Source organism: Lemur catta, chromosome 1, assembly GCF_020740605.2.
Source record: "Lemur catta isolate mLemCat1 chromosome 1, mLemCat1.pri, whole genome shotgun sequence".
In the NCBI taxonomy this organism is placed as follows: Eukaryota; Metazoa; Chordata; class Mammalia; order Primates; family Lemuridae; genus Lemur; species Lemur catta.
The window spans coordinates 260,657,157-260,729,245 of NC_059128.1; positions in this window are offsets into that span (position 1 = coordinate 260,657,157).

A 72,089-nucleotide genomic window follows, 5' to 3' on the forward strand; every position below is an offset into this window, starting at 1 on the left:
TCTATTTTGAATTGATTTATGCATATGGTCAGAGATAGGAGCCTAGTTTCATTCTTCTGTTTATGGAAATCCAGTATTCCCAGCACCATTTATTGAAGAGGGTGTCCTTTCTTCAATGTATGTTATAGGTGGCTTTGTCAAAAAATAATTGGCTGTAAATATATGAATTTATTTGTGGGTTCTCAATTCTATTCCACTGACTTACATGTCTCTTTTAATACCAAAACCAGGCTGTTTTTTTTACTATAGCTTTGTAGCATACTTTGAAGTCACATAGTATGATGTCTCTAGCTTTGTTCTTTTTTTTTTTTTATTTCAGCTTATTGTGGGAGTACAAAAATTTAGGTTATGTATATTGCCCATGACCCCCCAACCCCCCAAGTCAGAGCTTCAAGCGCGTCCATTCTCCAGACAGTGTGCATCGCACTCATTATGTAGGTATATACCCATCCCCTCCCCCCACCCCCCCATCTGTCCCCAGTTGGTGTTATTCCCGAATGTGCACTTAAGTTTAGGATTGCTTTGGCTATTCAGGGTCTTTTGTGGTTCCATGTGAATTTTAGGATTGTTTTTTCTATTTGCATAATGAATGGTTTAGATTTTTAGAAATTTTTTGAGACTTGTTTTTGTGACTTAACATATGATCTATCCTGGAAAAATGCTATAGTTTCTTATAGGTGGACTGGAGATAGAAAAGTCTGTCCCTGGCAAAAAGGAACCTATGTTCCAAATGAGTAGAAAGAAGAAATGAGCAATATTAAAAGTTAAGAAAGAAAAATGAGTTGCTGGTTCAATTGTTCCCAAGACCAGATTTATTCATCTTGAGAGGCATGAGTGTATTCTAGCAAATGAGACACATTTTGTAAACCAGAAGAAGTAGAAATAGCTTCCTGTTGGTTATGACTCTTGTCAGATTATTAATCTTTATGACTAACAAATTATGTCAGTGATGTGTTTCTGAAGCAAGCTGCTATACTGAAACTTCCCAATTTGCCAGTCAGCTTTCTATTGTAGGAGAGGCAGTATTTTCCTCCATCGTGCAGTTCTAAATTATGGCTTTAGGAGTTCTTCCTGAAGGTTCAACCTAGAATATTTTTGTTCAGTCCTCCAAGTGATTCTGTAAGTCATTTAACACCTTGTAATATTAATAAATCAGTTGGGGCTCAAAATACCCAGTGTGGATTCTGTTCTCTGAAACTGAGCCCTAACAAATACAATAGTTATAATTTTTAGAATGCCATAGGATGACATTGTATTCATTCATATGTGCTTGAAAGTAATTGGTAAACAAGCAAACAGTGTCTTCATGGAACTTACATGTGGAATGAGACAGACAATAAGCAATACACAGAGAAAATTAACAGTGTGATACATGGTATTAGAAGATGATAAGAACTAATAAGAATTGGAGAGAGTGTTTGTAATCTTAAATAGGGTGGCCAGTTTAGGTGACATTTGAGCAAAGACTTAATTGAAGGAGGTTTGTACTGTTATTTTTTAATATTGTTTCATCATGTAAGATTAAAGATAAGATGTTAGTTTCTCTTTAATATTTTACTTGTAATGATCTTATATACTTAGTATTTCTAAAAATTCCATCTTGTTATCATCTTTGTCAAATGTTGTCATTCATCTTCTTCAGGTAACTGATATATAGGCTTTAATACAAGTTTTTTCCCGAAATTGACTTGTACAGATTATCAGGCAGTAGGATTTTCCTTTCTTATATCTCATTTAGATCTAGATTTACTTGAAGAATTGATTGAAACTGACAAGGAATTAGCTATAGGCCATTAGTTTAGAGTTGTAGAAGTAATACTTTAAATTTGGGTTAGCATAACAATAACAAAAAAGAAAACTTTCCATAGAGTGAGACTTTCACATAATTATGTGTTGCAAGAAACCTCAGAACTCATAAATTTTGACAATCTTCAGAATACACAAACCTCTTATATAATAGCAAAGATCAAATTATAATTGCCAAAATGTCCCCAAATTGAACAAATGTTTCATTTGTGATTTACAAAAGCCTATAAACATCAAGTTTTGCCTTCTTTGTTCTGGCCACTCTATCTTTATTCATTTAGCTTTTCACTATTTTTTACCTTTCATCACGTATCACATTATTGACCTATACTTAGCTTGAAATCCACTACAAACTCTGTCATGTGTACTGATTCTACTATGCTTTTCTATACCCTTGCAATTTTTTTTCTCAAATTCTAATATCTGAATTTTATACTTTTTCCATTAAATTTCAACTTGTTAGACTTAAATGATTGTTCTGATTATTGAACCTAAGTAAGCCTTGACTCTTTCATTAGATAAGCAATTTTTATGCCTTCCTTGTCATCCTTCTTCAAACTCTTCTCTATTTCTAATTTGTGGGACTAATGAGTCCTTAACTATATCAAAATAGAAAGCTAACTCTGGCCGCATGCCATGAGAAATATCTCATTGACTACCTATTTGTCTGCATCACCCAGCCATTTGTACATAGGGATGATTATTCAGCCATTCATACATTTGCTTATGTAAACAATGTCCCCGTTAAGTGGATGAACAGCAATGTGGTTTACTTGTGTATATTAGCTATAGCTTTTTTCTCTGTTTTTAAAGGGGCATCCTATCATGAGCTTGGACTGCAACTATTAGGAATAAATAAGTTAGTAAAATAATGCCTGACATATATTAAATATTCTGTGAGTTTGTTATCATAGTTTCTCCTTTGCATTTTTTATTATATATATTTAACATATATAACATGATATTTTAATATACATATATATAATGAAAGAATTACTATAGTGAAGCAAATAACATATCTATCATCTCACATAGTTACATTTTGTGGGTGAGTGGGAGCCTAGGAACACCTAAAATCTAATCTTTCAGCAAATTTCCAGAATATAATATTGTTAACTATAATCCTTATACCATACATTACATCTCTAAATTTATTCATCCTACATAACTGCAACTGTGACTTACATCTCCCCATTCCTCCCGACACCCAGCTCTGGTGACCACCATTGTACTTTCTGTTTCTATGTATTTTACTTTTTTTTTTTTTGAGATTCCATATAGAAGTGAGGTCATGCAGTATTTTTCTTTCTGTGTCTGGTTTATTTTATGTAGCATAATGTTCTTCAGTTTCATCCATGTTATTGCAAATGGCAGGATCTTCTATTTGAAGGCTAAATAATACTCCATTGTGTAACTGTATATACGTGTGTGTGTGTGTCACAGTTTTTTTATCCATTCGTCGACAAACAGGTTGCTTCTGTATCTTAGCTATTGTGCATAATGCTATTATATAATAAACATGGGGGTGCACATATCTCTACAAATGCATATACTATACTCATTTCTTTGAGTGTATACCCAGCAGTGGGATACCAGGTCATATGGTAGTTCTATTTCTAATTTTTTGAAGACTCTCCGTACTGTATTCCATAATAGCTGCATCAATTTACATTCCCTCCAAAAGTCTACAAGTGTTCCCTTTTCTCCACACCCTTGGCAACAGTTTTTATCTCTTGTTGTTTTGATAGTAGCCATCTTAACAGGTGTAAGATGATATCTTATTGTGATTTTGATTTGCATTGCCTTGGTGTTTAGTGATGTTGAGCACCTTTACATATGCCTGTTTGCCATTTGAATGCCTTCTCTGCAGAAACGTCTATCAGGTCTTTTGCCTAGTTTTTAATTGGGTTATTTGGGATTTTTTGTTCGGTTTTTTGTTTGTTTGATTTTTTTTTTTTTTTGCTATTGAATTGTATGAGTTCTTTATATATTTTGGATATTAATTATTCAAGAGATATATAGTTCACACATATTTTCTCCCAATCTCTCGGCTGTCTTTTCATTTCCTTGATTGTCCTCTTTTCTGTGCAGAAGCTTTTTAGTTTGATATTGTCCTACTTGTTTATTTTTGCTTTTGTTGTCTGAGCTTTTGGTATGACATCCAAAAAATGATTGTCAAGACCAATGCCAAGGAGGTTTCCCTATGTTTTCTTCCAGTAGTTTTACAGTTTAAAGTCCTACCTTTAGGTCTTTATTTTGAGTCAATTTTTGTGTATGGTGTAAGAAAAGGATACAATTTCATTCTTTTGCATGTGGATATCTAGTTTTCCTTTCACCATTTATTGAACAGACTGTCCTTTCCCCATTGTGTCTTCTTGGTGCCCTTGCTGAAAATTAGTTGATCTTATATGCTTGGGTTCATTTCTGGGCACTCTCTTCTGTTCCATTGATTTGTGCATCTGTTTTATGCCAATACCATACTGTTTTCATTACTAGAGTTTTGTCATATAATTTGAAACCGGGCAGTTTGATGCCTTTACCTTGCCTTCACCTTTTTTTTTTTTTTATTTCTCAAGATTGCTTTGGCAATTTGAGGTCTTTGGTGGTTCCATACAAGTTTTAGGACTTTTTATCTATTTCTGTGAAAAATATCATTGGAATTTTGATAGGGATTGTATTAAATCTATAGATCACTTTGGGTAGTATAGACATTTTAACAATATTAAATTCTTTCAATCCGACCCATATCAAAAAGGAAGAAGTAAAAATTATCCCTATTTGCCGATGAGATGACCCCAAATTTGCAGGATATAAAATCAATTTACATAAATCAGTTTTACTTCTTTACACCAATAATTGTCTATACAAAAACGAAATCAAGAAAATAATCCTATTTATGATAGCACCAGAAAGGGTAAAATACTTAGGAATACTTAGGAATTGAACCAAGAAGGTGAAAGATCTATACACTGAAAACTATAAAACATTAATTAATAAAATTAAAGAAAACACAAATAAAAGGTAAGATCTTGCCTTCTTTATTGTTTTCTTATTAAGCTATCACTGTTCAGTCTTGTCCACAGGAATATTATGATTAAATACCTTCCTAAAATTTAGATCACAATGACTAAAATATTTCCATATCACACTGTGAAATTCTGAAGTCAGGATTTTAACTTGGCCGTTCTTCTATGCTTGACATTGAGCATAATATTGGTACACAGAGGATGCAGGGTACTTTAGGGCAACAGTCCCCAACTTTTTGGCACCAGGGACTGGTTTCATGGAAGACAATTTTTTTTCCACAGACTGGGAGTGGGGATGTGCGGTGTGGTGGGGGTTGCAGAGCTCAGGCAGTGATGCATGGCCCATTCCTAACAGGCCACAGACGGGTACTGGGAGTGGCCTGGGGGTTGGAGACCGTTGCTTTAGGGGGTAGACCTTTTTCTCTGAGTTCAGACAGAGTTGAGTTCATATTCTGTCTATATTCCTCAGCACAAGTCACAGAACTTATCTCAGCCTGAATTTCTAATTACTGATACATGGAGCCAGTGATAGTTTTCTGCTTCAAATATATAAGCACAGTACCTGGTACACAGAAGTAAAATTGACATTAAATTTCTTTATCCTATTTCATCACATATTGGTAAATAATCATGAAACAAAATGATTGAATTTCTTTCTTAAATATCATAAAACCTAAAATGACATAATAACTTTATCACAATATCAAGTTCTTTTATTCCATTAGCTAAACTGTGGTCAAAATTAGGTCACAGGTAAAATTTGAGCCATTATTTTCTTTATTTTCTTTAAGCACCCTGATTCTACAATGTCATGTAGTGCCTTGTGCTTTTACAAGGTCCAGTTGTTTTCATTAAATTCTCAGTTTAGGAAAGCAGCAAAATTAGCAGATTATCTTCTTCATCTTGATGTTGTTTTTCCTTCATTTCACAGTTTTAAGACCAAAGTAAGGGTAGAACTGTATGTTTTTTATTTCATACTTTTTAAATCTTTGAGCTTTTCAATATTATACTATGAGCAAAAAAGATTAAAAATATATTGTCTTTTTTCTTTCAAAACTTTTACTTAGTTTCTCATCATACACCAATTGGTTATCAACTGAAAAAAATATCCCATGACGCTAATCTCAGAGCATTGTTTATCTTCTAATTATTCTATTATTACTGATTTTTAGTGAAATATTAAATCATAAACAATTAGGCATACAATGAAAATGAAAATAAATCTCCCTCTTGCTATAGACCTTCCTTTCCTCTCCTCCTAACTAAATAAAATAAAAATTTACTATACCAGAGAAGAAAAATATAGTAGTAATTCAACATGCTAGTCTCTAATATTTTGATCAAACAATGTCAGATATATACATTGATTTCCAGATTAAGTTCCTACAAACATATGATTAAGAATCCCTTTTGAAAATGCTCTCCTACATGAAGCACTTTATAGCCTTGGTACTCTATTTTTTGTTCTAAATTTATAAAATAGTACCTCATTTTGTTTGTTTTCAAATAGAACCTAAGCAAAGAGATTGCCTTGATTCTTGCTGAATGAGAAATAAGATTGAAGAGAACTTATGTTAAAAGTACTGAGAAAGAAGAATCTGTTAGCAACTAACTATTCTGCAGCTAGAAATATTGTTCCACTTAATTAGCCAAGGCAACTCTGGGGTTAGAGACTTAGTTCAAACACATTTTTTTCCTCACTATGAAATAAATGAAATACTATGAAACAAATAAAAAAATAAACATGGAGAGAAGAATATAGCCTTAGAATGCTGGCAATTCTTATGAAAAGATATTTTATTGTAGCCACACAATCCTCTTAATATAAATAAGAGCCACAGTGGTAACTAGAGATAAGAAAGCAAAAACAAAATTAAGACTATGGTTCCTTATTAAAGTGAAACATGTAATTGTATTAAAAGACAAAAAGTGTGAATCAAATGCATGAAAATGTGTTTCTTCCTTTGGACTTTTGCCTGATGCTTACCATGGTATAAAAAGGTTCACCAACTTTTCAGCCAGCAATATTTACTAAGAGCTTTACTTTAAAATAATTGGCCAGGAATACGTAAGTTTTGTTGGAATTTAACTATCAGAAACTATATATCATTCCTTGATTGTCTTTGTTTCAAGAGACAAAATCTTGGATTTTTTTTCTGGTGTAATAATCATGGCTGCCACTTTTCTCAAAGCTCAGTAAAGAGGGAGTTTGGTGCTGGTGGCGTGGAGGTCATATCATACCATTTAGCGTGTAAAGTTTTATTTAATCTTTCTGTTTTCAGATGGCACCCAGGCTTTCCACTCTGTGCACTGTCTCTGAATCTAGTGTGCTTCTGTTTTCAGCACTGCTGTGGAGAAATCCCCCACTGGGGAGGAGAGAGATTAGAGAGAGCTGATCACCCTTGTGTGGAGACAAAGGGGCTATCTGGGAACATAACTGCTTTTCATACCAACTTTTAACTAGTTTTCTTATTTTTGATTTTACCTACTCCCTGTCTTTGGGGTTTTTGGTGTCTCATATTTTTGAGCCTTTCTTTGGTATGTACTACATACTGATTTCCTATGGCTTTGTTATGGTTTAAGATACTTAGATTTCAGGTTTCTCCTATATGTTACCTTTCACCGGTTTTCCACCTTCTTTTTTTTTCTGTCTTTATATTCATATAAATTTATGGGTACAAGCCTAATTTTATTACACATATATATTGTGTAGTGGTGAAGTCAGGGCTTTCAGGGTGTCCATCCCCTGAATAATGTGTTTTGTACCCATTAAGTAATTTGTCATCATCCATCCCTTCCCTTTTCCCCCTTCCAAGTCTCCATTGTCTATCCTTCCACTCTCTACATACATCCATGTGTACACATTACTTAGCTCTTAGTTATAAGTGAGAACATGTATTTATCTTTCTGTGTCCAAGTTGTTTCATTTAAGATAATGGCCTCCAGTTTCATCCATGTTGCTGCAGAGAGATGATTTTATTCCTGTGTATGGCTGAATAGTATTCCATTGTGTGTGGGTGTGTGTCACATTTTCTTTATCCAATCATCCACTGATGGACACTTAGCTGGTGCCATATCTTTGCTATTGTGAATAGTGCTGTGATAAATACACGAGTATAAGTGTCTTTTGATATAACAATTTCTTTTCCTTTTGGTAGATGCCCAGTAGTAGGATTGCTGCATCAAATGGTAGTTCTATTTTTAGTTCTTTGAGAAATCTCCATACTGTTTTCTGTAGAGGTTGTACTAATTTACATTCCCACCACCAGTGTACAAGAATTCCCTTTTCTCTGCATCCTTCCCAAGATTTGTCACTTTTTCCTTTTTAATAATAGCCATTCTGACTGGTATAAGATGATATCTTGTTGTGGTTTTAATTTGCATTTCTGTAATGATTAGTGATGTTGAACATTGTTTCATATGTTTTTTGGTCATTATTTGTCTTCTTTTGAAAAATATCCATCCATACTCTTTGCCCACTTTTTAATGGGATTATTTCTTCTGTTGTTTTTTTAGTTGTTTGAATTCTTTGTAAATTCTGGATACTAGTCCCTGCAGATGCATAGTTTGCAAATATTTTCTCCATTTCTATAGGTTGTCTGTTCACTCTGTTGATTATTTCTATTGTTGTGAAGAAGCTTTTTAGTTTAAATAGTTTCACTTGTCTATTTTTATTTTTGTTGCCTGTGCTTTTAAGGTCTTAGTCATGAACTCTTTGCCTAGATCGATGTCTAGAAGAGTTTTACCTAGGTTTTCTTCTAGTATTTTTATAGTTTCAGGAATTACATTTGAAGTTTTTGATCCATCTTGAGTTGGTTTTTCCAAATCATAAGAGATAAGGGTGTAGTTTCATTCTTCTGCATATAATCCAATTTTCCCAGTGCAGGACCAAATAGATTCAGAGCCAATATGTACCAAATATACAAAGAAAAACTAATACCTATCCTTCTAAAACTGTTTCAAAAATTGAGGAGGAGGGAATTATCTTTAACTCATTCTATGAGACCATTATCACCCGGATACCAATACCAGACAAGAATACACAAAGAAAAAGAAAGAAAGAAAGAAAGAAAGAAAGAGAGAAAGAGAGAAAGAGAGAAAGAGAGAGAGAGAGAGAGAGAGAGAGAAGAAAGAAAGAAAGAAAGAAAGAAAGAAAGAAAGAAAGAAAGAAAGAAAGAAAGAAAGAAAGAAAGAAAGAAAGAAAGAAAGAAAGAAAGAAAAGAAAAGAGAAAGAAAGAAAACTACAGGCTAGTATTCCTTACGAACATAGACACAAGAATCCTCACCAAAATACTAGCAAGTCAAATCCAATAGTACACTAAAAAGAATACAGCATGATCAAGTGGGTTTTTTTCTAGAGATGCAAGGATGATTCAACATATGCAAACCAATGTGATACATCACATAAACAGAATTAAGGACAAACATCATATGATCATCCCAATAGATATAGAAAAAGAATTTGATAAAATTCAGCATCTCTTCATGATAAAAACCCTCAACGAACTAGGTATAGAAAAAAATGACATCAAAATAATAAAGGCCATATATGACAAACCCACAGCCAACATCATACTGAAAAGTAAAATCATCCCCTCTGAGAACTGGAACAAAATCAGGTTACTTATTTTAACCACTTCTATTCAACATAGTATTGTAAGCCCTAGCCAGGGAAACTAAGCAAGAGAAAAAATAAAAGACATCCAAATTGGAAATGATATGGTCAAAATATCCCTGTTTGCTGATAATATGATCTTATATCTAGAAAAACCCAAAGACTCCAACAAAAAACTCCTAGATTTGACAAATGAACTCAGTAGTTACAGAATACTAAATCAAAGTACAAAAATTAGTAGCATTTCTATACACAATAGTGATCTAGCTAAGAACCAAGTCAAGAAGGAAATCTCATTTATAATACCTACAAAATAATTAAAATATCTACGAATATATTTAACCAAGGAGGTGGAAGATCTCTACAAAGAAAACTATAAAACACTGATGAAAGATGTTGTAGATGACAGAAACAAATGGAAAAACATCCTATGCTCATGGATTGGAAGAATTAACACTGTTAAAATGTCCATACTGTCAAAGTGACTTACAGATTCAATGTAATTCCCAACAAAATATCAACATCATTTTTCATAGATCTAGAAAAAAAAAATAATTCTAAACTTCATATGGAACCAAAAAAGAGCCTAAATAGCCAAAGCAATTCTAAACAAAAAGAACAAAGCTGGAAGTATCACATTACCTGACCTCAAATTATATTACAAGGCTATTGTAACCAAAATAACAAGCATGGTACTGGTATAAAAACGGACACATAGATCAATGAAGCAGAATAGAGTACCCAGAAATAAAGCCACATATTTATCACCAACTGATCTCTGACAAAGTCAGTAAGAACATACTTTGAGGAAAGGACATTTCACTTTCTTTACATTTTCTCTATTTTGTTAAAAATTTCTCTGCTTCCTTCTCCTTTCCTGTTTTTTTTCCCTCCCCCTGGGAACCCTCTCCCCGACTTAACTGTTTAACAGACATTTTAATATAATTTTTAAAGGGAGAGGAGGTAAACAAACATGTTCACTACTCCAGGTTTAACCAAGAATCTTGTATAATTTTATATATGAGCTGTGAATAATAAGCAAGTGAAAAATTTGTATTGGTAGGAACTGACATGTAGTGTGTATTTAATATGTGCCAGGAACTTACAGTCTTAAAATATGAATAATTTTATGCCATAGTTGGTATTTTTCATGTGAAAAAAACCTGAAGTTCCAATAGATTAAATCACATACTGGAGTCCCCAGAGCTTAATAAGTGACAATCTATCTATGCAATTTAAGCTGTGCATTTAAGATATTTATGCCTGATTTTGTCATGCTTGCTGATATCATATAGTACAGTGGTTAAAGGCACTATTTATCAAGGCTTCCTGCCTGGATTTGAATCCCAGATATGCAATGTAATAGCTGTGTAATTTTCTACTTAATTTCTACTTAATTTATCTGTGTCTCACTTTCTCTGTGTGCGAAATATTGATAACAGTAGTATCTACCTCATAGGGTTGTTGTAAGGATTAACTATATTAATGTATGTAAAAGGTTTTGAACAGTGCCTGCCATAGAATAAGTCCTATAGATGTGTTAGTAATTTCTAATCATGCTATTTTACTACCTTATCTATCTCAAGGAAAAGACATTGCCTCCTCTTATGGACGGTCTGTTAAATCTAGAAAGTGTGGCATTAATAGTGTGTTGTCCACTTGTACTTTTTTTTAAATCATGTATGCTTAGAACTTTCTGTCACTAAAGATTGAACATGGAAGAACTATTACTGAGTGAGCTAATGAAAGAGAAACATGATGATTTATTTTACTTTTAAGGGAGAAATAGACCATATAAGTTCCAGGATGGCTCTCATGTTAATTTTAAAAAAAGTCTCCAGATGAATTTCAGTGAGTTTTCCATATTATTTTTATTCTACTTATTCCAATTTCAAAAGCCCTTCTAATTTTTATATTTGATTTAAAACCCCTAGAAAACATTTGCCCATAACAAAATTGCTTTAGAACCATAGTTTTCAAAATGTTATTGCACAGGATGTCAAAAGTAGTTGTGGGAACTTTAAAACTATCCTGAAACAACCTCCTTGTTTGCTTGGCTTTTATATTTCAAACTAAATCCAAACCACTCAGCTTGAGTGCCATCAGCTGTTGGCAAAACTTAGCTCCTTGGTTCTATGCAAAAGTGAATCATTTTGTAAACACTCTGACAAGCAAGATATAAATCCTTTAGTTTACACAGGTGACCTCATGAATATTCTTTTTCAACCTTTGTGTGTATTAAAAAATATTACAGGCAGTGAATATTAAAACTTCTTCTAATCATTGTAACTGTAAGGAAAGGCTGACAGATCCATACTCTGTACATGTGTTTTAAAGTTAAGGAGGAAAGGACATGAGAAAATACTTTATAAGCTTTGCTGAAACCGAGGCATTTGGAGCAAGGTTTAATACATTTGCCAAATCCTAAATACAGCTGGGTTCTCCCACAGTTTCTTTAATTGGAAGCAGATTTCTGTGCTAATTCTGTAATGTGAAGAGAGCTCTAACAGTATTTCTTTCCTAAAAGTAGGTCATTATATTTGTAATGATCACTTCTAATATCAACAACTCCTTAGCAAATTTTTTGTTATAATTCAAATAATATCTGGTTATACATTTCCAATATTTTGAGTAGATTACTTTGTTGTGTAGCTACATTAATACATTTAATTAATAAGCAAATGTATAAATAATAATTAAAATTAATAACTGATAACCAAGCTTACTGGGTATTTTATATTTGGAAAATATAAAAGTAGAACATGCCTAAAGAATTAAAAACACAGAAATGTGCATATTATAGAGTAAAATTATACATCCTGATTGAATGTGAGAGAGAAAAGTTTGCTTCTTACATAAGTTTACAAAGTTTACCAAATTTTAATATTTTTATATGATAAAAATTTAGAAGAAAAGACTAATTAAATTAACACAAAAATATATTGATATTATATTTATATAATATGTATATTTAATTTAAAACTACAGTACTAGTTTCTGAGTCACCAAATGTGGAATTTAATGTTAATATGAAGGAAATACAATTCTTAAAAATTTATCTGTTTCCAATACCTACATATTCACTTTAAGTCTCAGTATATTACATCCTTAATTAGAACTAATAATAATACTAATAATTTAAAAGAAATTTATTACAAAATTTTACAAACCAAGCATTCAAATAGGTTTTTTTGAAGATTAACAGTTTTTCATTCATTGAACAGTTTTTAAGCTGCACCTATAAGACACCTTTATAACAATAAATCCTTTTACAGTAGTAATGTACACCAGATGGCATCATCATGATTTTCCAAACTTTCTACCTTTTGAAAATTGTGTCATTGATTTTTGTTGACATTATTATTACAACTTGGAGTATTGACCTGCTTTTAGCAGCGCAGTGAAAGAGCTGTTTTGGGAAAATGAACATAATTGAAATGCAACCGTTTGCTAAGGAGATTCTATAAGGACCATTTTCATTAAGACACAAGAAATTCCCCCACTATTAGTTTAAGCACTGAAAATTATCCCAGCAATGTAGTTTGAGAAAGAAGTTCTTTTCCTATTATTATGCAGGACAACTAAATAAAGGGTCCATACATATATATCAGTTTGTTCCTAGGATCTTTTTTATTTTCTGTTGATCTTTGTGCTGTTCCCTGTGTTAATACTACATTATCTTAATGTTAATATATTTTAAGAAAAGTTTTGATATCAGTTGGAAAAGCCTTCCCATGTTTTATTTGCATACAAGAGTGCTTAGCTATTCATGGCTCTTTTAATTTCATTTCTACTTTAGAATGAGCTGTTAAGTTGAAAATTCTGTTGTAATGTTGGTCGTTATTACATTGGATCTATAGATCAATTTGTGGAGGACTGACATATTTATAATATTAAGTCTTCAAGACATAAACATGGTTTATCTCTTCATGTATATCATTAATTTCTCTCAATAAACTTTGTTCAATAGACTTATTGCACATCTTCTGTTAGATTGTTTTCCTTACTGCCTAATATTTTTCATGTTATAAGTTGTAACTTATAAAAATATTTTTTATTGTTGAATTTAAAAATACAGTTGATCCTAGTACACTGATTTTATAGAGAATGACCATACTAAAGTCTTATTAACTCCATCATTTGTAAATTATTTCTATTTTCTATGTAAGAAAAAAATATCACCTCCAAAATTGACAGCTATCGATACTGAGATGTTGAATAAGTGTAGTGACAGTATCTTTGTCTTTGCTTACTCTTGTTGTAGATTTAGCACTAAGTATGACTGCAGAAATTTTATTTTTAGATTGAAAGATGTGCCTTTTTGTTTCTAATTTGTTGAGTTTTTTTAAATTACGAATGGATGTTGAATTTTTATAGTCTTTTTTCTATATTATATGAGCTAATAACGTAACTATTCTCTTTAAAATATTAATGTGGCAAATTTTATTGATTTATTTTTCAATGTAAGCCAATATTGTATACCTAGGATAGACTTGATCCTGATATGTTTACATATGCTATATTGCTGGTTTTGCTTTGCAGAAGATTTGTTTTGAATTTTTGCATCTACATTTATGAATGAGAGTGACCTAATTCTTTTTTTTTTTTTTTTTTTTGTACATTTCCTTTTTCTGGCTTCATATCAAGTTTATGCTAGGCTCACAAAATGAGATGTAGAATGTACTTCCTTTTTCTAATTTCTAACAGAGTTTATATAGGATTGGAAATATTTGTTTCTTAAATATTTATCAGAACACTCTGAAGAAGACAAAAAATTCTGGACTATTCTTTGAGCTATCATTCTATGTATCTATGTAAAATATAGACATAAAATTTTATGTATGTTTATTGGCTATTGAACTAAAATACACTTACAGAAAAGCACATACATTATAAATGTCTAGATCAACAAATTGTCACAAAATAAACACACTTATGTAAACATCATCAGTGTTAAAAAAAAACAAAAAACAGAGAAATAGACATACCTCATACCCCAGAAGCCTTCCTGGGCTCTTTCGTGTTAGTCAGTACCACTGCGCCTTCCCACATCTCCAAAGGTAACCACTATCCTGACTTCTAGCACCAAAAGTTAATTTTGCCTGTTTTTGAAGTTTCTTTATGCCTGGCTTATTTCATTAGTATGATGTTTTTGCGACTCATCCACGTTGCTGTGTGAAGCAGTAGTTAGTTTATTTTCATGGCTGTTATGTACCGCAGTGTATGTCGATTATACTGTTCATGCATATTTTTCGTTTGTCTATTTAAAATAATGTTGTTATAAGCATTCTTACACAAACCTCCACATATGCACATAGTTTGTTGGATATTTATCTAGGAGTAGGAGTGGAAATGCTGTTCTTGGTGATCTTCCTCTTTATTAAATAATGCCCAGCTATTTGTGTATGAGAATTCCTGTTGCTCCACACCCTAGCCAACACGTTGTATTGGTGAGTGTAACAACTCATTGTGTTTTTCATTAAAATTTTTCCCATTATGAGTGAAGTTGAGTATCTTTTAGTATGCTTATTGGCTCTTTGGATATCCTGTTTATAACATGCCTGTTCAAGTTTCCACCCCCTTTTAACAAAATTAGGTTGCCTCACCTTTTCCTATTGATTTGCAGAAGTTCACTGTATATTCCAGGTATGAGCCCTTGTTAGTTACAGGAGTCACAAGTATCTTCTTCCTCTCAGCAGGCTTGCCACATTTTCACTTTCCTAAGGACACCTTCTGACAAGTATAACTTCTTAATTTTAATATAATCAAGTTCATCATTATTTAATTAACAGTACTTTTTCTGGTAATGTTTAAGAAGCTTTTTCTTACTCTGAAGTCCTGTTAATATCCTCCTGTACTATCTTTTAGAACATGTATTGCTTTGCCTTTTAAATTTACATATATCATCAGTCTGGATGATTGTTCTAAATGGTATGAGATAGGAATATTTATTTCCATACATTTTTATAAACTATATAAAACACCTTTATTACAGGGTCAATTAGATTTACCCACATTTCTATCGCTTTTCTTGTGCTTCCTTTCTCCTTGTCTCTGAACCTCTATTTGGGATTTGGGATTACAATCAGCCCTCCGTAACCCAAGGCGGGGATAGGTTCTGGGGCCCACGCAGATACCAAAATCAGAACACACTCAAGCCCTGCAGTCTGCACCTCAGAATCCGCATATAGGTGAAAAGTCAGCCCTCTGTATCCATAGGGTTCACAGCGTGAGAATACTGTATTTTCCGATCTGAGTTTGGTTGCAGATTTGGAACCTGTGAATGTGGCTATATGGAGGGCCAGCTGTATTTATGGAAAAAAAAAATCAGTGGTCTTTGGAGTGAGGAGAATACAGCGCATTACCATTTTCTTAGTGCCCATACACATTAAAAAATAGGCCCAATACCACTAATGAAAATGCATTCATAAAAGACATTAATTTATGAAATCTATTCATGTAAGATCAAAGGAAACTGTTGAATAAGTCAGTGTTCTTCTCATACCCAAAAGAGTACATTTCATGAATTTTATGTGTATTGTTTCCAGTAAAGTATTTGGAGAACGTTTTTCTATTTTTTTCTTGTTCAAAGTTTTCAAAGGCAGAAAACTTTTTTTATGGGCAAATACATTTGAGTTTGAGTACATTATTTTAGTGACTGTTTAGCAATTTTAAGTCTGTGTAAGATGTCCAAAATTCCAAGGTAACTGGTAAAAATCTGTTTGGCCATAAGGTGCCCACAATGGTAATTAACTTAAGGCCATATTCTAAATTACTAATTTAATAGTATAACTATTAGTGAGTTATACTAACTTACTAAGAAAAGGATCAGATGTATTATTAAATTATGTAGTTTGTCAGCAGTTTAAATTTATAAACAAAAGTAATAATTGTATAGCATGTCCTCAGTTAACCAAAAAGTCTGGTTAAGCACATCAAATTATTGATAATAAACTTTACTATATGTTTTAATCATATTACTTTGCTCCTTTTTCTTTGTAAAAAATGTAGGTTGTCTAATTGCCTGAAGAGAAATTTTTCTTTGGATTTTCTCTCAGGACAGTCCTTTTTAATTTTATGTCTATTTGTTTTTATAGCACTCCATAATTTTAAAAGTGGTCTGGCAGGAACCCAAGTGTATAGTATGAAAAACGTTTTTTGGACCGATTCAGTATTGCAACACAAAGCCTTTTATATCACTTTTATATTCAACATTTGTATTCTATTCTGCAAATGGTTATACTACTTATTATTCTGCCTGTTGAAGCATTGAATAGGTATTCACTTAAGACATACATATTCAGAGGGATAATAAATTTAATATTATTTAATGTGAAACAAGACACATCAAAATACTGGTACTCTTATTTATCAAAGCCAAAGTCACTTTTTCTCTATCAGTTCTTTGTATGCCTTCAAATGCAAAGAGGAAATTCTGGTTAGTGAACCAGTAATTTGGAAGTGATCATCTTTCCTGTTCCTTATCTTCCAGATAATTGCTGATATCTACTTTATGCTTTCAAAATAACTTCCATTTGCATCACTATTATACAACTGACAAAAGTGCATGTTAAGAATTAGAATTATTACTCTCATTTTGTGGTAAGAAAACTCAAGTGTAAGAAGTTGAGAGTCATATGACTGTTCAGCTTCAGATCTGGTACTCCCTCTAACACCCTTGGGTTGTTTTTTTTTTCTCCTGATTTTTACTGATTTTGATACCACCCATGAATTTCTTTTGAGATTTCAGCTCTTGTGAAATGATTTCTGCAAATTCTGCATTGATGTTTTTGAGACATTTCCTGAAATGTTTGATGAGTGATATTAATGTAGCATATAAGTTCTAATATATAGAAAGGTTAATTCTTTATCATTAATTACTTTTTATGGATTGATTCAACATTGTTTGCCTTTCTTAATGGTCATAGTATAACTCTGTAGATAAGGTTGCATTTATAATTTAACTATTCATAGAACTCCTGGGAGAATATTTTATGTCCACTTCACAAGGCACAGCAACATTTTAAATTTGATTTTGGAGTATTCTAACCAAATTTTCCAGGACTGTAACTCTAGGTGAAACCTGCTAGCAGTCCTTCATGTAGCCCAAGGGCTTGTTTGGTTTTGATTAGTTTTACTAGACTTCATTTGGTTTCAATTAAACCTTGAGACAGGCCAGTGATTTTCATGAAAAATGTAGGTTTCTCAAGTTAGAAAATAATTCTTTTATGTTGAAGGGTGTAATTTTTTTTCACTGAAATAAATATCTACTCACATAATTTCAGAAGATTTTATAATCAGAATGCAAGGAGTGAAGAGTTTTATATGTTGAACTGTTTCATATTGTTTTTGAATATTTATTCTCTTGTATTCTTAGATGAAAAAATGAAATTTACTCCACATTCTTCCAGAGTAACAGTAAGAAATATTTAATTATATAAATATAACAATCTTTTATATTTAACTGCATATTATGGAAAGCAATTTGATTTAAAAATTAAGCAGCTATTCTAGTGAGTTCAGGAAATATTTGTATTAATTTGCTCTTGTAAAAGACTTTCTTTTGTTATTACTTGATCATAGGTTGTGTCCAAATGAGACCATTTACTTAAGTTGCAAGTATTTTATTATCAAAAATGCAATAATGTATCAGTGTAATAAAGAAAAATGGGGTCTGTAGTCCTTAGAGAAAAAAACTTCAGAAATAAGTTCTTTTGCTTTCCAAATATCTATTTCATCCTGAATAAAATCTGTTGGCCTCCTAAAATTCTATTTTTAAAAAGTCTATATTGGGTAGTAAAAAAAATAAAAAATAAACTGAAATTAGTGCTATTGGTCAAAGAAGGTGTAAATTTCTCTTTCCTTAAATTCACAAAGCTCTGGCTTCACATATTTTTGATTTTTACCCATAAGCATCACCAAATACCCCATCATCTGTTTAAGATTATGCCAAAATACTGCAGTTATAAATATAGGACTTGTATAAAAATTAGGCATATAAAGTTAAGGACATCATCACAATGCTATTCTATATTCTCAGCATCGTGAAGATACTAATAAGTATGTGAATATTCTCTGTCAAATTTGAAATTGGTAAATAAATTTGTTCAAAAATGCCTGAGAATTTAACATTTACCACTCAGAAGCCAAGAGCAGATCACCTCTTGAGTGTCTTCCAACTGGGATTCTAGCACAGCAAATATTTCATCTTTATAATTTTTAAAATTGAATTATCAAAGTATTGTGTTCTAAGATTTAAATAAGATCAACAGCCTCCTCAAATATTTTTGTTGAGCGTTGTTTATTAATACTTTATGTGGTGACATAAATTAAAATTAATGACATCTGGTGTACATGTGGGTAAAATTTTCACATATTTCTTTATATTTAAATAGATGGAATTGTAAAGAAAGCACTGACCTTGTATTCAAGCTATCCAGATTTTCATTTAGATTCTTCCCTGAATTCATAGTGTGCCTTTGGGAGCTTCTCCTTTCAGTATTTAACTTTCCTCAAATGGAAAGAATTTGAAGATCTCAATGGTTCTTTCTACCTTTAACATTATATTAGTTTAGTTTATTTTGTTTATCTCAGAATTATACATACTTTTTTTGTCTAGTATGACACTGTCAATTTTTTAGCCATTTTTGATCTTGTAAATGTTAAATTTATCTTGAAGAAAACAGAGCTAGTTATGTTGGTAAACATATTCATTTAATAATTTCCTATTACTTATAAATAAACAGATATGATTTTCTCTATAGACCAAAAACTACCTATTAATCCATTAAAGTGTATTAAGAGCCTCTTGTTTTATTTTCTGAAAATTGAACTGGACCCTAGGATCTTTGGGATAAGAAATTCAAAGATGAATAAGAAAAACTTTGACCTTAAATTCAGTCTTATCATGTAGAAATGTAAGTAAGCAAATAAAATGCAGTTGATAAAGTTCAAGTTTTTATTACCAGCAAATATCAGTTTTATTATTTCAGATTAGCAAAAGAAAGTGGTGGTACTTTTTTCCATGAATAAAAAATGAGAACACTCTATTTAGAAAATGAATATGTATTCTAGATTTCAGTATGTCCATTAGAAGATACCTTGATAGAACTGTTTCTTTTTGCATACAGACAAGCAAACTTGAACACGAAAAGCTCAGTGTCTTTGTATTGAATTTCCTTGTCTTGAAAGAAAAGAAGGAGGTAGTGTCAGAGGTGCGTCTCATAAACCACCTGCATGCTGCCTTCAAGAGTTGCAGTGATCATCAACATGAAGAAAATGCACTAGTGAATAACTGTGGGAGATGGAAGGTGTTGATGGCATTTGCCATAGGTATGCACTTGCCTCTGGCTGGATTAATGAAAGGATAAGGAAATTGTTTTTTTTTTTTTTTAAAGGCAGAAAGATCTTTCCAACATACCAGTATGCTGAAACAAAAAGCAACTGCCTATTTTCTCGTCCTTTTTTTATTCTTGATTGTAGTTATGTAAAAAGCTTTACTCTTACAAATAATTAAAGGTTTGGCCAAGTCAGGGGATCAACTCTGGATTTTATTATAACCCAGATTTTGGATAACCACATTTTCTTAAAATGTCCAGTAGACTGAATTGTTTCTCTGGCTTCAAACATAAACCACTGGAGCCAAGAAAGCTTGAGTGAAAGCAGGCAGCCACCAAAACACAATGGGATTTATTCCTTCATCCTGGCTTTGAAGAAAGGATCTTAAAAATATTAATCTTATCCTAGAAAGTTTCAGAAACCTTTTCAAATACCTCTGAAGGATCTCTCCATACTTTTTAGCTCAACTTATTAGTCCATTGTATTAATACAAGGAGATTCTCAACTCTACAAACTCTCACCTGGAGAGGATAGAATACTAAATAGGTATAGTCTGGATTTTGTCTTTGATAAAATCTTTTCAAGCAAGAATCATAGCTTTTGGAACAGAGCATCTGGAATAATGTAAAACAGTGAAACGTAGGCAGATTTTTGTAACCCTGCTAGAAAACTAATTAAGGGTACATATTTCTGTATTGGACAAAGAAGCTTTATTTTTTCAAGAAATCACAATAAAATGCAGGCAATTATATTGACAAAGAATTGTGCCCTTGCCAATTTCAAAGCCTTTGGATACATTAGTAGGTTAACCCACATATTATCTGGAGGGAGCATTGAACTGGGAGCTAGAATTCCTGAGGTCTAGTCTTGAGTCTGGCATGTGCTGCTTATATTATCCTGAGCATACTCATTCGCCTGTTCTGGAAGAGATCATTAGCACGAATCAAATATCCCACATGCTTGCCAATATTTTCTGGCATCTCCTTGGGCTATGTTGGGGTCATGTGACAAAAGCAGAACATTCATCCAAGGGATGTTTGTCTTCCAGTCTCAGAAAGTTAGGTGATGGAAGGTAAATTTTCAATAATCTCTGTCATCTGTAGAGCAGTAAACAAAGGCTTTAAAATGGCAACATTGCAAGACGGAAGCAAGAAAATCCCTGAGTTGTAAAAAGAGGAGGAAAGTCATTTGCTCGTTGTGACATGAGAAGGAAGTAAATCTTTGCTGTGTCAATCTGTGCAGATCTGAGGTTGGTTTTTTTTTGCCAAATCATAGCCTATTCTATGCCGACTAGCATCTCTCTGGGAGTCATTGTAAACTGAGAAGTTTGGAGACTTCTTAACTTGGTTCCAGTTTGTATTCCTGAGATTGTCTCTGGGCATATGGCTTTCATTTTACAAGAGAAGGAAGAAGTTTGGAGAGAATTGACTAAGGTCACAATGTGAATTTGGAGTTATGCTACACAATGTATTTCCCTGAGACCTTGCAGATTCATATTCCCCAGCTATATTTCTGGGGAATTAACTATGGAATCTATTCAAATTGGCCATTAATAAAATGCCAAATTGACTCTGTTTCTGTCTGATAGGTTTTGTTCACTTAGACAGGATACAATTCTGTGATATAATGGATGATATAGCATTCAAGATCCTTACTTTTAACCCAGGAATTTATTTACCAGATTATAGTGTCTGATAGTATACATATTATGTTGTGTCTATTTTCAACTGGGAAAAAAATTCCACTTCTGTCTTCAGTTTTAAGATGGTTATTGAAAAAAAAAAAAAAATTATGGTAGACCCCAAAGCTATTTTCACACACCTGGAATTTAGAAACTTAATGGATTTGTAACTAGTTGGTAGTTTCTTGTCTTTGGCATCCAGGGTAGACAAAATTATAATCACAATGGGCATGCATCAGAATGTAAAATGTAGTACACATAAACAAATATTGATGAGGATTAAATGAGTTAATATCTGTAAAGCCCTTAGGACAGAGTGTGGTACAAAAGTAATAATATGCAGATGTTTGTTAAATAAAACAAATAAATAATGATGATGATGGATTGGGTACTCTGTGAATTACCATCTAGTTGGCTTTCCATCTGATTTTCCTCTTGGAGAGCCCCAGATACGTGTCATCCAATTTCTATCTGACCATTCTTAGTGATAGAGAATATGGTTAGGTGTTACATGGTAACATTTTTTCTCAGGATTTGCTATTATCACAATCAAAAATGAGAAAACAGGCTTAGGGGAGTGAGGAGGTTTACTCAAGGTTACACAGCAATTAATGTACTTCACTTTCTTCCTGTGATGTTTATAATCTTTTCAATATCACTGTTTGTATTATTAGTAGGAGGAGCAGTGCCACGTGATTTGAGTACACTAGCTCATCAGTGCCACTGTTAGTTTTCTACAGGGAACGGAAATCATTCCAGCCAAGACTATGGGCTAAGGCAATTTTACTCCCACTGAGCAGCATTTGCTATTCAAATGCATTCGTTCAATTAAATTATTTAAATATGAAATATTCACCTATATAATAATCCATGCTAGAATTTTTTATCATGGGGTCCCAAATGCCTTCTTTCTGACCTTTTAGCTAGTGGGTAAGGTATGTGCCTCACCAAGGCAAGGTCTGGCACGTAGTGAATGTTTGTCAATTATATAAATACTATAAAAAGGCAAGTAAAAGTGAATCTCTTTTAGAATAATTTGGACTTCAATAGATTGTTAAATATCAGAAATCTTCTACCACTCTATATCTTGTCTCTGGCACATTTTGGTTTTCTGCATTAGGAAAATAGTGGGTACCTTAGTTCTATCATTGTGTAGCCTATGTTGTGCTCACACAATTATGTCACTCCTGTTCTTCTTACTATTTACTAGAAATCTTGTCATTCTGCCTCTCTCTGTTTCATAGAAGACTCTCAATTCCAATCCTTCCTTCTACATTATTTTTATTAAATCTAATTTTTGCTTTGTTTTTGTTATGCTGAATAAGGTGTATCCTGCCACCATTGTATTCTAGACACAATCCCATCTATAGTCTCAGAGATACTCATCAGATTGTATATTTGTCTCATGTAAAAAATTAAAGGCTATATTTTTAAAATCACTCTATTCTGTGCATTGCTATTATTAACAACTCAGGCCATGTAGTTCTTGTCTATTTTAAAATAAATCACATCATTTGTTTCCTGGGACCAAATGAGTTCCTCTTCTCATAGGTATATTTTCCCAACCCTTATATGGTTATAATTTTCCCCCATGATCTTTAAAATTCTTTATATCCATAGGGATAATATACTGGAATAATTATGTGGGAAATGGAAGGTACGTTGGCTTTGTGTTTGAAATCTAGCTTTGCTACTTGCTAAGTAATAGTGAACAACATATTTAATCTCTCTAAACCTTATTTTCCTTTTGTGTAAAAGAAGAATCATGTGCATGTAGAATAGGGATTAAAAGCACAGACTATGAAGCTATTCTGTATGGTTTGAAGCTTGGCTCTACCATATATTGACTATGTTATTTGTTGGCAATTACTTAACCCTTGGTGGCTCAATGTCCACAGTGAAAAATAGGAAAACAATTGGATCTCTCCATATGGTGATAGTGAGATATGTTTAAATATATATATATGTGTGTGTATGTGTGTATATACACATATATCGTTTGTCTTTCAGATTGTAATGGAGATTCAAATTAAAGCTTGATGTACTTAGACTATGTAAATGCTGGTGATGATCATTGTTTCTGTGTACAGTCGTCCCTCTGTATCCTCAGGGAACTGATTCCAAGATCCCCACAGACACCAACATCTGCAGATGCTCCAGTTCATTATATAAAATGGTTTAGTATTTGTGTGTAATCTACACATATCCTCCTGTATACTTTGTCATCTCTAGATCACTTATAATACGTGACACATTGTAAATGCTATGTAAACAAAATCATGTGCCACATAATGACATTTCACTCAATGAAGGAAGGCATATAGGACAGTGGTCTCATAAAATTATAATGGAGCTGAAAAATTCCTATTGCCTCATGACATCTTAGCCATCTTAATGTCACAGCACAATGCATTACTCACGTGGCGATACTGGTGTAAGCAAACTTACTGCGCTGCCAGTCATATAAAAGTATAGCACATACAGGTATGTGCAGTACATAATGGTTGATAATGATAATAAACAACTATGTAACTGGTTTATGTGTTTACTATATTAAACTTTTTGTGGTTATTTTAGAATGTACTTCTAGTTTCTTTAAAAAAGGTTAACCGTAAAACAGCCTCAGGCAGTTCCTTCAGGAAGTATTCCAGAAGTCATTGTTTTCATAGGAGATGACAGCTCGATTTGTGTTATTGTCCCTGAAGACCTTCCAGTGGGACAAGAGGTGGAGGTAGAAGACAGTGATATTGATGATCCTGATCCTGTGCACACCTAGGCTAATGTGTATGTTTGTGTCTTAGCGTTTGGAAAAAAGTTTTAAAAGACAAAAAATGTAAACTTTAAAAATAGAAAAAACATTATAGAATAATATATGAAGAAAGGTAATATTTTTATACAGCTGCACAATGTGTTTGTGTTTTAAGCTATTATTAAAAAAGAGTCAAAAAAGTTTTAAAAAGTTTATAAAGTAAAATGTTCCAATAAACTAAGGTTAATTTATTATTCAAGACAGAAAATTATTTTTCATAAATTTAGCAAAAATTTAGGTAAAATTTATCTATGTAACAAAAAACACTTGCACCCTCTAAATTTTTTGAAATTAAAAAAAGGAAGCGTTATTGTAAAGGAAAAGTGAGAGTTTCATTGAGATTTTGGTTCTAAGAAAATTAATGCAAAAAATTGCAATACTAGCCCTTTATAAACACTTGTAAAAAAGGATCTCTCCCAGCCTTCCTCATGGAAACTGACCAAGATCCAATTGCTTAAAAAGAATTAAGTAACATTTGTGGAAATTCTTACTCTTCACTAGGCACTGTGGACATTGTGAAATTTAATGAAAATATCCTAATAGGATCAGTTTCCAGTCACCCAATCATGTTTGTCTGGAGTGAGAAACAGCAGATTTGTGTTGTGTTTCCCAAAATCATTCAGTTATTTTACCCTAGGAAATTTATTTATTTTTGACAGATCTTCTAGATAAGAAGTTCTGTGGGTTGTTATTCAATAGCTTTACATCTGGGGGGAGAAAAATCCTTTATACTGTGCTATACTTTATTCTGAATTAAAAACTTAATAGACATACAAACATGTGAAAGAGTTTATGACTTAAACAAGTAAAAATACAATATACAAAATTGTATGTTCATTATGGTTACCATGATGTTAACATATATGTGTGTGTGTATGTGTGTGTAATGGAAAGAAAGTTAATAATAATAATATTAATGATATTTATGTTATATTGGTGGGACAAAGTGATTTTCTTATTTTCCAATTTTTGAAGCTTTTCCTTGAGTATTAAAATTTAATTATTAAATACTAAAATTTAATAAAAACTTAAATATTGGGTGATAATACATTAAAATTATTCATAGTAATCCATATACATAAGTATTTACCATTATTTTGAAGTTATTATTTTTAAATTTAGCAAATAAAAATATTTGATTTAGTTGATTAATGAGTAGTAATTATGTATTTGGAAATAGTAGTTGATATATATATTTTTACTTACATATGATTCTTATAAAAATAAGACAATCTTTTCTCCTTAATTTGGAAAGCTCTGAGGTCTTAGTATCTTTAGTCTATAACAAGTTTTGCTAAACATTTAAAATTATAAATATACTCAGTTCTACTCCAGACATTTCACATTCTCACATTTGCCTTTGGGAAAAGGTCCCCAAATTGAATTTTGCTCTAAGACAAGGCTAATAAACTTAGATTATAAGTGAAATCTATAGTTTTTCTTGGTTAATGTTTTAGTGTAAAAATAATCAAAAGACATATTTCATGGTATTTTGCACTTCATAAAACACTTTTATTATGTTATCTCATTTTATCTTCCTAAGTTTGTTGGAATACATGGTCTAATTATTTCCATTTTACCAGATAAGTACACAAAATTGATGTGCAACAGACCCAGGATTCAATCTTGATCTGACTGCAGATAGACCACAATCAGTGGCAATCCAAATGTAAATGAAACATTAATACAAGTTTGTACAGGAGGAATAAATACATGGTTTTTATTTAACTAAGAGCTATAATCATTAACTGCGTGATCTTGAGGAATTTATGCTAATTAAATGATTCTCAAGTTTTTATATTAAATTTTTAAAAGTTTAAGAAAATATGAGTATAGAGAAAGTTATAAAAATAGAAACCTTAGCCATAATTCCACCACTCCAAAATAAATATGATCACTTTTGTGTATTTATTCCTTGTCTTGTTCTTTTATGCAATGATGAATGTATGAAAGACATAACACCTTTAATGATAACACCTCACACATTTGGAAAGAGTGGGGATGAAGTGCAGTACATAGATTACAAAGTGCAAAAGATCAATGCCTTTTGTGTGGGGGGAGAGATATTTTCAGGGAGTAGTTCTCTCTCTTCTCTCTTCTCTTTTCCCTCTTTCATCTAGATTCCAAACTTAAGATAATTTAAATAACTCCCTCCAATCCTGCTATGGTTTGAATGTATCTCCCAAATTGTATGTATTGGAAACATAATCCCCAAGTTGATATCTTGATTGGAGGTGGGGCCTTTGGGAGGTAATTAGGATTAGATAAGGTCATCAGGGTGTCCCCATAATGGGACTGGTGGCTCTATAATAACAGGAGGAGAAACCTGAGATTACTCACATGCTTTTTCTCTTGCCTTGCGATGCCCTTTGCCATGCTACCACGTGGCCAGAAGACCCTCACAAGATGCCAATGACACACTCTCGGACTTCACAGCCTCTAAAACCATGAGCTAAATAAAATCTCAGTCTGTGATATTTGGTTATAGCAACAGAAAACAGACCAAGACACACCTCTATTTCAGAGAGCAGAGAGAAAACATCAGTTCCTGGATAACAGTGACATTGAGGAGAGTAAATGTTGGGTTCAAATATTCCATAGATTTGTAAGCCAGAATACTAGGAACAGGCAGAGACTTAAGCTACAGAAGTACAGTAGCTGGAAATTCTGGATCTGAGCAATTACAGACCAAATAAATATACTCATAGTAGATATCATTTCATACTCTGCTTTTTCACTTACATTGTACCACTTACAACTTATGAAAGGTTTTCCCATTATGAGATCTGATAAAGATCCAATTCTGTATTAATCTAGCTTTTTTAAAAAAAATGTTGTTTGATTTTAAACTATTTAACTTTTAAATAAACTTGGACTTTATTTTGTTGAATATTGTAAATGGTAGGACTTAATAGAGTATTCCTATTTTGCTAACCACTTTCACATTTTATTAAATAATCATTTCCTCCCTATGTCTTTGTCATAATATTTACATTAAACATTGCATTTCTATAACTACCTTAAAGCCAAACTATTTTATTCCAATGATCCATGGGTCTTGTCTTGTGCCAGCACCACACTTTCAAAAAGAAATACCACATGGGCCCACTACTATAGCATTGAAATTCCCTGCCTCTGTGCACTGACCTTTCCTCATGTTAGTGTGGATACAATGTTTGTGCTTTTATGTAAGGCCACACCTTCACTTGTGTATTGACCTATTCATTTCATTAATTAATGGACAATTGTTTCCTAATTATTCCATCTCTCTCCTTGATTATTAATTTTCTCCTTCCTGCTAGATCACTCCCAACAGCATAGGAATATTCTGTATTTATCCAATCTTACAAAAATAAATCTCTCTTGATCCCACATGGCCATCTAGCTACATCCATTTCAGTGGCCTTTTTTGGAAAAGAGTTTTCAAGTGGTTTTCAAATTCTCTGCCTCCAGTTCCTTTTTTTCCATTCTCATTTGACTTATTCCAGGCAGGATATTTGTCCCCCAATTTCTTTTGAAACAACTTTTGTCGGACTCAGCAATGATTTCCACATTGCTAAACACAATGGTCAATTCTCAATTCTCATTCTACTCAACCAACATTTGTACAATCAATCATTTCCTCATTCTTGAATCCTTTTCACTTGGCTTTTGGGATTAAGCTATCTCTTGATTTTTTTTCCCACCTAACTGGCCCCTTCTTTTCTCTTTCCTTTGCTGGTCCCTCCTTGTTCCTGCTTTCTAAGCCACTACTCCAAAACTTTATTCTACCTAAATATTGTTTGGACTTGGACTTTGGGCAGGGCTTGGCCAGGGTGATTCTTGGACTCCATGTGGAATTGACTGGGATAACTTGATGTCATTTAGCTGGCAGCTGATCTGGTCTGGAGGCTTTCAAGGTATCTTCACTCATGTGCCTGATTTCTTGTTGAGATTAGCTGAATGGCTGGGCTCAACAGAGTCTTCTTTCATAGCAATGTAATTTGGGGTTTCTTCATCTCCTCACCAGGGTAATCAAACCTCATTAATGGAGGTTCAGACTCCAAGAGATCAAGGTGAAAGCTACCAGCTCCTTGCAGCATAGGCTTGGGACTGGCACAGTGGTACTTCTTCCATGGACCTCACTTAACATTGCTGATAGGTTCTTGGAAACACTTATGATGTTTGATATTTATAAGGAATATGATATAAATACTTGTTTTTATTAGTCTTAATAAAAGTGGAGCCAGGATGCATTATGGCTATAAGAACAATAAGAACATATCTTTAAAAAAATGAATGTTTTAAAGAAATATTTCCGCATGGTTATTAAACAGCTTTAGATTTTCTCAAATGTTGGTTTACATTTAGATATTTGGATATTTCCTGTTTACATTGACTCTTTGAAAATGTGCAATGTGAAGAATATGATACCCTTTTCTCAGCAAACCTGTTTCCCATGTTTGACCCTTCTCCTTGAAAAGCTTCTTATTTGTCACTCTGCCCACAATGACAACAGCACTCCCAGACACCAAGGTAAACCACTTTGCCCAACTGCTTTGTTGTGGTCTTCCTTGAGCTCTAAGAAGTATGTAAAATCTGATAAGATAGATTTTGTTTTCATTCTTCAGTAAATAAGTTAGCTTGTGGTTATGCCTAGCTAAGTACCTGGCACTTAGTGGACAAATCAAATAAACCTGGATTTAAAACCTGACTAGCTGTATGACTGCTGGGAAATTTGTTGAGTATCTCAAGTTCTCAGTTTTCTTATGCATAAAACGGTGATAGCATCTGCTCCTGGAATTGTAGTGTAAAATAAATGCGATCACAACTATCAAGTGTTTAGCACAGGGCTGGGATCTAGTAACAGCTCATTGTTGCTTTTATTATTTTTCTTTCTTTTTTTTTTCCTTCACTGTTGTCTTTTCCTTTTCTTTTTTCAAGATATTGGCTGAGTAAAAGAAACCAAAAGACATCTTCACATAAATTGGATAAATCACTTTAAATATCATTTTCATTTTACATATTCTGCAAATGTCCCAGTATGTTTAGGTGGTACCTCAATTATAGTTGTTCATTAAATAACTTCTCTTACTTTGGGAACTATTTCATACAAGCTTAACATCCCTTAATGTTACTAATAGTGAAAAGTTTATATTTAAAAAGGAATCTTCTGGAAAAAAAAGATATTATATTATACTTTTTAAGAAATACACATAATATTTCTATGACTAGTCAAAACTTTAGAATATTAGAGGAGAACTAAGACAAAAAGAAAAAGTTCTATATTCTAATGTATTAAAGTAATTCATTTAACATGGAAAAAAGAAAGTATAGAGTAGTTAATAAAATACCAGAATACAAAAAGTATCTGGATATTATACATAAATTATTTTCTCATTTCAGAGACAATAGAGTATGAATTAAATTATAATATAGAGATTTTGTGGGGCATAAGGAAGATATTCTTGATCGTAATCTTTTGCAGGCACTACCATAAGGAATACACAATGAAAATGGTCAGTTTTCCTCCAGGTTCTAAAGGCAAAATCTCTGGGAAGTTTTGTTTTTAACCACTCCCTCTCAGGAAGCAAATAGATCCAATAGAGGCTTACGCTCAACTCCTCACAATTCCTTGTTCCGGTGGTTGTCCAACATGGCACTGTTAATTCCACACATCCATGTCTGGTTTGGGCCTTTCCTTTGGTTTTCCGTATTCTGGGGTCTTTCCTGCTTAAGAAAAGCATCATTCCATATTCTTCTTGGGGACATCTTAGTGATCTCTTTACCAGAGAGATGTATTTTAAAATGAGAAGCGTAATGGAAGATATTTCATTGCCCTTTGGCAGACCAAAGAATACACTATACATATGAAAACTCCAGGTTTTGAAGACCTGTTATTTTCAGTATTTTTCTGTAAGAACGTGAAATAGTATTACCTAAATAAGGATGAATGTCAAATCATAGTGTTACACATTAGTTCAGTTGGCTCATTGTCACAGAAAAAAATAATCTTACATACTCATCTCTGAAATTGAATGTAGGTCTTCCATTGGTTCTCTCAAAGTTAATATTATTGATTCCTAATTTTTATGTTGGTACCTGGATTTTTCTTAATTTGGTTTGAAATTAAAATGTTAAAATATATCTGGTGGAATTATGTATCATTAAGAAAAAGTAATTGTTCTTTTAAAATATCTTAATCTTGACATTAAAAATTTAAAGCACACATACAAGATATTTTTGGGTTAAAAGCACAATTATTTTTGCTCAGATATATTTGGTACACAATTATATTTTGTAAAGAACTCTCAAGTCATCTTAAATACTGTACACAGTTATGAGGATATGATAGTCACTTGGAGGATTCATGCTGGGATTGAATACTAGAAGCATACATTTTGGGAGATTTTAAGCAGAAATGTTGTCGAATAAATAGCCTTTAAAAAAAAAAAAAGCTTTTACATTTCTTAGTTCAAACAGGGAAGAAGGCCTAAGTTTGAATTCATGACATATTGCTATAATGCACTATTAGCCTAATCCTTCATTTTCTTGTCAATTAAAGACTTATCTTTATTCACTGATTCACTTATCAGTAATTCGCTGGGTATTTTAAAGCTGGTTGTTAAAAATCCCTTTGTTTATGGCAATAAGGCACCATTCATTTTGTGAACTTTATAAAACCAACCTCTGCCAATTTTGCTCTTTGAGAATAGCTCAAAAGATGTGTTCCCACAGTAATTACTGATTCCAGAGATGTTCATTAAAGAATGAAGTCAGAGGCAAGTGTTTGAAACAATTGTATCCCACCAAAGCCAGCTTCACTGTGTACCTTCCGAGCACCCACAGGACTTCTCTAGATTAAAAAAAAAAAAAATCACCGAAGAACATTATACAAAATTTATACTTTTGAGTGCTATTACCTATAGTAGTACCAAAGATATTGAATATTCTTTTCACATTTTGTATTTAAATTGGAGATTCAGGGAAGGATGGGGGGAAAGCTGGGATGCTTTTCAGCGTGGGCCCAGCTGTCCATCATATACCTGCTGTGAATAGTATGGGTCAATCCAGTGTTCCTGCTCTCTATTGCCCACTTACCCACAGTGACCAGGGTGAGAAGAGAAAAGAGGGGGAGAAACTTCATTGAAGCCAGCCAAACCTTAACAGAGAAAAACATAATTAAAAAAAAAAAAAAAGATGGCTTTGGATTTGTATATTTCTTTTAGAATGAATTATGTTATTGTAGGAGAGTAAGAAGAAGAGTTTAAGGCTTTTATTAGCTTGTTATCAGAACCTGTGGTGCTGGAATGTGTTTAGGTATTGCATAGTTATCCTGCAATTACAGTGCAACCTCCCACTGAGCCGTAATGGGCAAAGGAAGAGAGAAAATTCAGAGCGAAAGAACGGCGAGGGAGAGATTTTGTATATCAGCCTGTCAGTGAGAAATCTGAATGATAAACCCCTTACAGAAATGAAGTTTTATTTATTTCTATTTCTATTTGCATGAGAAAATACAACAGACAAAGGAAGGAAATCAGAGAACATGTGATTGGGTGCATTTTCTAAATTTTAAGGTGCTAAACAAACTAGAGACCAAGCATTTGTAAATGAACACATTCCTTGTTTGAATGTAAATAGCACAGCCAGATTAGTTTTCTAAGTGCTTGGACACAGTTTTCTGTTTCTGGCCTCCAGACTTTGAGTTCTTTCATCCACGCTATTTTTATTTTTTTTTCCTTTTGGTCACCCGTATTAATCATCAAGATTTCAAATACAGTATAAATGTAGCTTAGTTTCAAATTTCAAATTAATGTATTTGGTGACTTGGAGTTCGAATGAGTGATTTTATTTTAAAATTTCAAGGTCCTGCCTGATACCTGGGGTATCATACTGAGTGAGGGTCCTGAGGAGGAACGCTGCAAGGAGCAGCAGGGCTTTGTGGACCACACCCCCAGAACAGTGGAGATCCTTGTATTGTGGCGTCTAAGAACATTTACTTGGCGTCCAGGCTGCTAGCACTTGAACTCTATTGAGAGATTATGGGATCTCTTTAGGCCTCAGTTTCTTCATCTGTAAAATGAAAACGCTAATAATACCTACCTCAACTTTTTTTTGTTTTCCTAAATGTAGATTAAGTGAGATTCCCTGTCAACAATGCTGAGATCATTGCCTGGCACATAGTAAGTGCTGAGTAAATGTCAGTTATTATTATTAATATTATATACCTACAACTAGAGCACCTTTTCCTTTTTAAAACAATTGTACTTAATGCTAACTATAAAATAATTCATATGCCTATTACCAAAAATTCATAAAAACTGGACAGAAAGCAAGAATCCTACTTTCATTACATTCCGTAGTAGTCCATAATTTAAGTAACCAGCCTGGAATCTTAAATACTCTTTGTGGATACAGATAATAAGAAATGCCTTTAATCAACACATTCTTGTTTACTGGCCCTGGTGTGTTTGGCCATTGGAAATGGCTGAAGCCTTACTTGAGGCTGTGGTCTGGATCCCAGCCCTGCTGTCACCTAGCTGTGTGTCCTTGGGCAAGTTACATAACCTCACTGTATCGCAGGTATTTTTTTTTTTTCATTTCTAAAGTGATGATAATAAGAGTGTCTACGTCATATGGTTGTTGAGCAGAATAAGTTACTGAGATAAAGAAGGCTTTGGGGACTGGTTTCTGGTATATAGTTTGTACTCAGTAAATATTAGCTTAAGGCCATGTAAAATCTTAGCATTCCTCCCAAATCATCAAGGGAAAATTATGTTATACCTTTGAATTAGGTCAGTTTTATAACCGTGAACTATTTATTTTCAAATTTAACATGTTTGAAATAGGTATGCATACTTTGGGACATTTATGTGTGAAAATATGCATCAACCTATATACTGCAACTCTCAAACTGTATTGGTTAGAAGAGAATTTAATAAAGTTATTTTTGCACACATTGCACACAGAATATTTTAGAGATAATCACCACAGACAGTGGCAACTGGGTTAATATTTTGTAATTTTTATTTTCTTTTCTAATGTATCTGAGGAGTAGGGGACACCCTTGTCAATGAGTCAGGCTTACTACACCATGTTGACAGGTGCAGGGATGGGGGCATGGGGACAGGAAGGTATGCTCTGTTTTCAAAGACAGACTCTGGGGGTAGTAGTGGTAAAATGTGAAGGAACTCTGAAAAAATTGTCCTTCCTTAAGTGTTGTGATATATTACTTCTGCAATGACCATCCTTTCTAATACCTAAGTATAGACATTGCATCCTTATTAGGTAGTTCTGGAACAATAGTTAGCTCAATAAGAGCTTCAAACCTGCTAAGACCCACAAAATAGGGTACAAATGCTTCAAGACCTTGACAAACTTTCTCTGCTCTCGGTGGGCCGGGCTGTGAGAGCCTTCAGGCTAACTCCTCTGGCCAATAGCAGCTTCATTCACCTCCCCTAAAAGGTCCCAAATAAATTTAAGTTTCTCTATGTGTCTTGACATGAAATGGTTGGAAAGCGCACTCTTAAATGTCTCTTTACTATCTCTACTGTCTAAAACAATAAGCTAGAGACACATGAGGAAGGATGTTCACATGAGTTTTGTCAATTAGATTAATTTGCACTCTTGTTATATCAGAGTCAAGATTCTAGCATGCCAGTGTTTCTAAAAGTTAGAGACTCATAGACCCCCAGAATATATCTAATGACCCAGTTTGAGAAATGCTGTCCTAGAAATTAACACTTAACACTACCTAAGAGTTTAGTGTTTACATGATTGCATACACAAATATAAATTCTTATAACTCTATTTAAAAAAACTGGGTTGTAAACCTAGCCATAGGAATTAAAAAATGCTAATGTTAATATAGCTTTAGGAGATGATCAAAATGAGAACAACAAAATTAAATAATTCCTATCAAATATTGAAATCCTTTACAAATATATATATATGGACTGCAGGGTAATACCATTCTAAAGTGATGCTTCCTAAAATTTGGTCCTCAGGTATCAGATCAGTATCATCTGGAAACTTACGGAAGGAAATTCTTGTGGCCCACTCCCGATTTACTGAAACTGAAGCTCTGAAGGATGGGACCCAGTTGTCTGTGGTTTCATAAGCTCTTTAGGAGACTCTGATGTGCTCAAGTTTAAGAATCACTATTAATGAGGCCTACTACTTTTTCAATCTTTCTACACCAAATGAACTGTCTTACATTTTCTTTCGAAAATATATCCTCATTTGAGTTAGGCTGCTGCTATTTCAATTCCTTTTAAAGAATTTGTCTCAGAGCCAATTTGTAACTAAGGAGAAATTCAGTTTCATTATTTTATAGTCAGATCTCATTAAGTAATTGCAGAGAGTATTTGTATAAACTCAGATTTGCCTTTGCCCTGAGCTGTAAACAAAGAATATGAAATATTTTCACATTTGGAATAATTAGTTGTCAGGAGTGCAGTGACAAAGTTTTATTAAAAGCTTAAATTTAACATTATATTTATATTTAATTATATTTATATTTAATATTTATAAAAGAGTCCTTGGTAGACTATGTGTGGAACTTGTAAGACACTCTCTGCCATAATAATATTTGGCCTCTAACTCTCCCTAATTGGCCTTTGGTCAGAAAAGTTAACATAGTGACTGCTCCATTTATTTGACTTTCCTACCTCTTGACTCAGAGTTAGTGTTAGCTTTGGAAGGAGACTGGGGTCAAGTGTTTGCCTGAGAATAACCTTTGTTTGATCAGGGGAGCTCAAAGCCAAAACCTTATATATCCACCTCACTGCCAGAGCTGACTTTGCTACTGATTGCTGCTATGGAATCCTCTTTCAAACTCCTATTTAATACATAGTTTTCATGTCCCGTCTTGTCCCAGGGCAATTATCATGGTTGCACAGCCCAAGGTGAGAAGGGGAATAAAGGAACAAGGGAGCTTGAATCCTAATGGTCAATGATTCTCGCTCCCACTGTTTCATGCCTTACCAGCATTCTGTGCTGAGTGCTTTCCTGCCAACTTAAAGTTAGTCCAGCTCTCTTCCCACAGTTCCCAATTTGAGATTGTGAAAAAATGTCTTGGATGACCCTCACTTTTACAAAAAGAATTCACTGATGAGGGAAGAATATGGATCTTCCTCTGAATGGTACATAGATCTCACATCTGTGTTTCCTGAGGCTCTCTGTATACTGTACTTAAAGCCTGAAGCTTCTTCCGGAGTCTAAGTGAGGAGGGAGGAAAAGTGGGGGGTGGGGGTGGTGGCAGAGCAGGATGGTTGAATAGAAATCTCCAGCCATCCATCATTCCTCCACGTGAATATCAAATTAAACAACTATCCATGCAAGGAAGCACTTTCAGAAGAACCAAAAATCAGGTGACTGTTCATACTACCAAGTTTTTAACATTGTATCAATGAAAGAGACACCGAAGTGGGCAGAAGGAACAGTCTTGCATTGCCTACGCCCTCCTTCCTTCATCCTCCTGCAACACTGCACCAGGGCGCTGAGTGGAGAGAGAATCTGTGACCCCAGGGGAGGGAGAGTGAAGTGATTGTGAGAATTTGCATTGGAACTCAGGGCCACCCTATCACAGGGGGACACAGCACAGGGCAGAATTCTGCTGGTGCCCATAGAGGAGGCATTTGACCAGCATAATCAGAAGGAAATCCTCCGCCCCAATGGTAGAAACCTGAGTTCCAGCTAGCCTCACCGCCAGTGGCCTGGGGCCCAGAATAAATTCAAAAGGCAGTCAGTCCACAAAGACTGCATTCCACGGATAAGTTCTGCGGCTGTGCTGGCTTGGGGCCAATGGACTTGGGGTGCATAAGACCCAGTGGGACATCAGCAGGGGTGGCCAAGCCAGTGCCTATGTCACCCCCTCCCCCAACTACAGACAGCACAGCTCAGGAAGAGTCTTCTTCCATTTGGGAAAAGGAAAGGGAAGAGCTCAGAGGACTTTGTTCTGCAATGTGGGTACTAGATCAGTTACAGTAAAATAAAGTATGGAGCAGACTCCTGAAGCCTCTGACTCCAGGCCTTAGTTGCTAGATGGCATTTCTAGACCTACCCTAGGCCAGAAGAAAACCTGCTGCCCTGAAGAAAAGAACCCAGTCCTGGCAGGATTCACCACTTACTGACTTTTTGAATAAACATCAGAGGTAGTCAGTCAATAGTCAACCATGGGCTTTGAGTGACACTGGGCTGGCTTCAGGTGTGACCTAGTACAGTCCCAGCTGCAGTGGCCATGAGGGAGTGGCCACATCACTCCTTCCCCAGCTCCAGCAGCCCAGCACAAAGAGTGAGGGAAAAGAATGACATAATTTGCCTGATAATACAGGGAATTCTCCTTTATCTTACTCAGGACCACCAAGGTGGTCCATTACTGGGCTTGGGGTGCTGATATGGCTGCAGTCACTGAAGACTTAGATCAAAACACTCAATTCCCTTTGAATACTTGGGAAGCCTTCTCAAGAAGGATGGGTTCAAACAAGACCAGACTGTGAAGATTAGAATAAATACCTAACTTTTCAATGCCCAAACATCAAGAAACATCCACAAGCATCAAGAACATCCAGGAAAACATGACATAACCAAATGAATTAATAAGGCACCCATGACCAATCCTTGAGTGATGGAGATATATGACCTTTCAGATAAAGAATTCAATATAGCTGTACTGAAGAAGCTCAATGAACTTCATGACAACACAGAGAAGGAATTCAGAAGACTATCAGAGAAATTTAACAAAAAGATTGAAATAATAAAAAAAAATCAAGTGGAAATTATGGAGCTGAGAAATTCAATTGACAAACTGAGAAATGCATCAGAGTCTCTTAACAACAGTATTGATCAAGCAGAAGAAAGAATTAATGAGCTTGAATCAGACAGGCTATTTGAAAATATACAGTCAGAAGAGAGAAAAGTAAGAAGAATGAAAAAGAATGAAGCACACCTACAAGGTCTAGAAAATTGCCACAAAAGGGAAAATTTAAGAGTTACTGGCCTTAAAGAGGAGAGAGAGAGAGATACATTGGAGTAGAAAGTTTATTGAAAGAAATAATAGGAGAGAACTTTCCAAGCCTAGAGAAAGATATCAATATTCATATATAAGAAGGTCATAGAACACCAAGCAGATTTAACTCAAACAAAGCATTTAATAATCAAGCTCCCAAAAGTCAACAGATAAAGAAAAAGTCGTAAAGGAAGAAAATAAATAAATAAATAAATAAATAAATAAATAAATAAATAAAAATAAAGAGAGAAAAAAATAATAACATATAAAGGAGCTCTGATATGTCTGGCAGCAGACTTCTCAGTGGAAATCTTACAGGTCAAGAGAGAGTGGCATGACATATTCAAAGTGCTAAAGGAAAAAACCTTAACCCTAGAATATTATATCCTGCAAGCAAATCTTTCAAATATGAAGAAGCAATAAAGACTTTCCCAAACAAACAAAAGCTGAGGGATTTCATCAACACCAGACTTGTCCTATAAGAAAAGCTAAAAGGAGTCCTTCAGTCTGAAAGAAAAGGATGTTAATGAACAATAAGAAGTCCTCTGAAGGTATAAAACTCACTGGTAACAGCAAGAACACAAATACAGAATACTCTATTGCTGTATGCAATTGCAGTGTATAAACAACTTATATATTGCACATGAAGACTAAAAGACAAACCTATCAAAAATAATAACTATAACAACTTTTTGAGAGATAGATAGTATAAAAAGATATAAACGGAAACAGAAAGTCAAAGAGCAGGGAGATGGAAGTAAAATGTAGAGGTACTTTTAAATTTCTCTTTGCTTGTATATTTGTTGTAAGCAGAGTTAAGTTGTCATATGTTTAAAACAATTGGTTATACAATGTTTGTTTTTTCTTTTGTAAGCCTCTTGGTAACCTCAAATCAAAAAAACCGACAATAGATACACAAAAATTAAAAAGCAAGAAATTAAAACACACTACCAGAGAAAATTACTTTTATATAAAAAAAGACAGGAAAAAAGGAAAAATGAAAGAGAGGACCACAAAATAATAAGGAATCAAATAACAGGACAGTAATAAGGCCTTACCTATCAATAATAACATTGAATGCAAATGCACTAAACTCTCCAATTAAAAGACACAGACTAGCTGAATGGATAAACAAATAAGACCCAACTGCATGTTGTGTACAAGAAACCCACTTCACCTATAAAGATGCACATAGACCTTAAATACAGGGATGGAAAAAGGTATTCCATGCAAATGGAAACCAAAAAAGAGCAAGAGTAATTATACTTCTGTCAGATAAAACAGATTTCAAAAAAAAAAACATACAGAGACAAAGAAGGTCATTATATAATGATAAAGGGTTCAATTCAGCAAGAGGATATAACAATTTTAAATATATATGAACCCAGCACTGAAGCCCCCAGATATATAAAGCAAATATTATCAGAGTTAAGAGAGAGCGAGACCCCAATACAATAATCTTTGGAGACCTTAATATTCCACTTTCACATTAGATAGACCCTCCAGACAGAAAATCAACAAAGAAACACTGGATTTAATCTGCACTATAGACAGAATAGAACTAATAGATAGTTACAGAACATTTCATCCATCAGCTGTCAGAATACATGTTCTTTTCCTCAGCTCTTGGATTAATCTCAAGGATTACCCATATGTTAGGCCACAAAACAAGTTTTAAAAAATTCAAAAAACCTCAAATCGTATCATTTTCTCTAACCAAAATGGAATAAAACTAGAAAGCAATAACTAGAGGAACATTGGAAAGTATACAAACATATGTAAAGTAAACAATATGTTCCTGAATAAAGAGGGGTCAAGAAGAGATTAAGAAGAAAATTTAAAAATTTCTCGAGGCAAATGAAAATGAATACACAACATATCAAACCCTACTGGATATATCAAAAGCAGTACTAAGAGAAAAGTTTATAGCAAAAAGTGCCTATATTAAAAAAGTAGAAAAGCTGCAAATAAACAACCTAATGATACATCTTAACTAAAAATACAAGAGCAAACTAAAACCAAAATTAGTAAAAGAAAAGAAATAATGAAGATCAGAACAAAAATAAATGAAATTGGAATCAAAAGAACAATACAAAAGATCAACAAAACAAAAAGTTGCTTTTTTTAAAAGATAAATAATGTAGAAAAGTCTTTAGCCAGACTAAGAAAGGAGAAGACCCAAATAAATATTAATAAGATCAGAAATAAAAAAGGAGACATTATAACTGATACAGCAGAAATTCAAAGGAACATTAGAGACTACTATGAGAAAATATATGCCAATAAATTGGAAAACCTAGAAGAAATGGATAAATCCCTACACACATACAACATACCAAGATGGAACCAGGAAGAAATCCAAAATCTGAATAAACCAATAACAAGTAATGAAGTAGAACCAGTAATAAAATCTCCCACTAAAGAAAAGCCTAGGGCTTGATGGCTTCACTGATGAATTCTACCAAACAGAACTAATAGCAACCCTACTTAAACTATTCCAAAAAATGAGGAAGAGGGGATACTCCCCAATTCATTCTACGAGGCCTGTATCACCTTGATACTAAAACAAAACAAAAACATAACAATAAAATTATGTCTGATGAATATAGATGCAAAAATCCTCAACAAAATACTAGCAAAACTGAAGAACTACATTACCTAACTTCAAATTATATTACAGAGCTGTAGTAATCAAAATAGCATGGTACTAGCATAAAAACAGACATAGAGACCAATGGAGCAGAAAAGAGAACCCCAAAATAAATACACACATATATAGAAAACATCTTTGACAAATGTGGCAAGAACACACAGTGGGGAAAGGACAGTCTCTTCCATAAATGGTGCTGGGAAAACTGGATATCCATACACAGAAGAATAAAACTAGAACTTTATTTCTCACTGTGTACAAAAATCAAACCAAAGTGGATTAAAGACTTAAATCTGAAACCTGAAACTATGAAACTGCTAAAAGAAAACATTAAGGAAATGCTTCTGGGCATTGTTCTGGGCAATGATTTCTTGAGTAATACCCACAAAGCACAGGCAACCAAAGCAAAATTGGACAAATGGGATCACGTCAAGCTAAAAAGATTCTGCACAGAAAAGGAATCATCAAAAAAGTGAAGAGACAACACACAGAATGGCAGAAAATGTTTGCAAACTACCCATCTGATAAGGGACTAATAACTAGGATACATAAGGAGCTCTAACAACTCAATAGGAAAAAAAACAAATAATTTGATTAAAAGTGGGCAAAGGATCTGAACAGATAATTCCCAAAAGAAGACATACAAATGGCCAATAAGTGCATGAATAAATGCTCAACATCATTAGTCATCAGATAAATGCAAATGAAAACTACAATGAGATATCATCTCACCCCAGTTCAAATGGCTTTTATCAAAAGGACAGGCAATAATGAGTGCTGGCACAGATGTTGAGAAAGGGGAACCCTTATTCACTCTTGGTGAGAATGTAAATTAGTGTAACCACTATGCAAAATTGTATGGAGGTTCTCCTAAAAACTAAAAGTAGAACTGCCATATGACCCAGCAATCCCAGTTCTAGGTATATATCCAAAAGAAAGAAAATCTGTATATCGAAGAGCTATCTGCACTCCCATGTTTATTACAGTATTATTCACAATAGCCAACATGTGGAATCAACCTAAGTGTCCATCAGTGGATGAATGGATAAAGAAATTGTGATGCATACACACAAGGAAACATCATATAGCCACAAAAAATAGAATTAAATCCTGCCATTTGAAACAACATGGATGGATCTGGAGAACATTATGTTAACTGAAATAAGCCAAGCACAGAAAGACAAATCTCACATGTTCTCACTGACATGGGAACTAAATAATAAGACATTTGATCTTATGGAGACAGAGAATAGAATGATGGTTACCAGAGGGTGGGAAGGGTAGTGGCGAGTGGAGGATAAATTGGGGATGGTTAATGGTTGCAAAAATGTAGTTAGATAGTTAGAATGAACCACATTTGATAGCACTACAAAGTGACTGTAGTCAGTAATTAGTTATGGTATGCTTTAAAATAACTAAAAGAGGAGAACTAGAATATTCCTAACACAAAGAAATGATAAATGTTCAAGGTGATGGATACCTCAATTACTCTGATTTAATTAATACACATTGTTTGACTGTATCTAAATATCACCTGCACCCTATGAATAAATATATACAACTATTATGTATCCCTAATAATTAAAAATCGAATATTTTTTTTAAAAAAGAAAGTCAGTCAGTCCTGATTACTGGAAGAAGAGAGATGCTCAGTGTAAAGTCCAGCAGATAGAACACCACCAGGGGCAGAACCAGGGGCAGTAAGCAAAAAGAACACGAAATTCACTTCTATTGCTACCTCCCAGGGAAAACTATTGATGAGATTTCAATCAACCAACTTGCAGCTATTTATCACTTTGTATGTACCTTTTCTTTTTATAGGTATATTTGTCTCACTAGGTATATTTTAATATTTTCGTATACCTAATGGGACATCTTGGGGATGGGACACAAGTCTAAATACAAAATTTATTTGTTTCATATACACCTTACACACATAGCCTGAAGGTCATTTTATACAATATTTTTAGTAATTTTGTTCAGGAAACAAAGTTTGTGCCAAATATTTATGTGTAGAATTTTCCCACTTGTGGCATCATATCAGCACTCAAAAAGTTTTAAATTTGGGAGGATTCAGATTTTGAGTTTTGGGATTAGAAATGCTCAACCTACATTATCTTTTTGTGAAATACAACCTATTAAAACCATCTTTTGTTGTTTAAAATATTTATTACCTTCATTTATTTTAGAGTCAGACCCTTTTAGTGTTATCTCACAAGCACTTAGAATAAAACCTCAAAATATCAGCATGAGCATTCACAATATTTTTTGTTAATTAATTTATTTTTACAATAGTATATTTAAATTGTTCAAAATCAAAACTGTACAAAATATATACTAAGATGTCCTACTTCTACCATTTTATTGCTGTATTTTTGTATACTCCCAACATTTTGTAATACAAATACAAACAAAGGTCAATATATAGTATATTGTTTGCTCACCTTCTTTAAGAAGTAGCAAACTATATAGATGTTTTTCTATACTTTTAAAATAAATGATGTAATATATTCTAGAGTTCTTTTCACTTTAGTATGTATGCATGTGTATATAAGATTTGGATAATTTATAATGGCTATATTTTTGCCCCTGGTACATAGTGTTCATTGTGTGGAAGGAACTAGTCCTCTATACAATTATAGGAATATTTGTGCATATTCATTTGGATAAGGTAAAATTTTTTCTATAAAATTAGTACTACTCTGATAACTCCTAATTCTGACTAAATTGCTTTTAAAATACAAGCATATTAATTCTCTTTATTTTATTTCTGAAGTATAATAATGTAGACATTAATTTGAGGAAAAACATAACAATCTGGGCATCTCAAATGCCATTCTTCATGTTATAATTCTGAAAATATATCTTAGTTGACTTCAGATAATTCTGGTTCACTCTTTAGAAAAAATTAATATTTGGGAAAATTTAGTTGTCAGAAATAAACATGGGATTTTCTTCCATGATCTTCCATAGGTAGCAAAGGAGAGTTACCGTAATTTAAATGTAGGCATGATTCTTACAGTTAGGTTTGCTCACCCATATATACATGGTCTTACTGAATATCTTATTCATATTTATGTCTTTAAAAGGATTTGTAAAGATTGAAATTCTAATCTGTCTTATTCCAGTATTTTTTAAAATCTGCTTCTTTTATTTTAATTATAAGCATGTCAGTAATTATATAATGGTATCAGATAACCTTTAGTCTTGTTTATTTCCAATAAAACTTTTCAAATTACTTTAAAGATCAACATAACCTAGCACTAATCTGCATCCTAGGGCAGTGGTTTTCAACCTTGGCTGCACATTAGAATCACCTGGGGAGATTTCTAAAAACCCTAATCCTAATGCCAAGGGCACCACACCAATTAAATATAAATATTTGATGGTAGGACCCAAGCCAAAGTATTTTTTAAAGCTCCCCAGGTAATTCCAATGTGCAGCCAAGTTTGTGAAGCACTGCTCCTGGGGAAGAAATAATTATTTAGATTTTATTCATTTTTTTCCAATTAGAATTTATTTCAGCATGCTTTCCAGGAAGCATTCTTTTGTTAAATTTTGCACTGAAAATCAAAAACTAAAATAATGATTATTTCTTTGTATACTTGATGTGAAAGGAGTAAATTCTCAAAACAAATTTCACTGGTGCAAAATTTTATGTTTATATATTGGTGTGTTTGGGAGAGAAGTTCATAGCTGTGTTTGGATTCCCAATGAGATCCTTCTGTAGTAGATGGGGAACTGGCTGTGGGGTGAAAAAAAAAATGTTTTGTTATTGGCTTGCACCTGACTCATGTCTATGTAAATGCAAAGTGCCTGTCCCCAAAGTGTTTATAATATAAAACTGAGTTACGTGTTATTTTCTCTAATGATTCTCTACTCACATTATACGAAACTATTAAAATCCTGTGTATATTTTTTGCAAAACAAACTAGCCACATGCAAAAGTGGGCAAGTTAGCTGTGATTCAGAAGACAGTCTCCGAATATGAATAGAGCTAGCAGGTTTTTCTTCCTTCTGATTGAATAGTTCATTATAATTCATGGATGAGCTAAAAAAGAAAATGTTCAGATAAGTTTTTATCCAGCCGTAAATGGTACTTCAATAGGAAAGAAGAAATGGAGACGTTTTAGCAAAGAGACAAGGTGGTTTTTCTGAGAATTTGGGGCTAATTTATCCCTAAATATCCTTTTCATATATATACTTCTGAGAAATTATGTACTAGAAATTTCATAGTGTTTTAATTTGAAAAGACATGATACAATGGCTAGTGGGAAGAAAAAGGTATTTATGTAAGAATTTGGCGGGGGAGGGAGTGACGAATAGGGCTAGATTTCTAATTTAGATTTCTTCTACTATTGAATAAGGTAGATAAGATAAATAATCATCATTGGATTACTTTAGTATCCTTTAGTATCTATGGTGTTTTAGTATACGTTATAATAGAAAGTGATTATTTTTTCTTAGACTTCTCCTGTAAATCTTACATACCATTTTTTCCACCTTTGGGAACTGGATATTTTACTGGGAATGATTCTGTCTAAAAGTCTGAAGGTTTGCATGGTAGTCCCACAATATCCATGGTTTCGCTCTCTGAGGTTTCAGCTACCCACTGTCAATCACAGTCTGAAAGTGGGAGATTACAGCACAAGATATTTTGAGAAAGAGGGAGTAGGAGGGATAGAGAACATTCACATAACTTTTATTGCAATATATTGTTATAATTGTTCTATTTTATTATTGTGGTCGTTAATCTCTTACTATGGTTAATTTATAAATTAAACTTTATCATAGGTATGTATGTGTAGAAAAAAACGTAGTGAATATAGGGTTTGGCATTATCTGTAGTTTCAGGAATCCACTGGACATCTTGGAATTTATCCCCCACAGATAAGGGGAGGCCACTAAGAAAGAATATACTATTCTTTCTTAAGCTACTGTTTCTTCAAACACTCTCTGAGTACATTTATATTTTCATTACAAATGAAATTACATTTGCAAGGGAGTGTATTGGCTGCTATGACAGTTATTCTTTCATTTAAAGTATATAATGTTACTGATTTTGATTGAAGCCTCAAACTGACACCGAATTACAGGACAGCATGCACTGTTCCTTTTAATGAATCACATTTGGGAACTGGGTTATCTTCTTACAGGCTTCCTGAAGCATGCTTTCACCTTTCAAATATTTTGGCCCACCATTAATCCAGTGATTTCACCCTGTTTGTTCCCTTAGACAGGATAATTTCATCAAAGTTTTCCCACATGGCCAAAATCTGTATTAGCTATTTGGTGTGCTGTAAATTTAAAAGTCAGTAGTCTTCTTCCCACTCCTCATATATACAAAAAACAGATGTAGTGATTACACTGTAATGTTCCTGGCTAAGTAAATTTAGATGTAAGAATATCGTCTTCATGTGTATTTGAGCAAAGTGTGTCATTCTTTCTCATTTCGCTTAAATGGATGTTTAATAAAATTGCTACTTATCAAAAGAGAAACTCCAGAGGAAAACTAAATAAATGAGGTGATATTTTAAAAGTTAATGAATGAGGTGCCTTGATCTATGGCTCCATTATACTCTTTTCATTGCTTCACACAGCTCTTAAAATACAAGATGTGATGTAAAGAGTATGCAAGCTAATTTAAACATTGCCTTAAAATATAGGCAGTGAAACACTCTTATTATGCTTACCAAAAGGCTTAGAGTAGAAAATCCTTTATTCTAAAAGATATTATGAAACAAAATGTAAAACACAAATTAATCTCCTTTTTTTTAAGAAGTGAACTGTGTTTAAAGTGAGTAAGGCTATAACAATTGTCTGGTGAAACAACCTACAATAAAGCATACTTTTAAATTTTACTTTAACCACACTTTAACCATTACTTAGAGAATGTTACTGATAGTTCTATTTTACAGAGATTCATTTGTGTTACAGCTTATGAGCATAGTTTTATAATTAGTACAGATCATGCTTTTAGCGCCAAGTTATTTCACATTGGTCATTCTGAAACTTCTTTATTTTGGAAGTCTATACCACTGATTTAAAAAAACAAAAAAAAAACTACTAAAATACCCTGGACTTAATTAGGCCTCTTTTTTCATAAAAGCCAATTTAAACTAGCTTAAACCAAACATATATTTGTAGCCAGCTGTTGGATTGTCTCACGAAATCTAATAGCAAGAAAGTGGCTTGTTCTTTAGGAGAGGCAGGGACTGGGCCTTTAATGTCTGCTGAAATATTTTCTCTGTCATCTATCGCTACTTCTCCCTTCGTACCCATCTTGTCTTTGCTCCCACGCATAATGCTGATTCCAATCCTCAGAGAAGTTGGACAAGAGTCACTCCACAGTCACGAGTGTATACCTACTTATAAAGCCCTAGATTAAGCTGAAAAAGAATTTCTCACTCTCAATTCTAAATTCGATCTAGGATGGGTCAATCAAGCTATGTCAAGTCTGCTATGATTAGGGGAGTTAATGTCACTTGTTTCAGGGACTTACCCATGTGTCAGGAAGGAGGAACTGACAAAGCATCCCAGGAAATGTTCGTTATGACCCCATTAGATAACTAGTAAGTGTAAATTTAATTTTTCCATTATATCAAGTGAATTAGATACCAAAAACACACCAGTTTTTAATATATAAAATAAATTAAAACAATAATTTTCCATTAAAAACCATTGTATTACATTAACTGGTTCATCTTGTATCTTGTATTACATTAACTGGTTCATTTTATCAGAAAATCCTTAAATTCTTACATTGGAATTCTGTAACTTGAACAATTGCTTGTTTTAAAAATTTTCTTCAGTACATTTATGAGCCATTAGAGAAGTGAAATTATAAATTTTGGATTTGGATTGCCAGGTAAAACTTATCCTAGTTCCAATATGAGTAAGGTAATTTTATAAAGGCATTAAGTAAACTGTACGATTTGTAGTACATAAATGCCATTCCAAGGTAAAATTATTTTTCAGGATATGAATATTTAAAAGGTGAATTGGAAATTATCAAGTCCTAAACACCTTAACAATTATAAATAAGTAAAGTGATGCTCAGAGGGGTAAAATGTCTTATTTAAAGTTACAAAAATTGTTTAGTGAAAACTTGTAATGAGGAGCCGTATCTTCAGATTCTCAGCCTTATGTTAGCTGCTTGCAAAGCAACAAATCTGAAGTGCTTCTACCAATGAAATGCTCTTTCCTTGAAAGAGAAAATTGGGGACCTCTGGGATTACTAATGCAATGTTTACCCTCATATTAAATTGAAATAATCAATCATCTGTTTTACTGATTCAAGAAGTTTCTGATAAGCACTGAAATTAAGAAAGATATCCAGAGGTATTTTGGGAACATACCTATAAGAATTTGGAGGGGGGGGGATTCCCCTAGATACCATGTTTTCAGCTCATTCACAGCTCAACATAACTTAAGAAAATTGTAGGAATACATAAATGAGTTCACAGAATGCACCAAAGAGCTTTATAAATAAAGCTCACCCAGATGACTATTTTTTATGGAAAACTAGTATGGTAAGGAATATATTCAAAAATTTATTTTTCCAGTTAAATTATTAAAAGATGAGTCCATTTCTTTTCAGAAATATTATATTAATAGTATGATTTATTTATTTGTAATTGCCTTTAACTGAGATTTTTGAAGTCTTGCAGTATAGTGAGTTAATAAAGAGAATAAGAGCTACAGTATCTTTGTTCATGTTAGTAAAAGTTTTTTTGTTCATGCTTTTTGTTTTTTTATTTCAGCTTATCATGGGGGTACAATAGTTCAGGTTATATATATTGCCCATGCCTCCCCATCCCCCCGAGTCTGAGCGTCAAGCGTGTCCATTCCCCAGACAGTGTGCATCACACTCATCATGCTTTTTATTTTAAACATAAATGATTTGTGATAAAGGCAATGGTTTCAGTAATGTATTGGCACTTAAGAAATGGTATTAACCTGTTTTGGTGATCAGTCAACTTTTTTCTTTTTCTTCAGCGCTGCTTAGAAAAGTGATTTTGTCAAGGAAGGCCTCGTGTAGAATTAGTTCATTTGTACGTTTATTTTTAACAACTCAAATTTTCTGCATAAGAATACTTAAGTGCCCTCATATATAGATGAGAGGTTGTAGGTTGGGGGAAAACCATGAGATTAGGGGTTAAGGTCTCTAGCTTTTTCTCTCCTACTACATCACTAGGTATTATCTGTAAAATGTAGAAGTTAAAGTTAAATAATATCTGAGGTCTTTTCTAGCTGTAAACATTGATGTTTCTATGATAATGTTAATTGCATATATAAAAATAAATCTCAATTTATTAGATAAAGATATAAACTAAGGCCCCACTCTTTTGAAAATTCAAAATAAATATGTAGTATTCTATTGTCTTTTATTGTTAGCTATCTCTATTCTCTCTTTAGTGTCTTCCCTCTTTTGAGAATTCCAAGAACTCAAGAAAAGATTTCACAAATCAAGAATCAGTACTGATTTCTAACATCCTAGAAATTATAATGTAATAGCTGCTAATGTTATTTTCAGTTCCTTTCCATGTTCATGCTCATGTTAATATTCTGAACTTTAAGCAAGCAGTTTGGAAAATCCAAAAATTAAAAAGAAGAGAAAAGGGGAACATGACACTATTTTTAACTGTGGGGAAGGCCACTGTTTTAGGGAGAAAATAAAGAGCTGACTATCAACATTTCAGAGCAGAGATGATCCCCTCCCTTCCCTTATCCTCCTTTAAATTTGTTTTTTATGAATTAATTCAAGGAAAAGAAACTAATACCATATGGCATTTTCAGGTTCAGCAATGAAATGTAATGCAAGAATGCAGTATGGAAGCGAACACTCAGGATTTAAGAGATGGGACCCAGTGCTGGGTACCAGCTTTCCAGTGATGTTCATTAAATCTCTTTATTTCCCTATCCTTTCTTTCAACATCTATGAATTGAGAAGTTTAAGGAAAATTTCCTCTCAGCTCACTTTTAACTGTAAACATAATGCTTTTAGGATGTGTATTCATTATGTACATATAAACAGATTCTTTTCTTCATGTAGTTATAATATTATTTTTTATCCCCAAACAAAGTAGTTTTTCGACACTTATACCTGTTTCATTTGGAATATGCTCAGGGGCAGCACATAATTTAAATATTTTGCAAGCAAATATTTCCAAAGCAAATAATTCAAATATTTGTTTCAGCAAACTGTAGAGAGAAATATAAACTTTTGGTGGCACTTTCTCTTTCTTGTGTTATTTTCTGTCCTTTATAATGCATTATAAGCACGTCTAGTTTTTTAGATTACCTCCCAAGTCAGTCAATTTCTACCTATGGATAATGGCCTAACAGAAGGACATTGTACCTTAAGGCAAAATAGACAAAACTCACAAAACTAACAAAAACAATACAAGAAAAATATAAAATAGTTGGAGTAATAAACCATAATTGAAAAGGCAAACATGGGAATTATTTTCACAAGGATGATAAATAAGCCAGATTTTGTTCTTTTACAATCTCATTTAAGCTGTGACATATACTCTTGCAATAAAGATGGTCCTGAATGTCCTAGAAGCATAAAAGAGGGTGGGCCTACTTAGTTAATTTTAAATTGTCAGCTCTTTTTTCCCATTCTTTCAGTAAAATAAACTGTTTTGCTGAATAAGAGGGTTAAGAAAAGGCCTGAGTGAGTCACTCCAATTTGTTTCCACATTCTGAACAGTCAATAAAGAAATTTATTGCCTCATTAGGCATTTTGAGTAGATTTCTGGAAACCTGGGTGACGTAAGACAGAAAAGTAACCTAGTAAGATGTTTTAAAAGCAGTTGCAGCTGAATTTGTTTTGAAATTGCAAGTGGCCTGTTAGACTGGAACGACATCGTGATTTGTTCCAAGCACCGGTGCTACTCCAGGGGCTGGTTTCCAGGAGGGGAGGAGGGAACTGTACCTATTTTCAACAAGTACTGAAAAATACTGTAAGTACTGGTTCTAAAAAATACTGTAAAATGATAGAAGCGAGATGATTGGCAGAGGGTGGGGTCTCAGTGATCAGATAGAGAGTAAGCTTCTTATAAGTGAGGACAATGAAAGCTGGATCATTGAACAGGATACTAAACAAATAGCCAGCAATGCACATACAGGATGTTGCATCCTGACTTCTGGTTAGCTGGTATTTGGCTTTGCGTTCAAATGTAGTTACTTAAAATCGTATCTCCCTCCTATCAAGGCATCTTTAATCACTCTGCCTTTGGTTGTGGGCTTCAAAGACTCATTAGTAGTCAAATGAGGTTAGGTTCTTTCCCCACACTCTACACTTGTAATAATCTTGGGATGCCTGTCTTAATTTCCTTTAAAATGACTGAAAGTTAAATTGGTGTTTGGCAAAATGTTATTATTTTTTGAATGAAAAGAATGTCGATTTTGCTTCAAAATGTAAACAACCCATGAGGTAAAAACTCATAGAACAATGATTTATTAATAAGTAGAACACAATGACTTCCTTGCCTAAACTAACTTTCTTTTCATACTTTTAGCAGATAAACACATAATCATGATTAGTTTGCATTATATCAAAAAAATAACTTGATAAATTGATCACAACCAGCCACAAGACAAGTAAGTTTCAGGGAGTTTTCTAGCTAAAAGGAGTGAAAATATTTGTTTCCCATAATGAAAAAAAAATACATATATATGTATATCTGTGTATATACATGTATATGACATCCTATTTAACAGATTTGACTTTCCATAAATTTGGAGAAAAAGGGACTAAAAGGGGAAATAAAGCTTTAATCTGAACACTCGTTTTCCTTGTCAAAAAATGGTAAGATAGCCGGGCGCAGTGGCTCACGCCTGCAATCCTTGCACTCTGGTAGGCCGAGGCTGGTGGATCGCTTGAGGTCAGGAGTTCGAGACCAGCCTGAGCAAGAGTGAGACCCCGTCTCTACCAAAAATAGAAAAGAAATTATACGGACAGCTAAAAACATATATATATATAAAAAATTAGCCGGGCATGGTGGTACATGCCTGTAGTCCCAGCTACTCAGGAGGCTGAGGCAGGAGGATTGCTCGAGCCCAGGAGTTTGAGTTTGCTGTGAGCTAGGCTGACACCATGGCACTCACTCTAGCCCGGGCAACAGAGTGAGACTCTGTCTCAAAAAAAAAAAAAAGTGGTAAGATACATTTATTCCACTGCCTCATGTTCTTCTTATAAAATATTTCAATATTAGGAGACATCTTGGGATGTAAAAAGAAGGAAATACTTTTTGCACCATCAACTCTTTCAATTCTCCCATTGACATCTTGCTACCATCATTCCATTGAATAGCCACAAGATAAAAATTGAAAGAGAAAAAATATATGGTGACTTGGTATTAATAATAAGGGAGAAACATTGGGAGAAAAGGCCTAGGTTATCATCCCAGCTTTACAAATATTTCTGGACACAGCTTCCTCATTTGTAAAATGTGGATTTTGGACTGGATAACTTCAAATTGCCCTTGAAGTTTTAAAGATGATTGATGAGTCTATCTTGGTGGTCTGGAGAGGAACAAAATCTATTTAAGTCTCCTACATGTGGCTATCCAATTTTCCCAGCACCATTTACTGAACAGGGATTCCTTTCCCCAGTGATGTTTTCATCTGCTCTGTCAAAGATCATATGGCAACAAGAGGATGATTTTATATCTTGGTTCTCAGTCCTGTTCCAATGGTCTATGTCTCTGTTCTTGTGCCAGTTCCATGCTGTTTTGGTTACTATAGCCTTGTAGTATAGCTTAAAGTCTGGTAAATTGATGCCTCCCAATTTGTTCTTTTTGCTTAAGGTTGCCTTAGCTATACTGGGTCTTCTCTGGTTCCATACAAAATGTAGAATTATTTTTTCTAGATCTTCAAAAAATGATGTTGATATTTTCATAGGGATTGTATTGAATTTGTAGATCACTTTGGGTAGTATAGACATTTTAACAATGTTAATTCTGCCAACCCATGAGCATGGTATGTTTTTCCACCTGTTTACAACCTCTGCTATTTCCTTCCTCAGTGTTCCATACTTCTCCCTGTAGAGGTCTTTCACTTCCTCAGTTAAATATATTCCTAAGTATTTTATTTTCTTTGTTGTTATTGTGAAGGGTATTGAGTCTTTGATTTGGTTCTCAGTTTGACTGCTATTGACATATATGAATGCTACTGATTTGTGTACATTGATTTTGTAACCTGAGATTTTGCTGAACTTATTTATCAATTCCAGTAGTCACTTGGCAAAATCTTTGGGGTTTTCTAGATATAAGATCATAGAAAATGTTGGAAAAACTCTTATATACATTGGCCTAGGCAAAGAATTTATGAAGAAGACCCCAAAAGTAATCATAGAAACAACAAAAATAATAAACAGACCTAATCAAATTAAAAAGCTTCTGCACAACCAAAGAAACTATTGCTAGAATGAATAGACCTACAGAATGGGAGAAAATATTTGCATGCTATTTATCCTATATCTAGGCTAATAACTAGAAGCTATATAGAATTCAGGAAAATCGGCAAGAAAAAAATCAAACAACCCCATTAAAAAGTGGGCAAAGGACATGAACAGAAAATTTTCAAAAGAAGATAGACTAATGGCTAAGAAATGTAAGAAAAAATGCTCAACATCTCTAATCATCAGGGAAATGCAAATTCCAACACAATGAGATATCACTTTACTCCAGTGAGAATGGCTTTTATCAAAAAGTCCCAAAACAACAAATGTTGGCATGTATGTGGAGAGATAGGAACACTCATACACTGCTGGTGGGACTCCAAACAGGTACAACCTCTATGGAAAGTAGTATGGAGATAACTAAAAGAACTGAAAGCAGACCTACTATTTGATCCAGCAATCCCACTACTAGGTATTTACCCAAAGGAAAAAATGACATTTTATAAAAAAGACACTTGCACTTGAATGTTTATAGCAGCACAATTCACAATTGCAAAGATGTGGAAACAACCCAAGTGCCCATCAATACATGAGTGGATTAATAAAATGTGGTATATGTATACAATGGAGTACTACTCAGCCACAAAAAATAATGGTGATCTAGCACCTCTTGTATTATCCTGGATAGAGCGGGAGCCCATTCTACTAAGTGATGTATCACAAGAATGGAAAAACAAACACCGCATGTACTCACCATTAAATTGGTACTAATTGATCAACACTAATGTGAACATTTGGGAGATAACATTCATAGGATGTTGAGCAAGTGGGGCAGAAGGGATGGGTAAATCCACCCCTTAACAGATGTGGTCCATACTGTCTGGGGGATGGGCACACCTGTTGAGCGGTGCAAAAGCAATTTATGTAACCAAAGAATTATTACCCCTGTAATACTCTGAAATAAAAAATATAAAAAATAAAATCTATGTAAAATGTGAAGGAAAAAATTAAAGGTAGCAAAATGGAGCAGTCTTTCATTACTCCCTTTTAATTAACATTGTAAAAGTTCCAGGTCTGAGACCATGCCAAATTTAAAGGTCTAGTTTTACATATATAGGCATTTCCCAAAGATATCATATGTTTGATTCCAGACTCACTAAATAAAGTGAATAATGCAATAAAATGAGTCACAAGAAATTTTTTTTGCTTCCCAATACATATAAAAGTTATGTTTACCACTATACTGTAGCATATTGTGTGTGAGATACCATTATGTCTTTAAAAGTACATTCCTTAATTAAAAATACTTTTAAAAAATTTTATTGTTTCTCTCACAGTCAGGGTCTCACTATGTTGCCCAGGCTGGTCTTGAACTCCTGGGCTCAAGCAAGCCTCTTGCCTTCCCCTCCCAAAGTGCCCATACTACAGACGTTAGCCACTGTGCCTGGCCAAAAAATGCCTTATTGTTTAAAAACACTAATGATCATCTGAGCCTTCAGTGAGTCTTAATGTTTTTGCCGATGGAGGGTCTTGCCTGAATGTTGACGGCTGTTGGCTGATCCTGGTAGTGGTTGCTGAAGGTTGGGGTGGCTGTGGCAGTATCTTAAAACAATACAGCAATAAACTTTGCTGCATTGGTTGACTCTTACTTCCACAAAAGATTTCTCTGTAGCATGTGATGATGTTTGATAGCATGTGACCCACAATAGACTTTAAAATGGGAGTTAATCCCCTGGAACACTGCCTCTACTTTATCAACTAAGTTTTTAGGTAATATTGTAAATCCTTTCTTGTCATTTCACCATGTTCATAGCATCTTCACCAAAGTAGATGCCATATCAAGAAACCACTTTTTTGCTCATTCATGAGGTACAACTCCACATCCATTCAAGTTTTATCATGATATCACAGCAATAGAGCCACATCTTTAGGATCCATTTCTAATTCTAGTTCACTTGCTATTTCTACCACATCTGCAGTTACTTTTTGAACCCCTCAAAGTCACCATGAGTGTTGGAATCAACTTCTTCCAAACTCCTGTTAATGTTGATATTTTGACATCCTGCCATGAATCATGAATGTTCTTAATGGCATCTAAGATGGTGAATCCTTTCCAGAAGGTTTTTCAATTTAATTTGCTCAGATCCATCAGAGGCATCACTATCTATGGCAAAATGTATTTCTTAAATAATAAGACTTGAAAGTTGAAATTACTACTTGATCCATGGGCTGGCTGCAGAATGGATATTGTGTTAGCAGCATGAAAACAACATTAATTTCCATATACGTCTTCATCAAAGCTGTTTGGTGACCAGGTACATTGTAAATGAGAAGTAAGACTTTGAAAGGAATCTTTTCTTCTGAGCAGTAGATCTTTAGTGGGCTTAACATATTCAGTAAACCATGCTATACACAAACGTTCTGTTATCCGGGCTTTGTTTATTCATTCATAGAGCATAGGCAGAGCCAATTTAACATAATTCTCAAAGATCCTAGGACTTTTGGGGTGGTCAATGAATATTGGCTTCAATTTAAAGCCACTGGCTGCATTAGTCCCTATTAAGAGTGTCAGCCTGGCCTGCCCTTTGAAGCTTTGAAACCAGGTATTGACTTCTCCTCCCTAGCCGTAAAAGTCCTAGAAGACATCTTCTTCCAATAAAAGGCTGTTTTGTTTATATTGAAAATCTATTGTTTAATGTAGCCACCTTCATCAACAGTCTTAGCTAGATCTTCTAGAGAATTGTTGCAACTTCTTCATCAGCACTTGCTGTTTTACCTTGCACTTTTATATTATGGACACGGCTTCTTTCCTTAAACCTCATGAACTAACCTCTTCTAACTTCAAACTTTTCTTCTGTAGCTTCCTCACCTCTCTCAGCCTTTATAGAATTGAAGAGAGTTAGGGCCTTGCTTTGGATTAGACTTTGACTTCAGGACATGTTGTGGCTGGTTTGATATTCTATGCTGACCAGTAAAACTTTCTACATATCAGCAATAAGGTTGTTTGCTTTCTTGCTTTACAAAAGATTTCTCTGTAGCATATGATGATGTTTGATAGCATTTGACCCACAGTAGAATTTCTTTCAAAATTAGAGGATGGCCATGTAGGGCGATTTTAGGGTTACTAATTGGCCTAATTTTAATATTGTTGTTTGTCAAGGAATAGAGCAGCTGAGGAAAGGGAGAGATTTGGGGGAACAGCCAGTTATTGGAGCAGTAAGAACACATACAACATTTATCAAGTTAGCTGTCTTATACAGGTGTGGTTTGTGGTGCCCCAAAACAGTTGCAATAGTAAAACCAAAGATCACTGATCATAGATCATCATAACAGGTATAATAATAATGAAAAGGTTTTAAACGTTGAGAGAATTCCCAAAATATGACACATAGACACAAAGTCAGCACACACTTTTGAATAAATGGTGCTGACAGACTTGCTCAATGCAGGGTTGCCACACAACTTCAATTTGTAAAAAATTCAATACCAGTGAAGTGCGATAAAGGAAGTGCAATAAAACAGATATATAGATTATACAGAATATATTCTGTGTATAGAATACACAGAATATATTATGTATATTCTACATATTATTCTTTCTAAGAAAGTACATTATTGTTAAAAGATTATTTATTGATTAGCATGTTCTTTGAGATTATTATGAAAGGTTTGGTACTATAACTATAATGGCCATTATGTGTTGGGCAGTGACCATAGCAATGGAAAATAATGCCCCTCCAAAAGAAAAAAGAATAGGAAAATAACAAATAGTCCTTGGTTTAGGGAGTTTAAAGTTTGCCTGGTACGTAGTTGGTACTCAACAAATATTTGCTCAATGATTTAAATGTATTAAGGGAGATAATGAGAGTATAATATAAATACTCATATATATATGTACATATAAAAATACTTATATAACTATGAAGAAGAGTAGGAAAGGCTTTGCTTGAAGGAGTCATGGAAATATTTAGAGATTCAGAGAGTAGCTGACATTTGAACTGAGTTGGCATTCCAATAATAAACAAGATTTCAAATGTACATTTTAGTCATAGGAGGCATCCTAATTCACGGCATATTTGGCATCATTGACCATGTGTATTATGAGAAGTGGTTGTAGATCACAGGAGGTGAGGCTGGAGAGGTGGTTTTGACAAAATTGCCAACCCTCTTTAATGCCAGGCTAAGTAGTTTAAACTTCATCCTATGAATAGTTAAAACTCTACACTATAAATAATAGGAAGTGTTTTGTTTGTCAAGAACAAAGTGACATGAGTCATGTTAGCTTTTGTGATTTCTGAGCCTTTTAGTATGCCCCGAGAGTCTGAATTAAACTTTTAATGAACTTCTCCAATGTTTTTCCCCCATGCTCCAGTAACCAAATGAAGTCAATCTTCAACTTCTAAAGTAATTTGCTTTCTATAAGTAATTTAAGATGTTTAAACTATAGCATTGGACATGATGAGTAGACTTTTTCAAATGATATATCCCCCTTCAACTTTCTGGTGATTCTGATTTGTCTTCCTTCTCTTTCTAATCCCTCCTCTCCCCCAACTCCTCCACAACTCTGCAATTTTTAGATTCGCAAACATGGTATATGGACCCAGATGCTGTTCATATCCTAACACGAACTTGAAAAGCACAAAATAATAACTAATTTGTAAATAAAAATAATAATAACATTGAGAGCCAGGAAACATTAACAGTGTGAGTTGTAGCTCTGGATGGTTGAGTTTCAAATCTTGGTTTTGACATTGACTATCCTGTCCTTTACCAAGTTACTTAAACTCTCTGCAGCTAGATTTTGGAAGATGTTACTTTCTCTCCTAGTGATGTTGGAGGAATAAAAGAATGAATACAGACTATATCCTGACACATTGTAGGTGGTTCATAAACTGTTGTAAATATTATTGTTAAGGTATAGTAGTGGATGATGGTATGGTCCATGTTCCTCCCTTCTATTGTCTTCTTTCTGACACCATGAATGATGCTGCTTCTTTTTGGAACACCCTTAGCCTTCATCTCTTCTGCGAAAAATACATATTCTTCTCATTGAACCTGAAAACCCATTCAAATCTCCTAATGTTAAGTCACCACTTCTTGTTGTAACCAAACACCAGCATTATTATTATGTACTCTATTTTCTTGTCCTTTCTATTCTTAAAATGGTAGCTTTTCTGTATGTATCTGCCTTCTCCCTTCTCCATGTGCACTCATTCGACGACTTTTTCTCAAATGCCTGTTTTGAGTTTAGCAATTCAAGGACCATCGGGTCAGTCCTTTATCTTAACATACTTTATAATTTGAAAAAAAAATTCTCATTTTTATTAATGCTGTTTTATAGATCTTATTTTTTATAAGACCTCATTAATCTTCGTGAGTCTTCTCTAGCCTTCTTTAAGGTTTACACTTCCTTTTTGACTTATGAAGACCATATAGAGGTCCAACTAAGTTAAAAGAGTGGAGCATAGCTTAGAACAGCAAGTTCTAGACTGGGCCAAGAGTTCTGAAAACAAGCTGGCCTTCTGCTCACCCAGATGAGTCACTTGGGAAGCCATTGCCTCTCCTACTGGAGCCATTTTCTCCATCATCAGCCTTGACTGTGGCTTCTTCTCAGCCCTATTTTGATTAGATATAAAAGACAGGTAAAAAATGCAAGCTATTCTTCACATTAGACTAAATGTAACAATGCCTCAGGATTTTAAAATAAAAATCAGAGTAAGAAACTGACAAAGACAAAAAAAAAATCTGTGATGGTTGTATTATTGACTATATTGAATTGCTATGGTCAGTAAGAATTAAAACATTATAAGTTAATATTATATTATTTTAAATAATGAGGGATTAAGAGACTACTTGTTTTTATCATTTTATGGAAGTAGACTCACCCCTTTTCTTCAATAAAACTAAGCAGTTCAGGGCATCTTACATTAATGCAAGAACATTGGATTAATATTAAGAATTATATATTCTTTACATGATGTAGTTGTTCATCTGAATTGAATTTTCAATATGATTTAATTTCACTCAGTAAAAGTAAGTTTTGTTTATCTGAGCTGTTCAAAAATAAATGGCATTCCAGGATGGGATAAAGCCCTGGGCGCTTTGGCCTTATATTACTGTGAATACTAAAATTTTTTTTATTTTTTTCAGGCTAGTTGAATTATTATTTGAAACAGAGCTGCAAGACTAACATATGGGCTATGGGATAATAATAGATGTGTAATATACCAAAACCAGAAAGATCCATTACCTTAAATAGGGTAAAATTGTGAGAGGGAAGAAGAATAAACAAAATAGCATGTCTGGGGGCTCTTTTTAGACTATATCACTATCCATCTAGAAAATGTTATAAGTAAATAAAATATGTTCTTACTGAATAGTAAGTATAATATGTGCAATTTATTGTCATTACAAAGAGATTATATTGTGTCTGAAGAATTCCACAGAGACCCATTGAAGATCCATTATAGTGTTTTTAGTGATCTGCTCTCCTTCTCAAACTATGGTCATTTTATGCAATATAAGACTTTTAATAACCATTTCTCTTTTATGCCTGGCCCAAATTCCATATGCTTACGAATAATTAAGCAGGGATGGGTTTTGTTGCCATGTTAATCATTTTCCAAAAAGCATGGTAGGATATATTGGAACAAAATATAGTAATGTGCTTTAAGGAAAGCTCTCTTATGTAAAAGCTCAATTTAAAATTGAATGAAGAGTAAGTTTTTATTTGCAATGATTGAAAGAAATTTACATTTCCAATAGGAAAGGCTTCATAGTTGCAGTTTTTTGTTATGATAACTGAGTTTACCTCTATAATAATGGATTCCTATGCCCTGCTCAGAGGGGCTTCACTGGCTTCCCAAGGTGTCCTCACTCTTCCACCTGGAATTCATGGTCCAGACCAACTTACATTTTGACTTCTTCTTGAATTGCTTTTTCACATAAGCACTTCCTTCCACCTAGACTCATCTTTCCAAGAGTACATATAATCTTCCATATAAGTGGATTCATGCTTTTACTTTCTCCAAACACTTTTTCTATTGCTCCAATTGTTTCCTGTCCTAAAGGTCTATAAAAATCTTCCCATCTCTATAAAACTCTATCTGGATGTATGAGTTTCTTTCTTTAAATAAAATTATGCATCTGCTGTGTTGAACTGCTATATCTATCTGCAGAGCAGAAAGAGAGTGTTCACCTGTTGAATGTCCATAGTTCTCCAAGAATTTTTCTGGATGATCTACGTTGCATATTTCACTTACTTCACATAGCAATCAGGAAATGAGGAACTATGGTGCTTTTACAGAGGAAGAAACTGAGGCTTAGTAAATTCAAGCAACTTTTGGTAGAAAGCAACAGAGCATAGATTCAAACTCTTCTTCCTTTTCCACCAAATCCTGTGTTTTTTGCATTCAGATATCTTTCCCTATATGTGTGTCTCTTTTATTTCTCCATTTTTCTGATGACAAAGACTCTACCATGAGAATTTTTATCTTTTAGGCAGCTGTCATTTACCTTAATTCTGCATTTGAGTCCCTGTGTAACTCAGATATAACTTTGTCCTTTATAATGATTTTTCATTTTTCAGTCATTAAAAATGATGTATGTGTTAATTGAAAATGGTATATTTTTCCTCAAAAGAGGAAAAGAAAAGAAAATATTCATGTGACTAATGAAGGCTGTTTCAGAAAATCTTGCTGTATTTTGAAGTTGGTCAAGAACATAAATGAGTTTCTTATGTTTTCCAAGTTTAATTTGTATTTCATTTATTCTGTGCATGGCTGATAATATTTCTCAGTTTATACAGCTTTGTGTTTTCCTAAATAGTCCTTTGTTTTCTCAGACTATTTACATTTTCATTGGGAAAAAGAAAATCTTCAAAACTGTCCTTGGATTTTGAACTAAATTTAGACATACTTACAAAAGCCTATGTTTAATATGTTATTTTGAATTTGGTATCATTTAAAAAGCAATAAAATTTTAAAAAATTAAATAAAATAACATATATGAAGATAAGATAATTTCTGGACCCAGCCTGCTCCCATGCAGAGGGAGCAAATTACAAAGGAAGTCTTTTCTGAACCCATAAGTATTGAGGTACCTTGTGGAATTACCTACAGGCAACTCAGAAGCTGCTCTGTAGGCAGTGTCCATCTATTGTTTATCATTTTATTCTAAGCCAAACTCCTGAATGTCAGCAAAAAGAAGCTCCAGATGATAGGATAATATTTCTTCACAAAGTCAGCTTAAATCTCTGTCTAAAATGCATTATGAGACAAACAGGAAGCTGTTAATACTACTTACGCTCAAAGGAAAAAAAGTATGCTGATTCCTTTGTCAACCATTAGATATTAATTGTGCACGATTAAAGTGAGATTAAAGGAAATTAAAACAGAAAATGGCAGGCCTGGTTCTTGGTCTTGTGGGATTTGCGCTGTAGCACAGGAGATAAGGCATCAGTTTAAACAAACACAGATATACATATAACATCTCAAGATAGAATAATATCACTGCCAAGAGAAGGTCACAGATGAGTTCAATAACTAGAGACTGCCATGGACTTGTATAATCCAGAGAAATTTTTACCAAGGCAGTGCAATTTGAGAGGAGCTTTCTAAGACGGCAGGATTTTGTTAGCTGGAAACAGATGACACACAGTTTAGGTGGGAAGAAAATCAAGTTGTAGAGGCAGCTTAGGGAAGGTATGTTTCAAGGAAACAACAAAATGACTAAAATGGAAGCTTTGCTCCAATAATAAAATCTTGTTTTATTTTTATTTTTCTTACTTTGCCTCTATCAGTTTACTGCTCTGTTTTGTCTAATACAGATCAACATGTTTTAATATTTCTGTACTTTTATCAGTTATAAGATATAAGCTTTGAATTCATGGAGACAAGTGTCCCATTTTTTAGGGTGTGACCACTCTGGGGGATCTACAGATATTGGCTGCTAGCTGGTTGATTACCTTGCCCATGATGAAACAGTATCCTAGTATGTTATGTCCTAATAACATCAAAAGCATTAGTTTCTTGAGAAGCTAAACCAGGAGTGTATGGTTCACTTCTACACATTCTCCAGCTGCTCCTGAACAGCTTGATTTTTTTATCTATTTCATGGTGAACGGAAATATTCTCAAAAAATTTTTTTCTTTTAGCTACCAAGATTTGGGTCTGCCTTTTTATTGGTTATTTCCTGAGGGGAATGGAGTATTTGACCACTTTAATCCAGTTTTCTTAGAACCAGCACATTTTGAAAATTTTCTGATCCCTCCCCTTTGACTATCAGTAAGGATCACTTTTGGATACATTGAAGAACAGGCCAGATTGAAACAGGAATCTGTCAGGCTCCCTGTTGCATGTTTTTAATTCACACACCCACATGGCTATATCCAACAGAGGTGACCTGAATTTACTCCTTTGATGTTGCATACCATGAATTCCCATAGCAGGTCTGGGACAAAGGGAGCATTTGAAAGCTTTTTTCTAACATAGCCTTAGCAGATACCGACTGATCCTTTCCCAGGAACAGAGAGGGTCCCACCCATGCTCCTGATTTTAAAATCATAAACATCAGTAAGATCAAGATGCTTTTACAGGGATACAGTGACTTTGATTTCTCTTGGGTGGTCAAAACGCAGCGTGTGTGATATTATTACAAACCATGATTCAGAAAGCACACAGTTCTAGAGCGTTTTGTTTTCATTATGTTGGTGTCAATGGAAACAGTTGTGCTTCCTGATGTCTTACTGAGATGGCCTTTTTGGTCATTTGGGCCACTTTCCCAAGGATACTGCATGTTGCCTGACCCTTATTCCTGAGGAAATAAGTAGGACTTAGATTGACCCATTGTGGATAATGTAATTGCTCTAAGAATGGAGGAAGGAAAAACATGAGACTAGGATGCTCTCCAGAAATAATAACAGAGAATCTCATCCTGTTGTGTAAACTCTCCATGTACTTTGCTCTCTGTGTATGTGGTAAAAATATTATTTTTAAAGAGCTATTGTACTCTGAAAAATATTATTTTGCATTAGATTTGTTTTAGAGTTAAGGAAGATAAATAAGACCTTATTATTAACAAGTTGATAAAATCAGCATTAGTATACCTACAGGAAGTTTTTGGTTTTTTGTTTTTTTTAAAAATACAAACTTTATTTTTTAACATACACTCCATCAAGTTCAAGACACTTTGTAAGTGATGATACCAGCCGTTTAGTCCATCCCTATAGAACTGAGCGTCCTGAGAATTTAACCATATCAGTGCAGGTTTTTTGGTTTTTTTTTTGCATTATTACCTGAAGAAAATTGGGTGCCCTTTAAAGATTTTTTTAAGAAATCAGAAGGAGCCAAGTCAGGACTATAAGGTGGATGCCTAATGACTTCCCATTAAAACTCTTGCAAAATTGCCCTTGTTTGATGAGAGGAATGAGCAGGAGCTTTGTCGGGGTGAAGAACTCTCTAGTGAAGCTTCCCCAGGTGTTTTTCTGCTAATGCTTTGACTAACTTTCTTAAAACACTCTCATAATATGCAAACGTTATCATTCTTTGGCCCCTTCAGAAAGTCAACAAGCTGCCCAAGCTTCTAAACTAATACAACTATAAAATTCCATTTGCCATTAGGTTGGCAAAGATTGAATAAATTGATGATACCCAGTATTAGTGAAGATGTAAGAAAAAAATGAGCTCTCATTATTATTGCTTTGGTAAGATCTATCAGAATTTTAAAAACACATGCCATTTTGCCTAGCAATTCAAAGTGTGCAAAAGATACATAAACTAAAGAATATTCATTGTTACATTTTTTATAGCAGAAAAAAATTAGTAGCAACCTGAGTGTGCATTAGTGGAGATCTGATAGACCTCCTTAAAATAGACAACTATACAGCTGTAGAAAAGAATGAAGTATAGTGACATAGGAAGAGATTCAAGATATATTACAGTTTCTAAAAAGCAAGTTATTCCTTTCTATATTATGTCCAATTATGTTTGTGTGTGAATAGAAAATATCAGGATGGATATTTACAATTCTCTATAAAGTGACTTATCTTTGAGGAGTGCAGTTGGTAGAAGGAAGAGAATTGGGGAATATCATGTTTCCAAATTGCTTGAGACATACTGAAAAACTTTGTATCTATTGCTTTTAAAAACATTGTTTTACTGTCACTTTTCATAGATTCAAAACTGTACATAGTTCAGTTAAATTTAATAAAATTTCTATTCCTTAACCCAAGAGAATTTTAAATGAAATATGCTAATAACTAATAAATTTTTGATATGATGTGGATTAGACAATTGTTAAATTTTTTATTCCCCAGTGAAATAACTACTTTAATATGCTTGATACATATAACCCATTACTCATACAGCCTAGGTATGATTTGGAAGATATTTCAAATTTTAAGAGGGAAATCATTCATTTATGCATAATCTCCAGCTAATAGACAAGCACTTCCTTTACCCTCAGTAAACTGACTTTCCCATTTCAATATCTAAATAGGAAGCAAATCATTAAAATTTTGCTATAATTCTTTATTTATAAATATTAATTTATAAATTTGGTAGATATTATATAATGCATATTTTCTTTTAAATATAAATTTAATACATGCTTGTTACAGGAAGTTTTTGAATGAGTGCCAATTCCAAATTTACAAATCAATATTTTTTTTCTCTGGTAGTTTTCTATAGATTGCCCATGCTGATGTGAAGTCGGGAAGGAATAACCACACCTAACCAGTGCTTCACTTGAAGACAGTTCAATACTCTGGATACCAGGTAAAAATAAGACAGGTGATTTTAGGAATGCATATTCTCTTTGTAAAAGAAACTATTCTCTTTGCCAAGTTTGATCTTTGATCTACAGATTCCTTCAAGAAGTTATATTTACTATCAAATCCAATGTATAATTTCTTTATAAACATTACATCAATTTCAATTCTCTGTGATGTTTGACTGAAGTATATATTCATGCATTAATTCATTAATTTAATAAAGTTACATTCATAGTGGAAATATTTTAAAGATAAAAAGAGTACCTAGGGCTATTTGATTGGATTTGTTATAATTCTAAACAAAGGAAAGAGGAATACATTAAATAATATTTCTTTAAAAATAACTTTTACCAAATAAATATGTGCACATATATTTAGAATTTAAATAAGTTTAAACGCTAGTAGTTAAGAAAATAAACCTTTTGGCACAACTGCAGGAAGGCAACCACTTTTGACTTCTTTCATTTTTACTTTACTTTAGTGGCTTTAAATAATATCCATACAGCTATCTCGTGATTCCTAAACTTAGTGCTTATCAATTGACTACTTGTTACTATAGATTTAAATTTAAACTTTCTTAAAACCCTCAAGTTCTTTATTCTCTCAATATAGTTATGTCACCCATTAAGTTTAAATCTATATCTGAGTGTTTAGTTATTAAGACTATACAATAGTGTTTACTGCTGAGCCTGGTGAGATGATATGAATATATTCCCCTTTATTGTAGAATTTTTGTTTTTCCTCAAATTGTTTCATTTATTTTTCTTTTGCTAACTTCCCTCACCATCTCTTTCTCCCTCTCTTGCTTCCTCCCTCCCTCCCTTTCTATTTTCTTTCCTTCCTTTCTTTTTTTTTTTTTTTGCTAAGTCTTCCCAAATCCTCCAAAATCTTTATTAAATGCTTCTCTATTCAATTTTCTACAAAGACAAACTGGTCAGATAATCTAGCAAGGTTTTTTTTTCCCCCTTGGAGAAATCTCTCTGGTATCTTGTCTTTTCCCATTTTTTAGCTTGTCTGGTTGCTCTTTTAGACATTTTATAAAGAGATGTTATTCAGGGTCTTTTTTTTTTTTTTGGCTGTCATCTGTAAATTTATTTTTCCATTTTATGATGTTGTAGCCTCTTTCTACAAATATGTACTCTTTTTACTTGTTTTTTCTCTTTCCTTTCTTTTTTTTTTTTTTGTTTCCACTGGGGTTCATATTCCAGTAACATTTTGGGAAAGGTTCTATAAGCAATAAATATTTTACAGATTTGCATGTCAGGAAATCTTTTTATTCTATCCTCATATTTGATTAAATTTTTAGATGAATATAGATTAAAAATAATTTTCACTTAGGATTTTAAAAGCATTTTCCAGTTATCTTCTAGATTCCTATGTTGCTGAGAAGGTGAATGTCATTTTGATCCTGATCTTTTTTATATGACCTACTTTGTTTACTGTAAGCGTTTGAGATCTTCTCTTTCTCACCAGCATATACATTTTATCAGAATGTGTTTTCTTATGGACCTGTGTTCATCCCTTTTGCTGGACACTTGAATGCTTCTCTCAATCTGGAGACTCATGTTGTTAATTATCAGAAATTTGTTTGTATTATATCATATCCTTAATGATTTCTGTAGTAGCAATTTCTCTAATCTTCGTTTTTTTAAGTACTATTTGTGGAGTGTTGGATTATCTACATTGACAATCTACTTTTTAAACAGTTTTTTTCTTACCCTCTTTGTAAGTTTGTCTTTTCCAGTTTACTTTCATTATCTTTTAACACCTGTACTAGATATTAAATATTTACTTTGGGTGCTTGGATGTTAAATTTATAATTTTTTTTCTTATTCTCTGTTTCTTTTTTATGGCATTCTGTCTTGTTTCACCAAGGCATTTTTTCCCCTCACATTTAGGGGCATTATTATCATTTCTTTGAAATTTTCTTGTCACTGCACATTCTCTATCTCTCTGAGTTTCTTCATTCCTTTCACTCATTCTGTTTTCTTTTTTCTCCTTGAAGAGTTTTCAGCGATGATCCTTTAGTGTCCAATCATATTTTTTAATGAGGTACTAAAATTCTAATTAGAATCTCTATGCACAGGTAAGGTTCTCCTTTGGTTCACTGAGTAATAGTTGCCTTTTTTTTTTTTTTTTTCGTGAGCAAGACACAAGAATGTCTGTATCTGAGATTAGTTTTCTCTGTGGCAGTCATTTACTCCAGGAAAAAAAAAAAATCATAATCTTCTGTTTGGGGATATAGAAACACCCTTGGGCTTAACCAAGGTATCATAGCGCTTGGTGTCAATTTTTGGTACTATGTCTGTCCCTTTTATGTTATAGCTTGGGACCATTCTGGTACAAGTTCTCCAGAGATGATATCTCTTCTTTCCTTTAGGAATGGGGAAATTGCTGACTCCTTTGTAGTGGAAGGGTCATCGCAGGTATCTAGAATTCCCCTTAGTGTTTCAAACAATCTCTCTGTTTCCAACTCCTGACCTCCACCCCACCTTGGATAATACCTGGATTTTCCAATGTCTGAATTTTTCTTGGCTATCATTATGGGGGTATACTTGTTTATCTTTTATCAATGTCTCCTATTTACATTTAGTTTGTCTTTCTTTTACTCTGTTAAATCAAATGCCACTATACCACCTTCTTTCTGCCTTCACACAGTACGGTTTAGAATTATAAACAATCTTCTACTTTCAGCAAATATCAGAGTTTGTATAGTAGGCTGATGACTCCCCAAAATATGTTCATGTCGTCATTCCCAGAACCTGTGAAAGTTGCCTCATTTGGAAAAAGGGTCTTTGCAGATGTAATTAAATTAATAATTTGGGGATGAAGAGATTATCCTGCATTATTCAGGTGGGTCCTAAATGGCATCACAAGTGTCCTTATAAGAGAGGGCCAAAGGCAGATTTGACAGACCCACAGGAGAAGGTGATATGAGGATGGAGAGATTGGAGACATGTGACCACAAGTCCAGGAATGCCAAGAGATGCAGGAGCCATCAGAAGCTACAAGAGGCCAGGAATGGATTCTCCCATAGAGCCTCCAGAGAACACAGCCCTTTCAAAAAGCATGATTTCACCCTAGTAAAACTGATGTTAAATTTGGCCTCCAGAACTGCAACAGAATAAATTTCGGTTGTTTTTAAGCCACCAAGTTTGTGGGAATTTGTTATAGCAGCCACTGTAAACAAATATAATTTGTATTAGAGTTGTTTTTGCTCCCCCATGTTTGATGACAATTTTTAAGAGAAGAAAGATATAGAAATTTATTTTACCTTCTTAGACTGGAATACTTTAATTCTTTGATTTAGGATGGGTTTTATTTCTCAAAATTTTGCCCTTGCTATAAATTATGTACACTTTCAGAAATATGGTGCTTTTCCAGATATGGGATTTTAACAGTGTTTTCATTTATTCCTCTCTTCTTATTACATTGTTTCCTGTCAAATCAGGAGACAAATATTTCTTCTTTCCCTCTTTCTCCTTTCCTTGTCCAATAATCCATCAATTATCTACTGAGTGTTAGGCAGTATGATACATTTTGGAAATACAGAAACCAATAAAGCAATTTTACTGTCATCCATGAGTTCGCTATCTTTTAGTATAAAGGAAGATCAAAATTAACATGTTGATGTGTAAGACGTAAAGCCGAAAATGGAAACAAAAATCAATAACTAAAATACAATACCAAATGCTAAATTAGATATATGAGCAAAATGTTGTGATCTTATAGAACATACTGCCTTGGCAGGACAGATTTATTAAGTAGTACTTAAGCTGTGTTTTAGGGGATGAATTAGGATTTTAAAAAGAATCGAATGGGGGAAAGGCATTTTATGGAAGGGAGCTGGCTCTACAGAAGGTGCATACATGTTAAAGAGCCCTGAATGGCAAGACGTTTAATGTACCTGGAGCATAGATTATTAAGGGTGGAGGGAGTGTAGGGTCATGAGTCCATAAAAGTCAGACTACGATGAATATATTTTTTCTGTGCTAAAGAATTAAGATTTTTTTACTACTTTGGAAATGGGGGAAAATTGAGGCTTTAAGGAGGAAAATGGCATTGTCCTACTTGTCTTTTAGGAAGAAAGCTCTGGCAGTATTTTGATTATTGCGCTGTTCAAGAGAGGCCGGGAAATTAGTGAGGGGATTTTATAAAAGACCAGGTGAGCAGTAGATGACAATGACCAGAATCAAAACAGTAGATTCACTGGGACAAAGATAAGAGGATAGAATGAAGAGATAATCCTGAAATAAAATTGGCAGAAGGATGGAATGTCTAACTCCGAGTGGAAGGAGTAAATGCAATGCGAGCGGTCACAGAGAGCAACGGATGCCAGGGGGAGAAGGACCCAATCAGATCCAGGCAGAGGCAAAGGAGGTGATACCTAAGCTGAGTATTAAAACAGAGAAGGATCAATTTATCTGCAAAAGAAAAGGATCAGGGAAATAGACTGTGACAGCGGGGCTCTGCAAACACCATAGACGCTCTGAAAAAAGGCATGGACAAGAGAACAGAATGGCGGCTGGGTCAGCTCAGAGTGGAAAGGTGGGAAGGAACCAGTTAACGGAGACCTCTCATTAATGTCCCCATCAATTCTTTCTCTAAATGTTCATTCTTACATTTATACCACTCTTTGGGACTGAAATAGTCTTTTGTCAACTGCTATGACTTTCTTCCTTTTAAAGTATGCTCAGAGCTTTTATCTTTCAGGACAGCCATTCCATTTCATGTTTGGGGGAGAAATTCGTATGGATTCATATTCACTAAAAATGTTATCTTCAGCTGCTTTATACATTTATAATACACCATTTATTCATTCAATACCTATCTAGCAAGTAAAAAGGAACAGCCAAGACTTGTTCCATACCTTCCAATATTGAAACTCAAGCATATGAACATGTGTTTTCTTGTTTAACAAATGTTAAAGAAAAGCCAACACCCTCATAGCAGGTCTTCACGGTTCTCTGTGCTTACCAGTATCCTGTAACATTTGACTATTTCTTCTTGAGCTTTGTTTCCTGAAAGGAAAGGGGACAAGAGAGGAATAAAGTTTGTAATGTGCAATCTGCATAATATATTCCAAAGTGCTTTAACTCAGATATTTTAGGTAACTTTCTGATTACATGGCATAGTTAAATCAAAATCATTTTTCTTTCCTTACAAGCTTCAAAGTTAATTAATTTAGCTATGAATTAGGGACAAAATGACAAACATGAAAACAATTCCCCAATCTAATTAAATAGCAGCTAGGATCTGAAAAACAGCTCTTTATTAAAAATTTTAAAGATGGAATCACAGGACTTTATTTGACTTTGTATTCGATGTCTCGTCACATTCTCTTCTAAGTTTAGGTCTGATCATTTGGATATAGGCTCAGGGAGTTCAGGAAGGTAGTATGTTGCCTGTGATTAACTCTTTAGAATTCTCTAACTCAACAGGCTAAATTTCAAAACAACATAGACATTCACACTTTCAAACATAGGATGACAAGGGCTTTAGAGCCAGTGGTTTAAGAGCATTAGCTCAAATTCAGCAGCCCTGATTCTTGGAAGATTGGCTTTGTTAGCAATATCCTCTGATCCAGAATTTCCCCTAGAAGGCCCTAAATATTTTAATCTAAGGCCTGATAATAACTGTGTTGCAAGGAGGTGAATGTAATCTTCATATGCACTGTATTTTATTTTTGTAGGAGTTTCCAGAGAAAGCATTTTACCCGTATAAGAATTAGTGTCTTGATACTGTAAGGATTTTTGGCACCAAAATATCTAAGGAGATTTTTGGAGCAAGGAAGGCTAAAGGAACAGTAAACTTTGGGTAGGTTGGCCTTTCCACACTCCTCAAACTGTAGCATGTAGCATGTTCTTCACTACCTGCTCAAGGAAGCCCAGGTCTATCCCAGAGACATTCCTGCATAAGAGCCAAAGAGAGTCTTGGCTTTTGCTCTTGGCTGGACTCTGCCATTCTCTGTGGCTGGAATATGCCAGAGCACATTTGGGTAATGCCTCTGATTTCTTCTCCTTGATTGAATTTGTTACCACTCTGTCTTCCTAAGTCTGTCTCTGGGGCCCAAGCAGAATTGGCCACCCAACAGCTAGAGCAATGACTTGACTGGCTGGAATCTACTGACAATAAGGCAGATGGCGCAACTGAGTATCCCACAGGTGATCAAAGACAATCTGGATATCAGGACTCCAGCTTAGTCCTGGCCTCACAAAAGATCCTCCCTTCAGGAGCTCAACACTTGCCCCTTAAACAGTTTCCTATAGGATCAGACTTCAACTTTGACCTCTCACGACTTGAGACATGTGACACATACTTTTACTTCTTCCCAATTTTTGACTTTTCTCCATCATCCTGTATTGTGTAAATATCTTTGTTTGCTTCTATCTGAATCAAACTTGTACTTTCCAACCACTCTAGCTTTCTCAACCCCCTCTGTCATCATCTCCAGGCCAGTCAGACCATTTTCTACATCCTGCTCTAAAGTCTCTACTTATATCACTCTAGCAACACGTGAGAACCATTCACACACCTGCATTCCATATCACTTCTACAGGAGCCGTGCTTTCTCTGCCTTCCCAGCTCCCATTCTAACCATTCATTCATTTTTTCCCATTTCAGATTATGGGATTTCATTTAATACTCTCTCTCTCTCCTGTCCCCCTTTCTAATTTTCATATTTACTTCCTTTACTTATTTCATTGTTTTTTGTTTTAACAAGATCTTTAAAGGATAGCACCCGGACTGTATACTTTAGATATTTATCAAAACAGAAGCTGAGCTGGGGGCTCCTGACCATCTTGCTCTCTGATTCCTCAGCATGAGATTTTGCCTTTGCACTTTGATAACTTGATCAGCTTTCACTTTTCATGAATGTCCTAATGTGTCATTTTTTCTGTGTTTGCTTGCTTGCTCTCTTTTCTTTCTTTCACTCTTTCTTCCTTCTTTTTCTTTCTTCTTTTTTTTAAGCAGCCCCACTCAACTCCCAATCGCTCACCCATTTGACTGCTTGCATCCTGTGCTGCAGTAAGATACTTTCTTGCTTTCCTATTGCTGCCCAATCCTTTGGGACCATACAGACAGGTCTCAGACATGAGTTATTTTAGATTGTCTGGGAAGATCTAATTAAGGGTCAAAGTAGTAGATGCTGTGGGAGGGCATTTGTCATTGACTGAAAGAGATGACTCTCACCATATGCTCTTGAAAGAGAGAACAAAGGCAATATGCATACATGAATGTGATTTTATATATGTATTTTTAAAATTTTCCTGTGGATCTAAGTAATAGGGTAGAAGCAGTGAAATTGAAGGGAAGGGTAAATTTCAATTACTTGTAAAAGGAAAATAATTTCAAGTACTGACTAGACTTGGGAGAGTAAATAATCCAGAATAAAATAAAAGCTTTAAGAATTGTGATAAAGAGAATACTAGAATTCATAATACACATAAGTTGCTAATGTCTACCTCTTCTTTTTTTAATTAAATATACACTTAAATTGTCTTTTAAAATTTAGGAAAAACTATCAGAAAGTAAAAATTATTGGTTCTGCCATATGGAGATGATAGTTGCTATCAGTTTGATACCTGATTTTTTTACTGTATTTGAAAACACCCATTTTACAAAGCTGGGATCATACATTATCCAGAGTTTGGTCTTTTTTCTACTTTTGTTTATCTAAAGTTCATATCTCATAACTCTTTAAAATAAATATTTTTAATGGCCATATAGTAATACATCATAAGAATTGATAAACAAAAATATTGGTCTGTCTCACTGACGAGTTTCTTACAAAAGAATCCTTGATATAATAATACTGAGAATCACTCCTTATCTTAGGGCCTGTTCACTGATCGGTGCCTCTCTAGAAGTGCTTTCCTCCCACATATTATCATGTTGTTCTCCCATACTGCGCTTAGATTATGGCTCAAATGTTACCATACCAGAGAGACATTTTCGCAAGCACCTATCTAAAATATCATAACCACCACCTC